We start from the raw sequence: 72089 nt of genomic DNA, 5'->3' as shown, positions 1-72089 counted from the left end.
TACACCATTATGAATCAGTACCAACTAGCTCGCCTTTCCGTTTTGCTTAACATATACGTGGTGGGAATCATTGCGCGTTCAATCGGACGAACACAGGAAGGAAGGACAGAGTAAACGGAAAGAGCGCAAACTATCAACTGGCTTTATTCATTTGGTCGCTGCATATATATGCACTTTTTATCACACGTCCCAAATAAAACGAAAGAAGTGGAGAAGAAAAGAGGAGGAAACATGTCAAGGATACCTCACGTCAAAAACAAAAGCTGCGCAGAAAATTGCTTTCTGCGCTATACAGAGCAACAGAAGTGTCACTCACGCAGTTGTCGCCTAATTCCTTAATATAAAAAGCTTCTAACAGCTCACGACCCACTCTCTCCTTGCTCCTTCCTAGAATTTTTACCTTTTTGAAGTCCGGCTCACACCCCATGCATGAGCTGCAATGCGCGGCCAAGTTCGCTCCTTCTCGTAATCCACGCAGCATGTTCCCCAACGCGCTCATTCACGCAGCGCCCTGTTTGGCCCACGTAAGAACGTCCGCACGTGAGAGGAATTTGGTACACCACTCCTGTGGCACATTTCAAGAACGTTTCGGCATGATTTTACCGCAGCCGCTTCGCCGTTGTCCGTTCCCGCCAATCCTTGGGCATAAGCCGGCGAGCTTTTTGGCGCAGAAAAAAACCACTTGGACGCCATTCCTGTCTGCCACTTTTTTCAAGTGATGCGCAACTTTGTGCATATATGGCACGACTGTGATATTCCTCCCACGCAGGCGCTCTGTGTTGCTGCCAAGATATTCTTTTTTTATCTTTTTGAGAAGATTCTCAGCCACAGCCGTGATGATCGCGGTGGGGAAGCCTGCTGAAAGCAGCCTATTGATTTGATTATGGGAAAAAAAAAAGAAGAAATCTTGGCAGCAACACAGAGTGCCTGCGTGGGAGGAATATCACAGTCGTGCCATATATGCACAAAGTTGCGCATCACTTGAAAAAAGTGGCAGACAGGCATGGCGTCCAAGTGGTTTTTTCTGCGCCAAAAAGCTCGCCGGCTTATGCCCAAGGATCGGCGGGAACGGACAACGGCGAAGCGGCTGCGGTAAAATCATGCCGAAACGTTCTTGAAATGTGCCACAGGAGTGGTGTACCAAATTCCTCTCACGTGCGGACGTTCTTACGTGGGCCAAACAGGGCGCTGCGTGAATGAGCGCGTTGGGGAACATGCTGCGTGGATTACGAGAAGGAGCGAACTTGGCCGCGCATTGCAGCTCATGCATGGGGTGTGAGCCGGACTTCAAAAAGGTAAAAATTCTAGGAAGGAGCAAGGAGAGAGTGGGTCGTGAGCTGTTAGAAGCTTTTTATATTAAGGAATTAGGCGACAACTGCGTGAGTGACACTTCTGTTGCTCTGTATAGCGTAGAAAGCAATTTTCTGCGCAGCTTTTGTTTTTGACGTGAGGTATCCTTGACATGTTTCCTCCTCTTTTCTTCTCCCCTTCTTTCGTTTTATTTGGGACGTGTGATAAAAAGTGCATATATATGCCGCGACCAAATGAATAAAGCCAGTTGATAGTTTGCGCTCTTTCCGTTTACTCTGTCCTTCCTTCCTGTGTTCGTCCGATTGAATGCGCAATGATTCCCACCACGAACATGCACCAACTCGCCCAGCAAGAAGTTCTTCTAAAATACTTGACCAGCACAGAGGGCCCCTTTCTCAATGTCTCACCTTCACCTTTTCAAGTCAACGCCTGTGTGAACCTCATCGTCAACTCAACGTGCCGCGCCAGGTACATTTCCTTTTGTCTGCGGAAGCGGATCATTCCCGAGGATGTGAGTGCAATGTTTGGCTACCTCAAACCGCATGTGGGCCTCTTAAGGCGTATTTGCAGATACCTAAGGGCGGAACTATGGCGCCAGGTGCGCAGAATGCAAGATCTGTTACTTATGCTTTGCTATGCGTCAGAACCGGCTTGGCTTGCAGATGTCAAAGTGCGCTGTGCGAGAAGGCTTGCTGCTCAGCTGACGGAGTTTTGGTGGGGCCGGTGCCTCAATGAAGTCCTTATCCGCTCTAGATCGGAGAGCAAGATGAGTCGTCCAAGAGGCCTTGTAGCCCTCGGAGGTGTTGTGCTACCTGAAGAAGTTGCCTGCATATTGCCGCGTCCATATTTGTGTCTGACTATACGCTGGCGACGACAAGGAAGACAACCGGTGCGCTCGAGAGGCGCAGCGAAAAGGACTGAAAAAGAAGACGTTCTTGGCGGCTGCACGCCTTCAGCGCTATCTTGGAGTACGACACGCCGTACGCCTTTCTGAATAAAGCCCCTGTGTTTTATAACCCGCGACACTGGTGGAGGTGCTGGGTACCATCGCCTCATGATCGGTACTCCTGTGAGCAGCCCTGCATCCAGCCCCACGAGACCGCCACGCGTGGAGACGCCTGTACACCGCTCAAGCCGTCGCCTGCAAGGTCTGAGACCAGAATTTGGCCTTTTACAAGGACCCCCGCTGCCGACAGCCACCCCTGCTCAAGAAATGGCGTTTTCAAGGAGCCCTACGCAGGTAACGGTCCAGAATCTTCGGATTCCCGAACCATTTCACGGCCGCCCGAACGAAGATGCGGAAGACTGGCTTGAGGAGTTTGAACGGGTAGCGAAGTCGAACCACTGGAGCCCCGACGAGAAGCTCTTTCACGTATACTTTGCCCTTGAAGACGGTGCGAAGACGTGGTTCATAAACCGCGAGGCAACTCTTACAACATGGGACGAGTTTTGCCGTCGGTTACGCGATACCTTCGGCAACACAGACCGACGTGAAAACGCACAACGTTTTTGAGTCACGCATCCAACAGCTACATGAAGGCGTCGCAATGTTTGCCGAGGATATGGTGCGTTTGTTCCACCGCGCTGACCCCAACATGTCCGAGGCTAAGAAGCTAAGCCATCTCATGAGGGCGTCAGAGAACAGCTGTTTGTTGGTCTCGTGCGCAATCCGCCGACAACAGTCGACGAGTTTATCAGGGAAGCCACCGCAATAGAGCGGGCGCTGCAGCAACGGTACCATCAAGGCGATCGCCGAGCCACCGGCGCACCTGCAGGTGCCGCAGCACTCACTGCGACCGATGAGTGCTCTCTACGCTTACTCATTCGGCATATCGTGCGCGAGGAGATTGCAAAGGAGAACGCGAGGTGCACATCGCCGTCGCGAGCGCCGCAGCAGCAGGAGTTCACGGTTGCCTCCGTCGCTGAAGTCGTCCGCCAGGAACTTCGGCAAGCGTTTGCCTCTCCCGAGCAATACCCTCATGCGTCGTACCAGCCCAACGCATATACCTACAGTGACGCTGTACGTCGTCCATTGGCTCCAGAACTATCGTACCAGCCGGACGCATACAGCTATGCAGACGCTGTTCGTCGACCGTTGCCCATGCCCGCGCCGCAGTACCGCCAACCGCCACCTGTTGCAGCCTGGGCCCAGCAGGATCCCATAAGGCGACCTCAACTGCGTAAGACGGATATATGGCGCACTCCGGATCGTCGGCCACTGTGCTACAATTGTGGAGAGCCAGGGCACATTTACCGTTTTTGCCCCCATCGTCCAGCTGGGTACCGCGGAAGTGCACCTGCCGCTACGCGCCGACAGTTTTGTGAAAGCCGCGCCCCCATCGACGACGACCTGGCTGGCCGGCAGGAGAGCTCCGCTACCTTACGGACGCGCTCACCATCCCCGGCTCGTTTTGCCTCACCGAGCCGCCGTAGTTTTGCTGACGCCGTTAGAGGTCGGTCTCCCAGCCCACGGCGGGGAAACTGAAAGCAGCGACCTCTGGGGGGAAGGTTGCAGGTCCTCGAATTGCCGAAAATCCCCCATTGTTGCCGAAACATGAGAACGACGAACAAGAAGATTACGCCGAGAAAACTGTGACTGCCGACCTCACCGTGACAATTGATGGGCTTGAAGTGACGGCCTTAGTCGACACTGGCGCAGACTTTTCTATTATAAGTGAGCGACTGGCAGGCGAACTCAAGAAAGTCAGAACGGAATGGACGGGCCCTTATATTCGAAATGCTGGAGGCCAGGTAATGACGCCTTCAGGCAAATGTACAGCAAGACTCACGATCGGGAATAGAGCTTTTGTAGCCTCATTCGTGATCCTACCGGAGTGCTGCAAACCTCTGATACTAGGAATGGACTTCTTAAGGGAGTACAGCGCCGTTGTCAACATACGTGAAGGCGTGATAACATTTGCCTCTGACAATCCCGTGACCTCGGACGCAGACCAAGATCCCAGGGCGTTACGCGTGGTAGACGAAGACGTCTGCGTGCCGCCGCTGTCATGTAGTCTTGTTTCCGTCAGTTGCAGCGTGCAGTGTAATGAAGACGCCATAGCCGAACGTGTAACTGCCCTTCTCTTCCGTCAAGGCGTTGCCATCGCTCGCGCCATAGACAGCTTAGTTGATGGCCGTACGGAGGTGCTACTTACCAATTTTACGAACTAGCGCCGGCACATTGGTAAAGGCACTGCTGTGGCATACCTCGAGGAACTCGACTACTCTTACGACTGCCTTGCTATGCAAGGGGAAGCAACGGCTCGTACAGCACCGCAGGCACCAGATGTCGACATCGGCCCAAGGTTAACGCCCACTCAAAGATGTCGTCTTATGGAACTTCCTGGCCGGTTCAAGGACTGCTTTTCCTCGACGTCACGAGTGGGTCAAACGCCGCTGACTAAACACCGTATAATCACGGAAGAGACAGCAAGACCCATCCGACAGAACCCATATCGCGTCGCTCAGAAAGAACGTGAGGTCATACAGCAGCAGGTCAAGAAGATGCTAGAGGATGATGTGATCCAACCATCAAAAAGCCCCTGGGCATCGCCGGTGGTACTCGTGAAAAAGAAAGATGGCAGCTTGCGTTTCTGCACTGATTATCGTAAGCTCAACAACGTTACGAAGAAAGATGTTTATCCGCTGCCACGGATCGACGACTCTTTGGACAGGCTACGGCATGCGCGCTACTTCTCGTCAATGGACCTTAAAAGTGGATACTGGCAAATAGAAGTAGATGAGCGTGACCGAGAAAAGACCGCATTCGTGACGCCTGACGGGCTTTATGAATTCAAAGTCCTCCCTTTCGGTTTATGCTCGGCCCCGGCCACATTTCAAAGGCTCATGGATACCGTTCTATCCGGTCTGAAATGGAAAACGTGTCTTGTGTACCTTGACGACGTGATTGTTTTTTCGGCCACGTTTGAAGAACATCTAAAACGGCTGCTGTCTGTCCTTCAAGCCATACGGTCCGCAGGACTCACATTGAAACCAGAAAAATGCCACTTCGGCTTCGAAGAACTTCAGTTCCTGGGGCATATGGTCAGTCAGGAAGGTGTTAAGCCTGACCCATATAAAACTGCAGCCGTCGCAAAGTTCGCAAGGCCTGTAGATAAGAAGGCGGTCCGACGTTTCCTGGGTCTTTGTGCCTATTACCGGCGATTTATAGCGGACTTTGCGCACATAGCCTCTCCACTCACCCGCCTCACAAGGGAAGATGTTGCGTTTGTATGGGGCGAAGAGCAAGAAGCGTCGTTCAACGAGTTGCGGCATCGTCTACAAACTCCGCCCGTACTCGCTCACTTCGATGAGGATGCACCAACAGCCATCCATACAGACGCCAGCAATGTGGGCCTCGGCGCTGTTCTTGTTCAGTGCCAAGATGGTGCGGAGAGAGTAGTTGCCTACGCTAGTAGAACCTTGTCCCGTGCTGAGTCCAACTACTCACCAACTGAGAATGAGTGTCTGGCTGTTGTTTGGGCAGTTGCAAAGTTTCGCCCGTATTTATATGGTCCGCGCGTTCCAAGTGGTAAGCGACCACCACTCCCTTTGTTGGTTTAACAACATGAAAGAACCGTCTGGACGTTTGGCGCGCTGGAGCTTACGGCTTCAAGAGTACGACATGACCGTAGTCTACAAGTCGGGAAGGCAGCACTTAGATGCCGATTGCCTGTCAAGATCACCGATTAAACCACCGAGCCCAGAGGATGATGAATGCGCAGGCTTTTAGGAGTTGTCGATGCGGCTGTCATCTCTCGGCAACAGCAAGACGATCCGGAGCTCAACTCACTAATCGACTTCTTGAATTGACGAGCCACGAATGCGCCGAGAGTGTTTTCGAGAAATTTATCAGCATTCTGCTTGCGTAACGGAATTCTCTATAAGAAGAATTTCTCATCAACAGGCAAAAGCTATCTGCTGGTAGTTCCGGAAATCCTCCGCAAAGAAATTTTGCAAGCCTGTCATGACGAAGCCACGTCGGGCCACCTCGGTTTCACAAGAACATTGACACATATCAAAGAAAAATACTACTGGCCAAGAATAGCAGTGGAGGTGAAACATTACGTCCGAACATGCATTGACTGTCAGCGGCGCAAGGTACCACCGGTCAAACCCGCTGGGCTATTACATCCCGTTCCAGTACCGGAAACTCCGTTCGCTCAAATTGGCATGGACCTTTTGGGCCCATTTCCAACATCGGACAGCGGCAACAAGTGGGTTATAGTGGCGACGGACTACCTCACCCGATACGCCGTGACCAAGGCGATTCCGAGCGGCACTGCAGCTGAAGCGGCCCGGTTCTTCATTGAGAACATCGTGCTGAGACATGGTGCTCCCGCGGTCGTGATAACAGACAAAGGTACCGCGTTTACAGCCGAGCTGTTGCGCACTGTGCTTACGCTCAGTGGTACAGCGCATAGGAAGACGACAGCTTATCACCCCCAAACAAATGGACTTAGGAGCGATTGAACAAGACTATCGCCGACATGCTTTGCATGTACAGTATGGTCCACTCTTAGAGGGAACACGCGAGCGCGTGGCCGGCTGTCCGCGGAGCGCTAACTGCTGGCGAGATTTGTAAATGCAGCGCACGCGTATAGATTCATTACGGCGTTCGGGTGCGCGCCGCTCTTACAAGTGTATGCGCATGCGCCGCATTTACAAATCTCGCCGCTAGTCAGCGCCGCGCGGGCTGTCAGCCACGCGCTCGCGTGTTCCCTGTAAGAGTGGACCGTACTGTACGTCGACGTGGAACACAAGAATTGGGACAGGATTTTGCCGTACGTCACATTCGTGTATAATACGGCACGCCAGGAAACAACGAAAATGACACCGTTTGCACTAATTCACGGCAGAGACGTAACTACGATGCTTGATGCTATGCTGCCTCATGACTGTGATTCAGAGACGGACGCCGCAGATTTCACTGAGCGCGCCGAGGAAGCAAGACAGCTTGCCCGCGTCAGAATAACTAGCCAGCAAGCACTTGACGCTCAACGGTACAATCTCCGCCATCGATTCGTCACCTTTAAGCCCGGGGAAAGAGTCTGGGTTTGGTTCCCTGTACGACGGCGAGGCCTCTCGGAGAAACTTCTGCGCCGTTACTTCGGACCCTACAAGGTTCTGCGCCGCCTTAGCGACGTCACGTACGAAGTCGTCGCTGACGGCTCTTCTTGTTCAAAGCGCCGCCAGCATCTGCCTGAGACAGTGCACGTGGTACGCATGAAGCCGTACTTTTCTGAGTGATGTGACCGCCCACTCGCTAACTGCGCATCGACTGCTACTTCGTGAGCATCGAGACGATGCTCGCTCTGGAGGGAGGGTAATGCCGCGTCCATATTTGTGTCTGACTATACGCTGGCGACGACAAGGAAGACAACCGGTGCGCTCGAGAGGCGCAGCGAAAAGGACTGAAAAAGAAGACGTTCTTGGCGGCTGCACGCCTTCAGCGCTATCTTGGAGTACGACACGCCGTACGCCTTTCTGAATAAAGCCCCTGTGTTTTATAACCCGCGACAATATTAAATAAGGGCCCGAAGTACAGTTACGAACCTGTGGTTTCAGCTCACGACCTCTTAGCGCTTAACCGGAATGTTTCGAACAAAGCGGACCAAGAGGCTCAGGAAAGATGCCTTCTTGAAGGAGTAGAAGCCTCAAGAAAACGGTGAACACGAAGGCCACCAAGTGTGCGAAAGACCCCACAAAAAGCGTCGTTTCGTTCTTCAAGAAAAATAATCTACGGCTACTTCAGGCAGACAAGACTGGAGGTTTTCGTCGTTTTAAGAGAACAGGAATTCAACATCAAGGCGGGACAGCAGTCGCCAAGAACTTCGTGCGCGTAAAGCCTAGTGCCATAAGGATCAAGAGCCGAGCTGCAGCTATGTGCAAGAATCTTGAGTTGACTAAGCTGCTAGTTCAATAACTAGCTGTAGGACGAAAACGCTTTCGGTTTCTTCAGTGCAAAAACTCATAAGGACGCTGTGCCGTTTCGAACGATCGTTAGTGAAAAGGGCACGTGGGCAGTCCCTAATCAGCCGATATCTGCAGAAGCATTTGAGTGTCCCTACACGTTGAAGATCCTTTCGCCACAAAAAACTCTGGGGACGTTGTTTAATTTTTCAAGTCCAGTGAACATGTAGGCTATGCTTTTTCTGTGGATATAGAAGATTTGTTTTATTCAGTGCCTCATGATCAATTGTTCGTGGCAGTCAGGGAGTGCATCGAGGAAAATGGCGTGATAAGCTTTCAAAATTCTACCGGAGTGACAGTCGACAGTTTCATGTCCATGTTAGAATTTTATTTACAAGCCACATTTATATCCTTTAACGATGACTTTTACATTCAGCGGCAGGGCATATGTATAGGATCATGTGTTGCCCCGGTCCTGTGTAATATATTTTTAGCCGCCGTGGACCGCTCCCTTAGTCGTGAGCTTGCTGATCAAGGGGTCCTTAAGGCCTTCCGATATGTAGATGATTTTTTAATTGTTATCTCAGAGCAAATAACCATGACCCACGCTGATTCAGTGAGCAGAATTTTAACCAACTTCAGACAATGTGGTAAAGGTTTAATGTTCACGCATGAAGTCCCGTCTAACGGATCACTGCAGTTTTTAGATATTAACTTGAATTTTAGTGCACATCACATCTGCTGGCGATATGCACCAAGGGCGCAGAAAGAGCTCTTGCCTTTTGAACCTGCGCATTCCAAGATAGTCAAGAGGGCAATTGCAAACTCCTGCCTGGAATCAGCTCTTACCAAGTCATGCCCGCATGCCATGCATGAGAGCTTCCATAATCAAATCAATAGGCTGCTTTCAGCAGGCTTCCCCACCGCGATCATTACGGCTGTGGCTGAGAATCTTCTCAAAAAGATAAAAAAAGAATATCTTGGCAGCAACACAGAGCGCCTGCGTGGGAGGAATATCACAGTCGTGCCATATATGCACAAAGTTGCGCATCACTTGAAAAAAGTGGGCAGACAGGAATGGCGTCCAAGTGGTTTTTTCTGCGCCAAAAAGCTCGCCGGCTTATGCCCAAGGTTGGCGGGAACGGACAACGGCGAAGCGGCTGCGGTAAAATCATGCCGAAACGTTCTTGAAATGTGCCACAGGAGTGGTGTACCAAATTCCTCTCACGTGCGGACGTTCTTACGTGGGCCAAACAGGGCGCTGCGTGAATGAGCTCGTTGGGGAACATGCTGCGTGGATTACGAGAAGGAGCGAACTTGGCCGCGCATTGCAGCTCATGCATGGGGTGTGAGCCGGACTTCAAAAAGGTAAAAATTCAAGGAAGGAGCAAGGAGAGAGTGGGTCGTGAGCTGTTAGAAGCTTTTTATATTAAGGAATTAGGCGACAACTGCGTGAGTGACACTTCTGTTGCTCTGTATAGCGCAGAAAGCATTTTCTGCGCAGCTTTTGTTTTGACGTGAGGTATCCTTGACATGTTTCCTCCTCTTTTCTTCTCCCCTTCTTTCGTTTTATTTGCGGACGTGTGATAAAAAGTGGCATATAATGCAGCGACCAAATGATAAAGCCAGTTGATAGTTTGCGCTCTCTCCGTTACTCTGTCCTTCCTTCCTGTGTTCGTCGATTGAATGCGCAATATTCCCACCACGACACATGCAACCACTCGCCCAGCAAGAAGTTCTTCTAAAATACTTACATTATACCGTTTGACGTTCTCCTACAATATACCAAATCCCAAAAATGGTTTACCCCCACCATAAATCCTTCATTCAATTTAAGACTGGTCACGGCCACTTTCAATATTACTTGAAGCGTTTTAACATCACAAATCCGAAACATGTGCATGTGGCCGAATTCGCACAGATGAACAGCACTACTTCAATGAATTCACACTAACGCAACAATTTCGCTTCGCTTACAACCACACACAACACGTGAAGACTACGCTAAACTTGTACAGAACAATAGAACCCGAGCATATCTGCTACAGATGATATCAATTATGAAAACTTCTGTGACAAGGATAACACCGCCTCAACACCACACTGACGCCTATAAAGTATGATGAGCAGCGAGACGTGACGGCGGCCGACGAGGCCGTGCCGTCGTCGCAGCTTTATTGAGACGCGGGCAAAGCGAGAGACCGAAGCGGTTGCAGCTGGCACGTCCAGCAAGGCCAAGAGCCCGGGCGCCTCGTTCACCTCGTTGCTCGCGCATCACGAGCCACGCGGCTCTCTTCCTTTGCGCGGCAGCTGGCCAACACCGGCGCGACGCTACAAGTACAAACGTTGCCCTCCTCTCATACAGAGGTTTTTCACTTACTCTAACCCTTCTTGACATATGCCTATCGCTATGCTCATTATCAGTCATGTTACTTTTGCACGTATGCTTTCTTATATTTTGGCATCTTACACCGAACAAGTTGGGCTTCTCCTTCGAGGAGCACAACGGCTACATAACCACACTGCGTCTGCTCACATTCGCCGCGCCGCGCAAGCCTATCATCTATTCACTGTAATATGGGCATTATCAAAAAAAGAAAGCCGGGCGTAGTGGCGCAGGGCTAAAGCCCCAGCGGAGCTGATCGGTTCCGAAGTTATCCCGATTAATAATTGTTGGGGTTTAACGTCCCAAAACCACGATATGATTATGAGAGACGCCGTAGTGGAGGGCTCCGTAAATTTCGACCACTTGGGGTTCTTTAACGTGCACCCAAACCTAAGTACACGGGCCTCAAGCATTTTCGCCTCCGCCACGGCCGGGATTCGATCCCGCGACCTGCAGGTCAGCAGTAGAGCACCATAACCACTAGACCACTGTGGCGGGTGAAGTGATGCCAAAGGATGCTAAGTTATACGAAGTAATGCCAAGTGGTGCCAAAACCAGTCGAGTCCAACATAGTCGCCTTTCGCCGTTTCGGCCGTAGTACGTCATGGACTACCTTAAACGAGTCGAGTCCAGTAGTTTCGCTTGGCAGCGCTCCGCGATTCAACGGCAGTGCGAACCTTCTTCGGTCTCCCCACGTCTGCGTCTGGCGAAGAGCGCCGCCGTCACGCGCCGGCTTTATACAGAACGTAGGAGCGCATGCGCAGTTGACTGTGACGTCACGCCTGCCGTGATTGAGCGGTTGCGCGCAGTGTCCTGGCAGGCTAAAGTCTCTTGAACGTGATAAGTAATGTGACCAGCCGGCCCGCCGCCATATTTGGTCCAGCGCAGCTGACGCTGCGGCGGCGCGGTGTACGTTTTACGTGAAGTAACGCATGTTTTACGAGTTGCTTGCTCTTTTGCAGCCCCGAATGAAGCATACCGTTGTTCTCTAACGAACTAGGAAAGAAATAGCTGCAGTATTCACTTGCCTACGCACACACGCGTAAAGCCGGGTTCTGACCACAGTCGCATCTGTCACAAATGTCATATCGCGTAACAGCCGCATCGTCCGTTGCGTTGCTAACGACCTAGTATGTTCACATTGAGCTTTTCGGTAAGGTACGCTTTTTACGACGAGCCACCGTTCTGAAAATGCGTTGCGTCTTCGCTACAATTGTTGCAGCCTAGCAAGGTTCGCGTGTTTGGCCATGGCTGGGCTGGCTGTGCCACGGGTCATGGTTACAGGCCACGGGCACGCAACGCAATAAACACCGGCAAACCAACTGCACAGACACGCTACTGCATGACTTGCAAGACGCGCATGAAGACGCGGAATCTGGGGAGGACGGAAGCTCCGTGAACGGAAAATGAAAACCGAAACTGCTTTGCCCATTGGTCGTATAGGTAACGGTCGGATCAGTAGTTGTAAAAGTCGCGGGCCCGCCAACATTTACGCCCCAAAAGTTACGTACTTTACGCTAAATACAACAACGTCTGAACAAGCTCATTACGTTGATTGCGTTTACGGTCACGATCCTTACCGGCGATCCGTACGTTGCGCACGAAGTCTGAACACGGCTTAATGATGCGATGAAAGAAATGCGAATTGCGCCGCACTCCCGCGCTCCGCTGTCGGCATTTCAAGCGTTCAAGCGTTCAAGCGCTTGTAACCTCTGTTAATAAATACAGCTTAGCATGTATACGTACATGATTCAATCAACGATGATTCTGAGATAGGTGAGAGCGCGAGCAAAAATTATTTCGAGCAGCGGAGCACGCGGGCGCCGCGCTGTTCACATTTCTTTTGATCGCCTCGGTACGCACCAGAATACGTGGTGTGCAGGCGTACGGAAAGATATAGATACTACGTGCAGCCCCACAACAGATGCACAGTGACCCATCTGACATTTATTTCACGCCAATTTTGCCACAGCTGCGCGCATAGCGATGCTTCTGAAGCGGCATTTTTTTCTCGGAATTTTCTTTAGCACCGCCTCCTTTTTCCTTAGGGCAAACCTATAGGAACACTTACATCAGGGCAGCATACTACAGCCGACACCCAAGACAACATGCACACCTCTGTTCATTCAAGAAATGAGGTCGCAGTTAGCTTTCAGGAGCTTTAAGAACAGATATATGCCACACATTTCTCATTATATAGAAAAATAATATTATGCGGTGAACCTTCACAGAGAATTCGCAGCTCGGTGCATGTTGCACTGCAAGAGTGTGAATACGAGCAAAGCAACAACAGCATGCATGTCAAAAAACCAACGATCAAAAGTGAGCCTAATTGAAAGTGATTACAGTGGAAACGTAGCAGTAAATTTCTATGGTGCGCTGATCATTATCTGTGAGCCCAAAGGACGTCAATTTACGCCAAACCTAATGAGAGATGCCCGACAATGCCTATTGTGCATCAGCCTTCTCCGGCAGCCATGTCAAACACGCTGAAGCTAGTGTAAGGGCGACGTAAACATTCCCCGAAACAAAATCTGCGAAATACTCAACGAAGCGTTACCTCACAAAGGCGGGTAGCCATTCGCGGGAACAAAGTTTATCCCGCCGTATTCTGTGCGGCCCTCACAGGCCGTCGCTTGTATTCTTTACCGCTCGGAATCGAAGCGCGTTTTCCACGCCTCTCGCCGGTTGCTGCATCCTAAAAGCGCAGCAACCAGGCATTCTTCGAGGCATCTTCGATGGCTGCAATGATCTTGGCCAGAAACCACGTCGTAAAGATCCCGAATAAATGTATTACATCAATGGTCGCCTAACATCACTTGTGGTGGCGGTGCTTGTCTAACGTCAATTGCGTTGCAGTGTTGGCATACGCTTTATAACAGTAGCAATAAGTTCTACATATAGTACTCCTATGACTCAACGTTGCTCTCATCCACAGAAGTACGCCAACAAACGCTGCTTACACTTCTTTTCGATAAAAGTGACGTCTGTGCTGTAACGTGAGTGCCAGAGTTACATCGGACAATGGGCGCCAGTGTAGTCAATGTGCCCGGTAAGCCCACGATATGCACTTAACTACTGCAATTACACAAACATGCCAGTTCACATTGTGAGACTTGGCTCAAAGTGCGGCATAAGCAACTGCTAGCTGACTGCTTCGCATCAAATTGATTCCCACAATGCATGCAATCTGCATGCAATCTTTCCGTCTACGGCTAGCATCACACACGATATTGAGCCTTTACACGCGCATACCAAGCGATACAGACACGCACGCACATACATACACACGCGGACACACACACGCGATATATACAGAGACGCACGGCGTCACATTTTTGTTGAGTGTCCGCTATTCGCCAGCAACTTTAGTGGTTTAGTTCCACGCATATATTTTTTTTTTAGATTACTCCTCATCTGCAAGCTTCACCTGTCAAGCTCTTGAAATCCGTGCAGCTTTCAAAGATGAGATAATCTATTACAAGGTTGCTTTTGGTATGCATGCGTATCTTGTCGGTGCGAAAAAGAAAACAAGCGTGAAAATAGCGATATTTATGACAAATGGGCGAACGGTGAAGCCGCTGAGGCCACAGCGTTACATTTCACAAGGTGGAAACGCGAAAGCGGCTTCTGGAATTGTCGCTAGGTTTTGGCAGCCCTCAAGGCTTTCCGGCTTTCCTATCGGTGGTTCGGCTGGGCTGGTGACATCCGGCGGTCGAGGCGTTCCTCATGGCTTCTCAGGACCGGCGTTACATCTTAGTCGGTTTCTCCGACGCCTTGGACGGCAGGGCCCTGAAGTTCATCGAGCCCATCCCGACGGACAGAATATGCAGTGCTTGTGGGACAGTCCCAGCAGTGACCGCTTGCCTCCCTACTTGCCAACACGCTCTCTGCAAGAGTTGCTATGAAAAGTGTCGCCTCGACGACAGCTCTTCCTGTCCCCTTGACGGTCAGAATTTTGCTGAAGATGAGGTCGACTGGACGATGTTTCCTCTGGAAAACCTGCTCCGTCGAAAGGTAAGCAAGCAGAGTCTATTCGAAAAGCATTCCTCATTCTCGTGAGAAAACCGCAGCAAACTTATCTGATACTATAATGGAGAACAAAGTGCGAGTGATACGCTTTATTAGAGTTTTGCGCCCGACCTGAACTTGAGCCCTCAGGATCAGTGCTTTTCTCACTGAAACTAGGAATTGTTTCGGCTGTTGCTAACGGTGGACCATACCTGCCCAACCAATGCTACGCCGGAAAGTGCACGTCGTGCGGTCAATTTACACATGCGAGATGCAGCTCCCTCGCCAAAGCGGCCTGGAATCCGGTATAATCGCGCTGCAGCACTGCTCCTCTCCACGCACAGGATTGTGAATTTATTTATAATGTTTTTTTTAATGTCTTTTATAATGCACAGCTACCTAAATGGTCATCGATAAAAATGAGAAAATTTAAGCATGACTTCAACAATTGCTTCTAATCTACTAAAAATGATCTCAGTTTCCGCGCAACTGAGAGTATGTTTAGCAAACACCAGTTCGTTCAAGAAGTGTTTGTGGTGTAATGTCCCAAACGTTTTAGGTAGTGTAACAAAATACAACCGTATACAACTCTCCTTTCAGATGACGTATTCGAGGTGCTACATCCTCGCATTTTCTTTAAAGTATCACATCAGCGGCCACAGGAGAGTCGGTGAACGCCGTACGATTGAACTTACGGCGAAACGGTCGAGTACGCGCGTGCGCACAAAGCGTAGCCCGGTGCAAGTGGGCGTCCTCAGCTACAGGCTATTCCGCCAGGTTGAATGCGTCTGCACTGTCTGCCTCGTTAACTGTTATTTCATTTGTGACAGCATTAGTGATACGTAGGTGCAATTTCTTTCGTGTTGACCGGTGTTCTTCGTCTTCGATCCCGCTAACCTAAGGTAGCGGGATCGAATCCCGGCCGCGGCGGCTGTTTTTTGATGGATGCTAGATGCTAGAGGCCCGTGCGCTAAGATCTCGGTGCGCGTTGAAGAATCCAAGGGGTTCGAAAGTTACGGAGGCCTACACTACGTCATTTCTCATGATCATATCGCGGTTTTGGGACGTTAAAGCAGTTAGAGCACGACAATAACATTCTGCACTGCAGCGCCACCACGCAGAGAGTAGCCAAGTAATCGCTTATTCAGCCCGATCCTCCCCCGCCGTGGTCATAGCGTCGATCCCGTCCCATGATAAGCACGAGTGCGGGTGGTCGACTCAGTCACGGTACCGACAAGGAATACTGTGGAATATTCCGCCGAATATAAGACTACAGAATTCAAAGGATTCCTGGCAAAAAAAAAAAGACGTGGTTTTAGGAAGCTCTTCACCGCTTGCTTGTTTTGTTCACTGTCGCGCATTATTTTTTATTTCATCGGCAAAATTGCCGTCGTAATTATTGTCTCTTGCTTCTTCTGATTTATTGCCTTTTTTGCCCCCAGATACTAGTATGCCACTCAAATGGTCTTGCTAAATATGCCGGAATACATCGCGCTATTAATACTTTTTATGCCTTTCTTTCGAATTGCAATCACACCGTAGCATTCTTGCGCGTTTTTCTGATGTGAAATCGCTAAAGCCCAAAGCTTTAATCTTTCCAACATATGCACATTCCGCGAACATGGTAAGTTTTTAAATTGTTCGTTTTGGTCCTTCCAGGTAAAATGCTGGAATGAGGAACGCGGTTGCGACGCAGTCTTGTCAGCATCGGATACCAACAAGCACTTTCTGCACGAGTGCGACCACCACACGACGTCGTGCCCGAAGTGTGCCGTGGCCGTACTTCGTAAAGACGTTTGTCGTCATCTACGGAGCCAATGCCGAGAATATGCGGAGCCTCCAACGTTCGCAGCACCGAAAACATCGAACGCTGCTCAAAAAGCAGTGACTGCTTTGAAAGCAAGAACAAGCGCGCGAACAGATGAAATGATAGACAGCTTGAACCGAGCTATCAGCGATCATAACGCAAGAATCGATCATCTGAATGACATTTCACACTGCGTGAACGCGTTGAAAATGTTTCACGAAGTATCAAAGAACAGTAATAGCATCTCTACGCAGATGGCTTCAAAAGCTTCCGCTATCTTATCACTCGCTAAAGAACTTCAGGAAATTTCGATTGGCCATAACCAAGAGCTGAACGAGCTGGCAGAAGCCTTAGACATTTATACTAGAGCGATAAGTCAAGTTTACGAGAACTCGTCGTTGCCTGAAAAAAGAGATGTACGCCCATTGCAAGCGATGGTTAAGGACCATATGCAGAACATTGTTTGCAACAAAGTTCGTATCGTAAAAGAGACCTTGCGAAAAGAGTTGCACGCTGCCACGATGACGGTATGTAGAGACTTGGAAGAACGCAGCATTGCCGTCAGTGAAGCAGTAGACATTCACGAAAGTGGGCCGGCGGAAGCGAATAAACAAAACGAAGGGGCTTCAAATACAATCGTGGTAAAATGCAGCGAGTTTTTTGTGAAAAACATCGGAGAAATCAAAGAGCGAGCACTTTCAAAAGGCCCTCAGGTGTGCTCGAGCGACAAGTTGTCCATGGCTGGCTATCACGTCACGCCTGCAGTCTGCCTCGCCAAACAGGGAGAGCACGTGTTTCTGTGTCCTTTCATTCAGCCGGACAAGGAAGTGCACAGGGATTTCCTTCAGCGGCCGTACAAGCACGACATGAGGCTCACTGTCAAGCACCCATCGCGAAGGAAGCAGTGCCAGGTTGTATCGTCAATTTTCCGTTATCTTGAAGGATGTATAAGTCACGAAGAACAGACTGACATGGGGCCGCACTCAAGAGATGTATTTCGCTTGGACTGCCTGGAACAGGAAGGATACGTCCACGATGACCAGCTTTGGATAGTGTGGGAACTTGTTCCACAGAACGTAGCCGACTAGGGGGGGGGGGGATTTTCTTTCGTGCCCCAATGCATGCTTGCATTGCTGAATCAACTGCATGTAAATTACCTTTGTTAAACGCAAAATAAAACATATTCAAACGTGTCGAATAAATTTTAGAGCGATGATTAGGTGGGGATTATTCATAGCATTCTCACTTAGCTATCAGTATTAGATATGTGCACCTTCAAAATAGCGAATAAAAGCGACAGTGGCTGCCTTGACTGCAGCTCAACAGCGTCTGGCGAAGGGGGCCCGTGGGTTGACGTCTCTGCGCCCTTATTAATAATACCCCTCCGCCTCACCCGGTGCATACCTTCGTACCAGGTAGTCGCACATGATCGCATACCCCGGCTCAGGGTGTGCAGGCATGCGTCTGTTTTAAAGGTGCAGTTAAACGCCACGATCTTACGCTGTTAACATTTGGTGTTTTGTAGTGGAGCTGTTATATGTATAGTTGCCAGCGGATCGCTGCGTGCGTAGACCAAAAATTCCCTTGAGAAAAATAGGTTTGTCGCAGAAAAGGACGGGGATGAAGCGACCAACCCGGCTGCCAACTTCCAACTGTTTATTGCCAGAAGCGACGCTGATTTATACATGCTGCCGGACAAGGTAATCTCATTACAGATATAGTAACGTGCATGAACTAACAAATCGTCATGAGTCACTGATCTAACAGGGTTGAGATTTTATTTTTGCCATTTCGGTAGTTACTCCAAGCCGATTTTTTCTCCATAGCTGCCGTCCAGTAAATCCTATCCGCCTCTCTGACTTTTCGCTTAACGCTCTTTGTTGACATATTGCTTACACTACCAGCCGTATATTTACTAATGAGCCTCCAAGTTCTTTTTCTCCATTGTGTGTCCACACTCCTCCTATACAAATAACGGAAAACCTTCTCTGCCCATCTATTCCCTTCGTATTCCTTAGCCTTTCTTCGAACCTCATTTTGCTCTGAGCTTCCCTCGCCTCAAAACCTGCCCATCCCATATCGCTCTTTACAGCCTCAGTTGTCGTCTTCCCGTGAGCACCCAACGCGAGACGTCCCACAGTCCTTTGATTGATATCCATTCCTGATTGCACCTTTGCCCTCGTGCACACCATGGAGTTCCCAAAAGTAAGCCCCGGAACCATTACACCTTTCCACAGACCTCGAAGCACCTCGTACCTATTGTATCCCCACAACACTCTGTGCTTAATTATTGCAGCAGTCCTCTTTCCTTTTGCTGAAGAGGCTTTTTTCTGTACCTCCATGTACCTGCCACCCTCATTTATCTATACTCCGAGGTACTTGTATTCGCTCACCTTCGGTATTTCTTGGCCCTGTATTGACACCGCATGATCACAAGGATCATTGAATACCATCAATCCACATTTTGTTACACTAAATCCTAGTCCTAGAGGTTCACCTTCCCTTCCGCATATATGCGCCAGCTGCTGTATATCATCTCGACTGTCAGCAAATAAGACGATATCGTCAGCATAAAATAATCCTGGAAGCTTCTGCTCAATCATCACGCCGCCCTGTTTGTGTGACAGATTAAAATCAATGTTGCTACCTTCTAGTGCTTTTTCCATACTCACCATGTACAGCATGAATAACCAGCGGGGACAAAGGACATCCCTGTTTCAGCTCCTTGCTAATCTCAACGTTCTCTTTGCTACTCATTCCTTCCCATTCTATGCACACTGTATTTTCTCGGTATATCTCCCTCCAAAGCTGTATACAGTGGTCCCCCATGCCCATTCCTTTCAATATATCCCACAAAATTTCCTGATTAACGTTGTCGTATGCCCCAGTGATGTCTAGAAAATCCACATACAAGGGCCTATTTTCTGTTTTAGATATTTATATACACTGAGTGAGAACAAACAGGTTATCGTCTAACCGCCTGTCGACTCGAAATCCGTTCTGAAGTTCTCCCAAAATATCTTTATGTTCTACCCATGTTTCTATTTTCATTTTTACTGCTTGCATCGCCAACCTGTATAGCATCGATGTAATCGTTAGTGGTCTATGCGAGCTAATCTTATCCTTTTCTCCCTTGCCTTTATAGATTAAGTCCATTCTACTTTTTCGCCAACTGTCCGGTATGTGCCTGTCCTTTAAGCATTTTTCTACGGCTTTCAGCAGTGCTTCTTTAGTGCTATGTCCTAGTTCGTTAATGAGGCTAACGGGAATCCCATCTAAACCCGCGGCTGTGCGCTTTGGAAGTTTCCCTTCGGCCTTTTTTCCAGTTGAAGTTCTCCAGAACTAGCTCTTCCTCGGTTGCTCTCTCCGCCACACTTTCACTCACCGGGGTAATCCCCTGGACGCTCTTTTTAAACGAATCGGCTGTTACCTTTTGGATGTAACCGAGCACTTCGTACCCTTCCAATTGATTTCCTCCTTCATCTACAATATGTTGTTACACTGTGACAGACTTCCTACCTAGCGCCTTTATGTGGCTCCAAAATATCCTAGGTGCGGCCTCCTTTTTTTCGTGAATATCTGTCACCCAGCGTTCACTTTCAGCTTTAATTTTTGCCTCGACCAATTTCTGTACAATGGATTTTTCCTCTAAATGTATTTCCCATATTTTGCTGACTTCGTCCTGCGGCCGCTTCTCCTTTTTTGCCTTTCTATGCTCCCGTGATGCTTCGCGTCGCTTCTCGATCGCTTCCCGGATTTCCTTGTTCCACCAACTTTTTGGCTTCCTCTTTCCTTTCCAGCAAATAGTTTTCTTCTCTTTCCCTATCTCTTTCGCCATTAGATGTAGCAGCTCACTATACTCCCAGTCCTTGCCTGGTATTTTGCCTACTTCTTCCTCGGCTCTTGAGGCTATATTTATTTTAGCGGCGAAGCTCCTTAAGGCGGCACCCGTTCGTCCCTCGTAGTCGTCGTCGTAGTAGTAGTAGTAGTAGTCGTAGTCCGTAACAAGTCTTACGCTTTGACCTCCAAGCTGGTGCCGGTGGGAGATTTTTCCTGTGCGTTGTTGAACAATAAAAAATTCGCAGCGTGCGCGTTAACTAAAAGCCGAATTCTTCTGTCTCTCATTCCCCATTAGCAGCCATTGGCATGTTCCAGTAGGAAACGTTAGTAGAAGTAGAAGTGTAAGTGTTAGCTAAAAGCCGACTTCTTCTGTCTCTCATTCCCATTAGCAGCCATTGTTTACCTCCAAGGTAGTGCCTGATGAGATTTCTCCTGTGCGTGATTAAACAATAAAAAATTTGTTCAAAACGCCGTTGATTGATGAAATAAACCAACGAAAGACGCCAGATGTTTTCTAAAAGCAAAACGAAAAGACGCCAGATGTTTCTAAAGCAAAACGAAAAGACGCCAGCTGCTTAACGAAAGACGCCAGATGTTTTCTAAAGCAATGGTTTTCTAAACAATGAAAATTCACAGCTTACATGTAAAATTAAAGTGAGCTGCAAGTCGTCATAACTCATCGAACCTTTAGTATAAACGCGCCCGATCTCACGTCGGTGATGATGTACTGGGCAGAATTCACGGAAGATTCACGGTTTACCGATGAACCTCCGCAGCTTCGCCCACTATCATCATTCACTCCGTGGATATGCTGTGATTTTTTGTTTGTCATTTAAATAAGAGGTGCCAGACTTTGATTCCATGCTCCTATTTCCAGTTCCATATCCCATCTGTAATGTTATTTATTTATGATCACTACCCGAGCTTTTAATCCCTTCCTCGTCTATTCTCATTTCTCTCAGTTCGTGGTAAATTCCTTCAGTCATGAGACAATAATCAATACTTGATTGCTTGTTTCCGACTTCCCACGTGATCTGGCCGTCACATTTAGGCCCCGTGTTAACTATCTCCAGACTATGTTGCTCGCAGAGATCTAGTAATAACTTCCCATTGGTGTCTGAATATCCGTCAAGGTAATGTATGTGGGTATTCATGTACCCTAGAAGGATGATTTCAGCCCCATTACCAAATTCCTTAATATCCGCGCTCATGCAATCCGCTATCTGCTGATTCTTTTCTTTGCAGTTATTTCCCGTCCACAAGTAGGCAACCCCTGGCCACGTTTTCTTTCCACTTACTGTGCCCAAAACCCAGAGGTGCTCTGAACCCGTCTGTTTCACTCTAACCCATTTGGCGCGGCGGTGAATTAGCATTCTACACCCCTACCTTTCCTTTCTGATATGATCCTGTTGCACCCTTCCCATACATAATTTTCAATATGTGGTGGCTCTTCCAAGTCTCTAAGGTGTGTTTCTGTAACCGCATAAACGCCTATCTGTTCTTTGTTTAACTGCTCCTCAATCTCTAACCATTTTGCCTTTCTTCTGCCACCCTGCATGCTTATGTAACTAACTGATTGCAACACGCGCCTTCTCTCTTTTTCTTTTACCTTGTTTTCTGGTTTTTCGCAATACTACCTGTCAAAGAGTCCTGGCTGTTTTCCCTGTTACTAGCTACCCCGGACTCCGAAGGGCCCGTGTGCCCCCCAAAAAAGCTACTGCGCGTCCTGCCAGTCGCCAGCCCACCCCATGACCAAGCTTCTTATCGAAGTGAATTATGTCTCTTTGGAAACCGCCCCACCTGTGCACCTCCCTGTTTATATCCACTACCTCAACCCTTCTCTCGACTAATTCGCCATATCTCTTTGTTTGCGTCGACAACCGCTCTTTGCAAGTTGCCGTTGCGCACTGGTACTTCCGGTACTGTGCGCACTACACTTTGCACCTGTGGGGACACGGTGCACATACCATCGACCCCTTTCACCAAGGTCGTCGCTAGTCCTGACTATTCTTTATTCAACACGTCATTTAGCCCTCCCGCAATTACGAGACTACGTCTGTGAGTTTTAGCTGCGAGGTTTTCACTCGCTTGCATCATGACTGTCCCAAGCGTATGTCCTGGGAACGTCCCTATCGAAACTCTCTTATCGCCTTTCACCCTTTCTTTGATTGCCTGTGCGCATCGGACTAAATTTGAGTCACCGGCAATAATGACCTGCTCAGACATTCCTTCTGTAACCTGCTCCTGGCTGCTGTCTCGGTGACTATCGTGAGTCACGGCTGCGGCTTTGTCCCCTCCCTCCCTCAATACTATACTTCTCGGAAGCTGGGCCGTGTGACCACTGCACCTGCCTTTGTCATGCCTGATGTTCCCTTCGCCTCTCCCCCACGGGAGGTCGTCGCCCTAATGCTTCCACCGTCGCCTGCGTCTTCTCTTGATAGGCAGCGCCATCTTTGGCAGAAAAATAGAAATTGGGGGCAAACAACACGCGTTTTCCCTTCTCTCCTACGCGCTGCCGCTCGCTTCCGTGCACGTGCAGAGCTCTTGCGGTGCACTTGCGGGCCTCACAATGTACCGCCTGCAGTGCGGCTTCAAAAAGATCTTCAAACTGGACAGGCACTTCTGAAAAGCGAACTTGATAAAAGAAGAAAGGCTCGTAAATCACGTTTACGGTGAAGAGCAGACAATCGATGACAACGACGCCCGACCCAAAGCGAAATGCGTTTCGCAGGTTGCGATTACACCGTGTAGGACGTATACCTCGAGGTAAGTCTCATTCTGTCACCTTGAAGACACGTAATGGTCCATATGAACTGCGAAGTTAAGCCGCGCACGCTATCGATGTTGCGCGTTGTGGACTATGAATCATATGATTGTTGTTTGGATATGGCATGCTTGCAGTAGCAGCCGTGTACTTTCGTGAACAAACGTTTGCGGCGTGCGAAGAAAAGAAATTATACGGCCATGCCACTTTTTCCTGAGAAGGTTAAAGTGAAGTCATCCGTGCCGCTGGAGCATCACCTGCCGATTAAGATGCGAGGCAGCTAGCTGAGCTCCAACCACTGTGAAGCAAGTTGAACTGCGCGCCTGGTTTTTTCGGCTCTTGCTTCATGCTTGCACTCTCTTTTTATGAGGATATCGACTTTACAGGCGTATAAAACATGCTGCGCGAATGCGGTGGCTAGAAAATCGCACCAAGTCAGAAGGTGGCAGTTGCAAAGCATGTATTAAGTGCCAGTTATATTTAGCAGCTTAAATATATATCACCCTAGTAAAGTGACAAAAACACAGCAAACTAGCAGAACGATGTCAAAGTTTGCTGAAAATGCACAGACATCCGTTCCAGCGTGATAAAGCAGCCTTCCCGACGCGTAAATTGCAGGCGCCGAACTTTTGACAATGTGCTGAGTTCAGTTCAATTCAACCAACCGCGCAACGCTAACGGTATAACGCGAGTGTGAACGTTCAATAACGACGGGTAGGTTTCACGAACACGGGTAAATCAAAACACAAAGTTGTTTCACCTACAACCCTAACTGGACTTTCACAATACGAGAAGACAGCGAGTAATCACTACTGTAGCCGTTGCGTGCATGCGCCGCGCTACGTACTGATACAGGTAGTCGAAACGAACGAAAGCGATGAACTGAGACAGCCAAAACAGAAGGCGAGATAGCGCTGTCAGCTAGGACATATTGATTCTCCTTGCTGCGGTGACCTACGCTTGTCGCCTTTATTTCTCGTCCGGCATGCCAGGGAGCCGATACAGTTTCACACGTGAATCGCGTGCCTTAGTGTTGTCTGCACTGTTGTGGCAGGCTACGATACAGCAATACTTCGGACCTCGCTTCCGCGGGGTCGCTTCTGCCAACGCGGAAATGCAGCTTCTCACAGCAAGCCTCTCGTTTCAGCGTGCCAACCCGTCAGCACGGCGCCCCAGTTCCCCGCACCGACAGAGATAATGCACGCGCGCCCGTGTTCCCGCTGCCGACGAACACGAGCCTGCCCCCAGTTTCGCCAGAGCTTCTCTCCAGAGCCGCAGCGCGGCGCTGTCTATCGCGCCGTAAATGGAGGAAATCAATTGGAAGGGTACGAAGCGCTAGGTTACATCCGAAAGGTAACAACCGATTCATTTAAAAAGAGCGTCCAGGGGATTTCCCCGGTGAGTAAAAGTGTGGCGGAGAGAGCAACCGAGGAAGAGCTAGTACTTGAGAATTTCAACTGGAAAAAGACCGAAGGAAAAATTCCAAAGCGCACTGCCGCGGGTTTAGATGGGGTTCCCGTTAGCCTCATTAACGAACTAGGACATAAGACTAAAGAAGCACTGCTGAAAGCCGTAGAAAAATACTTAAAGGACAGGCAGATACCGGACAGTTGGCGAAAAAGTAGAATGGACCTAATCTATAAAGGCAAGGGAGAAGAGGATAAGATTAGCTCGCATAGACCACTAACTATTACATCGATGCTATACAGGTTGGCGATGCAAGCAGTAAAAATGAAAATAGAAACATGGGTAGAACATAAAGATATTTTGGGAGAACTTCAGAACGGATTTCGAGTCGACAGGCGGTTAGACGATAACCTGTTTGTTCTCACTCCGTCTATATAAATATCTAAAACAGAAAATAGGCCCTTGTATGTGGCTTTTCTAGACATCACTGGGGCATACGACAACCTTAATCAGGAAATTTTGTGGGATATATTGAAAGGAATGGGCATGGGGGACGACTGTATACAGCTTTTGAGGGAGATATACCGAGAAAATAATACAGTTTGCATAGAATGGGAAGGAATGAGTAGCAAAGAGAACGTTGAGATTAGCAAGGGACAGGGATGTCCTTTGTCCCCGCTGTTATTCATGCTGTACATGGTGAGTATGGAAAAAGCACTAGAAGGTAGCAACATTGGTTTTAATCTGTCACACAAACAGGGTGGCGTGATGATTGAGCAGAAGCTTCCAGGTTTATTTTATGCGGACGATATCGTCTTATTTGCGGACAGTCGAGATGATATACAGCGGCTGGCGGATATATGCGGAAGGGAAGGTGAAGCTCTTGGACTAGGATTTAGTGTAACGAAGTGTGGACTGAATGCATTCAATGATCCCTATGATCATACGGTGTCAATACAAGGCCAAGAAATACCGAGGGTAAGCGAATACAAGTACCTTGGAGTATGGGTAAATGAGAGTGATAGATACATAGATGTACAGGAAAAAATTACACCATTTCCCGCTAAAGGGGACCATGAGGCGATGCGAAGCCGGAGCGCTTGCACGATCGCGGTCCGCTGGCGTTCTTTGGGCATGCTACCGACCTCGCGTCGTGGAACGCGAAGAGGAACGCTACGCGCGTCTTGTCTTCCCTCTAGCCTGGCCGTTAATTCCCACAGGGGGAGCGGGTAACGCAGTCGGCAGGCGTGCGAGAGGAGGGCAGCGTAGGAGAGGAGAGAGAGGGGGAGGGGACGCGCATGCGCTGGTGCTCATCGTGGCGTTGCGCAGGAGAGAATTTTGGCATGTCTAGCCCGCGTTTCAGAGGAAGAGTGGAGAGGGGGATGGGAGAGGGGAGAGAGGAAGTAGGGAGGGGTGGGAGAGGGTGAGTGGAGAGGGTGAGTGGTCACGCCGCACACCACCACCACCACCGGATTGAACTCCGCCATAAGATACTTCGCATCTAAAAGCCTCGGTAGCAAAAGGAAAGAGGAATGCCGCAATAATGAAGCACAGAGCGTTGTGGAGATACAATAGGCACGAGGTGCTTCGAGGTGTGTGGAAAGGTGTAATGGTTCCGGGGCTTACTTTTGGGAACTCAGTGGCGTGCATGAGGGCAGATGTGCAATCGGGAATAGATATAAATCAAAGGACTGTGGGACACTTCGCGTTGGGTGCTCACGGGAAGACGACAGATGAGGCTGTAAAGGGCGATATGGGATGGGCAGGTTTTGAAGCGAGGGAAGCTCAGAGCAAAATGAGGTTTGAAGAAAGGCTAAGAAATATGAAGGAGAGTAGATGGGCATAGAAGGTGTTCCGTTATTTGTATAGGAGGAGTGTGGACACAGTGGAGAAAAAGAACTAGGAGGCTCACTAGTAAATGTACGGCTGGTAGTGTAAGCAATATGCCAATGAAGAGCCGTAAAGAGTTAAGCGAAAAGTCAGAGAGGCGGAGAGGATTTACTGGACGGCAGCTATGGAGAAAAAAACGGCTTTGAGTAACTACCGAAAGGGCAAAAATGAAATAAGGAGGGAGGCATTTTACGAGAATTCAAGGGGAAGCGCTTCACTGTTTGAAGCGAGGTCGGTTGCCTTAGGACGCGTAGTTATAAAGCGAGATTCATGGCGAATTCCACTGGGTGATCCGGAGCGGCCGCCGCAATCCTGGAGCGAGCACTCGGATTGTACCAAGCCAAATCTGCCAGTGGAACACGTGAATGCTCCGCGTGAGGTCGCTCCGGAAGTTGTTTATGCATACGTCACGTAAATTGGCTCCGGGAACTATTTCTGCTTCCGCTCTGTGCGTTTCCATGGGTCGCCGCTGCAAAGCGCGCATTTCGACCCCTCAGTGGCGTAAAGCAGGCGTGCCATTTCCTTGTGTTGCGCTGACAAATATGGACGAGCGCATGGAAATCTATTCTTCGATGCAGCCGATAATCTTCGGGCGTGCGCACAGTGGGTCAGGGAACATTTCTTTAAAAATCATTTCGTAGAGCACGTACGGTTCGTCGTAATCGACGCTGCTACTACTAGCCAGAACTCGTGCTCTCGCTATCGCTCAGAGCAAGAAGCAAACCAGAAACTCGCCCAGCAGAGTCAAACAACGCCATTTTAGGAATGTAAACAAGTGCACAGGGTGATCAGACCCCGCCTTAAACACGCTGAAGACAACCGAGTTGCCCGACTGTACCGGAAATGACGTCACCGCGTTGCCGGAGTTCCGGCGAAATCCACCTCTGCAAGACGGAGCAACTCGGAACGCTCCGTCGCGGAGTGGGTTGCTCCGAATCTGCCAGTGGAAAACGCGAACTTGCTCCGAATCGACCAGCGGAACGCAGATTGTCGAACGCGAAGCAAGAAAACTTTCTCCGGCTCGACCAGTGGAATTCGCCATCAGTAAAGAAGAAGTACAGTGCACATGCTGCAGGGAAGATAAGGAAACGGCGGAGCATGTTCTGATTGAATGTGGAGATATCCACCCAGGTGTACGTTTGGGCACGAGCCTACATGAAGCCTTGGGTTTTAGAGACGACATTGGAAAGCTGAAAACACCCGCGATTGAAATATGTAAGAGATGGTTAGAGTATTGGTGGCAGTAAATGAGAGAAAAAGGACAAAAATAAATATTGGGAAACAATAAGGACAGTCTGCCGTAAAGGGAGACAACTGGGCTAGGAATATACGTTTTTTTTTCCTGTAGTAAGATAGATTTTATCGTAGTAGAGGCATTAGGCCAACATAAAAAAAAAAAGATTTTTTTGTCGAGCCAGGTGGCACACTTGTCACCGCCCCGTTATAAAGGGGACGCTCATAGCATCCATCCATCCATCCATTCTGCCTTTTTTTCTCGCTCAACTTCTTTTCGATGCGAAGTATCTTAAAGCGGATCTCAATCCAATGGTGGTGTGCAGCGTGACCACCCTTACTGCGCATGCGCATACCCTCTCCACACACCTCCTCTCCACTCCCGCTCAGCATTCCCCCTATCCTCCACCCTCTCCCATTTCCCCTCTCTCCTTTCCCTCTCCCATACCCCTCTCCACTTCCTATCTCCCCCCCTTTCCACTCTTCCTCTGAAACGCGGGCTAGACGTGCCGAAATTCTCCCCTGCGCAACGCCGCGATGAGCTCGAGCGCATGCGCGTCCCCTCCCTTCTCTCTCCTCTCCTACGCTGCGCCCCTCTCGCCCGCCTGTCGACCGCGTTCCCCGCTCGCCCTGTGAGAATTAACGGCCAGGCTAGATGGAAGATACGACGCGCGTAGCGTCGCTCTTCGCGTTCCACGACGCGAGCTCGGTAGCGCTCCGGCTTCGCATCTACTCATGGTCCCCTTTAGCGGGAGATGGTGTAATTTTTTTCTCTTTCGTTGATGTTCTCTTTGTCTCTCTCTATCTTTCTGTATTTCTTTCTCTCTATTTCTATCCTCCTCTATCCCTCCTCTTCACCGTCACATCTCACCTCTTCACGCTCACTTCCCTTACCCACCCCTTGCTACACTATATTATACAATGCTATGGTAAGCTCTGCTGGCGTGCCTTATTAGCCGAGTGGTTAGGACCTTTGCCTTCAATTCGAGGGTACCGCCTCATGAATAATTCTTTTTCGCAAGGATTTTTCTTATTTGAAGAAAAACAGCGCTCAAAAAGACGCGTGGGGAAAAGAGAGAGGGAATCAGAAGAAAGAAGAGAAAGAGAGAGGGCAGCGCATCACAAGCATGAAGAGAGAGTAAACACATACAGCGTGTTCCCTCTCTTTTTTGTCTACGTCTTTTTGAGCTCAGTTTTTCTTAATATATGAGCAATCACCAACTAGCTCAACTTTCCATTTTGTTTAGGAATTTTCTCTTTCTCTTTCTTTATATCTTTCTTTCTGTCTCTCTGTCTCTTTCTTTCTCTCTCTCTCTCGCTCTGCACTCGTTCTCAGGTAGCCGCACAGTGGCACATACCCGTTAAGATGATGATAGTTTTCTGCGATCGACTCACAACAAACGATTTGCCAAAACAGCTTCGCTGTTAAAGAAACAGAAATCGTGAAAGCCTATTACATTGCCAAACCTGAAGATAATCGTGTCAGCGCGGCGTCACTCAGTCTGACCACACATGAGAGATGTTTCCTGGATAAACACCTGTCAGTATATGCGATATGCATGACCTTCATCTTTGTTTAATTTTTGCAAGTTTTTGGTGGCATGGTGTAAGTGGTAATTGTTCAATGAAATCAGACACATGCTGGCGGGCTGTCCCGCGACTCTCGGCGACCCCGAAAAAAAATGGCTTCACTGGCAGAAGATGATCTCCAGCTGTTCGTATCATGATCAACTACGGGCTGCCCAGAGAGTTTACGATGGCGCCCTAAGGCTCGGCCTAACGGTGCCGACGTGGACGCGGCCCGCGTCGGTCTGAAAAGGCCGGGCTTCAGGACTCCTAGTAAAGTTTTGTGAATGAATGAATAAAATTTCATTTGGCAGTCAAGCGCTCGCCTTGTTGTAGGTGTTCTCATCATTTTCCTGGTTTTTTTTTTCGCGGTGCTTCAAGTTATTCTCAAGACTCGCACAAACCAACCAGCTGTTGCTACCTTTCAATACATTTCTCCCTCGCCCTACTGGTTAAGCATGGATCCACAGGGAGATCGAGTAAATATTGGCCTCGAGGCCCACCACTGGAAACGCCGGCGCCACCGTCGGCGTGACGTACTTGGCAGGATCACGTGGTCTCCGTGGCCGCGTCGGCTGCTTGTGGCGCACTGCCGCGTGCTTTGAAAACGAGTTTCAAGTCCCACATGCGCTGCGGTCTGTTGAAATTCGGAAGTTTTCTCTCATTTTCTACTCAATTGAAACCGTTTTAATAGAGTGGCTGCCTCCGAAGGCGACGAACATGGGGCTCTACCGCTCGGTGCCACAGCGCCGCGCTTACGCAAAGGAGCCCAGTGTCAGCCTGCACTGGTAACCACGGGACAAGAAACAGCGTGAAGCATGGGTTGTAAAGCTAAGAACCGGCAAGTAGCCATCCGCTACGAGTCTTGTGTGCAACAAGCACTTCCGCGACGAAGACTTGTTACTGCGTCGGGCCTGCGATGTTCGGCGAGTAGCAGACAGCGCGCACTGAAACGATGGCTCGCGCGCGCTTCCCGCCGGCAAATGATGCTTATCTGCCGCAGGATGGTAAAAGCGCTACATTTTACCACGTGCGATGCCATCTCAGAACCCTCCAATGCGACCTCTTGATCGTCGGCCCCGTGCTCAGCGTCCACAAAATCGGCTGCAGATGCATAAGTCATTGTTTAGATACGTTGAATTAAAAAAAACGCACAGAGTCCCTTATGCATTTGTTAAAGATGACTAGAAGGCGAAAGCCATCTTCTTCTTGTCAGTCGATGTACTGATTCTCGCGCGTTACTGTATTTCCTTTCTTTTCCTAGGCGTCGCATGCTACTACATGCTCGGTCTCGTAGACTGGTTCTCCTTCCACCAGCAATCTCGAAGTGGTGAAGCTTTGGTCTATGAATTTGTTGATCACAGAGAGCGGCAAGTTCACTGGAATGGAAACGGAACGATAATAAGGAGCACTAAAAAAAGGCGTCGCATTTGCTCACGTTTTGTGTGAGCACCAAACGAAACGAAGAAGCAGCGGCATTTGCCCGCTGAGAAGACCGATCAATACGCAGTGCGAGACAACTTGCCAAATGACATTGAAACGTACCCGAATTTAGACCGAAAAAGAAAAAAAAACACTGAATCGTCGTGACGGCAGATCACAAAGTTGTCATGCGCACCGAAGCCGCAGTTGTAAGGAAATTGTTTTTGAACTGCTCTGATAGCGTCCGCGCAACAGTAGTTGTTTGTTTACTCACAAATTCTCATGTTTTGCGGCCTAAAGTTCACAGCGCGGTGCCAAAACGCGCTCGTAGCAAAAGCAAAACCATCAGTACGAACATACATGCAGACGCTCATACATGTAGAGGCACCGTCAGTCGTCGCGAACCCGTGCGATCGCTGGCTTGAGGCTTCTTTCTGTTATGCTCCGTTTGGTTATACAGGCAGTCTACTCTAACGAGATATTTCACATAGTTTGCACTCAGCGAGTGACTACCTTTCACCTAAGAAGCCGGTTCAGGGGTCTCCAACGCGGTGACAGCGTGAAGCGGGTGCTCGGTTTTCTGCAAAGAGACGGCGACTGTAGACTATCTTGTGCTTTCAGTTCGTCGAAAATGATTATCTTGACAGTAAAGAACACAGTTCATTTCGAAAGCACTTACAGAAATGCCCTGGAGGGCTTCCGCGAGGTGTTTTTGTAGAGCGCCGACAGCAAAACCTATGGGGAGCGCGCCGGCGGCATCCTGCCTAGCACGCAATCGAGGCGCGTCCGATAGAGGGCGACTCCGTAACTCCTCGAGGCCAATAACGTCGCAGAGGTCTACACCTATGCTTGCAGGAAGTGAATATATTTCAACGATATGATTGCGATGTACCCTCGGGGCAAAACATATAAAAAGAGAGCGCTTTCTATCAAGGTTTCGTTGATTTTCGTGGTTGTGGAATAAAATCCTTCTGCAGGGCAACAGGTACAGCTGGTACGCATAATTTCACATCAGAAAAATTGCTTCTTCGCGAAAATTTCATGCAAAACTTTCATTTCGCCATGCGACTTTTAGGTGGCTGCTCAAAATTATGACACTCGTTAAAATAAAGCGGTGGTGCCATGTTCTTGTTGCGGTGGCTTGCAAGTTCTTTGTTGCAAAAATCACGGCAGCCACAAGGAGAGAGTGGTGAACGGTTAGATCGGGCGCATCTGACTGGCACTGAAAAGCATAGAGGCACTGCCTAGCAATACCGGACATGCGGCCGCATGTCCGGCGTTCCGAATTATTCTGGGAGCGCCTGTATACATACATTGATGTGCTGGTGTACCTGCAAGCCTTTTTTCCATGCAGTGGTCGTTTTCGTGTCCTCTCTTGCACGTGTTCTTGTAGCAGTGTTCAAAAATCAAAATATTGTTTCCGTTATAAGTTTTTTAATAAAAATGTGAAATTGTGTCCTTTAATAATCGCAATTTTGCTTTGGGAGAGTCACATTCACTGCGCTTATCCGCTGCGAAAAAGAGGGAAGGTCAGTCTGAGAGTGTATGAGAGGGTTGCAGCTCGCTACGTTTTCCGAGCTGTTTGTTCGCAATGTATGCGATTCTGTGGCGCCGACGTCCACGGGGGGCCGTCAGGAAAAGTTGAAAGCTTTGGCGGCATTCCCTGAACGATTGCGTGGACATTGGGGTTCGGCGAAGTGAGCCGCAGAGGGGAGGACCTGGAAGAAGGAAGGCCATCCCGCTGGGGCCGGCTGTCCAAGACATGTGACCGCAGAGACCCGACTGATGTACAGCCTGTGAGTAGTTCTCTTGGCCGATGTAAGCGATGCGTTCAGTACAAAGGCCTCCAGCGTTCACAGTAGCTTGCTCGGAATCCCTGCGTCTGGTTGAATTCGCCATTCTTGATCAACATCATGTTAGGCGAGCTCTCACTGTACAGCGGCCATGTCTGGCCATTGGGAATCTCTGGAACCCTGTTGAAAAGACAAAATATCACAAATCTTTACGCAGACTAAGATTATTTTGAAACAAGAAAAATCAGTGGTATGGTTTCAGAGTTGCAAATTTTGCGAGACAATAAAAACGCCGGATAGTGCGACCAAGACTCGTCACTCAACGCTACACACATTGACACTGGTTCCGCAGCAGATGCACAGGCACTGCTTTTGCGATTTAATGTCGTTTATATTATTCGTATTAGGTATGTAGCATTCGTATTGTATACTCGTAAGGTTGCACTTTCGAAGACAGGGACGAAGTGAGGCACACAGTACGGAGCTTTGTGTTGCTTATTTTGTCAGTGTCTTCGGAAGCGCAATCCTACCAATAGGTATTTTCAAATTTGACAAGGAGCAAAACTATGGATGAGCTCTTATTTCTAATTCGTTAAAGGGACTGTCTACCGTCCTTCATCGCTTTTCTGTTTTGTACTGCAATCAAAAGCATACAGACTGAAGTGTCCAACTTTGCAGCGGTTTCTCTGGAAAGTGAGCAGATATTTTTTAAAACAGAATTTTTCGATCTGCGTTCCGTCTTCTTCCATTGGTGTGAAAAATGCCCATAACACTGGTTGGTGGACGCAATGACAATTGTACATGCCGGTAAAAATTTAAACCGAAAGCAGATGCAATTTCTGTAGGATTACTTTATTTTCGCTGAACACTAATGTAATGAATGTAACAGCCGTTCTCAGCGCACTAGCGGTTAAATGAAGTCTTACTATGCGATTACAGAACACTTGTTTTGCTGTAATCGCAGTCTATGCGTTTATTTTAGCACTCCTGCCGCAATCCAAGCCAAGTTGATTCACCAAAAAGACACGATAAATGCACGCCTTCACGGCACAGCACATGTAAGACACCCTAACAACAATACAGCGGCACGGGTACGACCAGCACGGAGGACCGCATGGCATAGCGCATGAGCTGAAGCCGACAAAATTGAAGGCGGCTCTGCAAGCAGCCTCCGGGCGCCTTTTTGGACGCGTGAGAAAAAAAGCAAAAAAAGCAAAAAATTTACTCTCCGACGCAACCGAAAACTACCTCAAGTGCGTAAAATACAATTTCAAGTTATACATGTGAGTTTTTAAGCAAAATGAGTCGACCTGCGAGGACTTCTGTCCTACCAGTAGATTGAACCACATCGCCGTTGGGTGACGCTAGCGGTCATTCTTTCACGATTTTCAACATTAAATTAAAAATATAATTCCTTTTTAATGGGACAGAAGCATGCTCGTTACCGCCGATATGACGGACGATCTTCTCATTTGCACCACAATTAGAAAAATTTTTCCGAGCGGTAGACAGTCCCTTTAACGAAGATATGCGCCGTTTATATTCACTTTCCTTGGTGACGCAATGCCACGGGTATAATTCTTCTGCACCTCCTTTCCTCTTCCGTTAAGGCTTATCCTTTTCCTGCTGCCCCCTTGTCTCGTCTAAGGATCCCGTCGATAGCGTAAAGACAACTTTTATGCATTGTCTGAAGTGCGCGACCTTAATTATTCCTGGCCTTATTTTCAGACTATGAGAACATTAAGAATCCAAAGAATGGCACTGCACTTTTTCTTAAAGGGGCCCTGCAACACTTTTCGAGCATGCTCAAAAAGCGCTGCCGATCGGTAGTCGAGGCTCCCGAGAACACGCGAGCCAAATATTATAGCGATGCGCACGGCCTGGAATTTACAATAAATTCTCAAAGTCAGCTGAAAATCGCTCCCTCTTCTCTCGACAAATGATGTATTAGTCCGCAAAAAATGACGCGATTGTCGGCAGTTCCACCATTGGCTGATGTTATAATCACGATAACACCCTCATTATTACTTTCGTTGTTAATTTTGAGTTCAATAAGTAGATAATATATGTATGTTTATATTCTGTTATCGCGTTAAAAACACCGAACAAACATTAATATTAGCACTTCCGGTCTCACCGACAGCTCGTCTGCTCGTAGTTGCGTGGTTCCGTTTTCTTCGCCATGCGCAGTGCCGAAAACGTGAATATTTCTGTGCTTTTGACCATCGCCGGTTGCCGTTGAGAGTGGCAGCCGTTCGAGTGTTGCCTCGTCAGCTGGGAACTGCATCGTCGGCACGTTCTCACGACCGAACGAGGCAGCCGTGCAGCATGTCTCCGATAACAATGCTGGCGTCCGGTAATGGCGGCGCTTCGGGGTCGTCTGCCAGTGCCGTCTTACGAGGCGGTGTATCGGAGTATGAGCCGAAATCGATCTCAGCTGTCATTCATTCCAAACGAGCGCGCAGGTTTGCTTCCATGGTTGGCAAAGCGATGAAAACACTACGGCGTTCGAGGTGCACACCCAACATTACCAAACCGACGCGCAGTTTTCAAGCACGCGCGATACGGCTCCGCTCGACGAGAACGACGCAAGCCGACCGGAAGTGGCGGCACAGACCACGTGGTTGCGCCCAGACGTCAGAGAGAAAAAAAATGAAGAAAAAATTTCCGCCGGCGCTCTTGGGCGGAGCCTCGCTCGTCTGCGCTCCCTCCCTCGACTCGCTGCCTAGCTCTCCGCGCGCTCGCGGCGTTGAGTTGAGGGAGAAAGCTGCGGAACGTGATCTCTATAATTTGGTAACACCACTTAGACTTGATGGATTCGAAAAAATTTTTGCGGCATATGACTCGTGAAGAGTCATACGTCAATAATGAGACTATTCCAATATAACTAAGAAAGGTGTTGCAGGGCGCCTTTAAGATTATACATATATGAATGAATTCTGAAGTAGGAAGCCTCATCCTGACTTCATGTTAGGGTGAAGAGTGTTTCTTCGCAGAATTTAAGCCTCGTGTTTCAAACGTCGTTTAGACAACATCACCAAATCATGCTTACTTCCAGAGCAGAAGAGCGCTGCGATTTCAAATATGTTATCATTTCTCTCTTTCCATGGCTATTTTTCGTAGCTTTTCGCTTCAAAATTTCTCGAGATTTCTGTAGTCGGTGTGACTCCATCAGCTATCGATATTCTAAATGTCTGAAGCAAGCAAGGTGTATCGCTGTTTACCATAACCATGTTTGAATGATGTTGTTCAAAACTCCCTAAAATTTTATCGCTTGGGCAGCCATGACCAGGATTTCGGGACATGTGCACGTAGCGCCATCTCTCGTCGGTGACAGCGGTGGCCTGTCGTAGCTGAATGGGAAATAGGCGAAAAAATCATATGTCAAGAAAAAAGCTAGTTACCAAAACCTACTCCCGCTTATACGCAGCGGAGACCCACTGAAACATTTTGGTAAGATTACAGTGTCGCACTACAAACCGCGTGGCTTGCCAAAGTGTTTAATATTTTACAATGGGGCCCCATGTGTTTATAATGGGTGGTGTTCAATTGTCGTGGAAAGCCACACGCTTCGTAATGTGATACCGCAATTTTACCAAAATGCTGCAGTGGGTCTCTGCTGCATATAACCGGGAGTCGTTTTTAGTAACTAGCTTTTTCTCTTGAGATATGACTTTTTTCCCGCCTATTTCCCATTCAGTTATGACAGGACGCCGTTGCTGCCGCCGAGAGACGGCGCCACGTACAGATGTCCCCAAATCCTGGGAATGAATGCATGACAATGGCATAACTTGCTAGCGTCCTTTTAATCAGCACTAGATAATGCAATAAATCGCTCTTTACTAGTCAGGATTTCCCTTTTATGGTCATGAAAACGCACGCGGAAATATTGGCTTCAGCGTCCTCATCTGAATACAGCAAGTGATTCACAAGTCAAACCGCAAATGCATGCGGATAATTCAACGTTATTCTCGACAGCTTGCCCCATAAGTTCGTAATTAGGTCTCGCGTCCTCGTTGCTCAAGCTATATTACGAGTGCTATTTCTTGGGCGAATTGGAAATGCATTCTGAAAAGGGTAGCGCTTGTGAACACGGACTAGAGGAAGGCACACGGACACACAGACGGAAGCGCTTCGTGTGACTTCCTCTAGTCCGTGTTCACAAGCGCTACCCTTTTCAGGATAGTATATGCTGTATTATCTCTCTTTGTGCGCAAAATATGCAATGCAATAAAGTTCTTTTAGATATACGTCTACCTTGGCTTCGCATCGTTTTGCGTGGCCGCTCTTTGATCTAGTAAAAAAAAAGCAATGCCTTCCTAGACCGTGCAATGTCCGAAGTGGATTTCTCAGCAAAATAGCACGAAAAGCAAGAATGTAAATAAACAAAGCAAAAACACTGTAAAAATAAAAACGAGATCAATAGATAATAAATAAACATTGAAAAATATAGCGTGGTAGCGAATACTACAAGAAGACTAGGAATATATCATTATCTTGATTTCACCTCAATCGGTTGAATTGTCACCTAAAGTTCTGAACTTCACTTGATTAGATGTCACATAGTTGCACTAATGAAGGCAGGAAGGGAGTTTTCAGGGCTCGTTTCTTTGTTTGACACAACCTTAACGAAAACCAGCGGATAATGAAGCCAAGGAAAGTACAGCTGGGACGTTAATTGTGCTGTTCTAAGCGTATTGTAGTGATTGTGATATAGATGCGAAGAAAGTAAAGTGAATGAAAAGACAACTTGAGTGTTCCACACTCGCCGTCATGGCTACGAGCGGCGCTAACACTCCCAGGTTTCATGCAGATAAATGCCAGATAATGTGGACGAGGGGACGACCGCCGCCGTAGCCCAAAGTAAGAGCATCGGGCGCGTAATCCGAAGGTTGCAGGTTCGGTCCCCGCCGGCGCCAAGTTGTCTTTTCGTCCACTTTACTTTCTCCACATCTGTATCACAATTACTACAACGCATTTAAAACAGTACAATTTACGTCTCCTGTACCTTCCTCGGCTTCATTATCTGCTGGTTTTCTTTAAAATTTTACTAAGTCACTTGTACTATGTGCATACCACAGAGCAAAAGAGACACACCCGCTTTTGCTGAAGCTGGCGAGAACTCGAATAAACGCTGCAGCCATTCGACCATCAGGAGAATCAGGATCCGCTGCGTAGGCGTGACCAAACGTGAAGAGTATGTCTGATCCATGGGGCGCCCCCATCCAGGCAGGCAGTGGGAACATCGTCGTCTTGTGGACGAACACGTAGCAGAACACCTCCTTGTTGCCCCTTTCGCTGTGCTTTTCCGCAAAGAACTGCAGGGGGCAGTTGAACAATCTGTCCGATAAATGGTCGATGTACTGGCGCCTCAGCGCATTATTATCACCAGGATGCACTTCCTGGGTGTACGTTTCCAGTATATCTGGAACGCCGTCCCTGAGAAGTCTCCATAATGCGGCGCGAAGAGATTGAACTAGTTCTTCCCGTGGAAAATCTTGAAGGTCTTCGGCCAAAAGCTCGAGGACCAAAGGAAAAAGCAGATAAGTGGCTCCTTCATCTGAATTCACACCAGCTAAGACATCTACGGATGAGAAGAAACCGCGCTTCATGGCCACAAGTGGATTTCGCGGGAGGAACTCGTCGTGATACGTGGGCACAAAGGGGGCCCGTTTTGTTGCCACGATCTCAAAGGAAGCCTTGAGGAGTTCGTCGGTGGGTTTGTTTCTCATGCAGTCTATGATTTCTTCCGCACTGGATGACAGTTCGATGGATGTCCCATTCAAGCAGCCGATAACGTTGGCGACCTTGTCTGCCTTGGCCACGCTTTCCTGGACCGTGTCCCACGAGTCCAGATTGTACATGGTGCCGCTCATCATGACAGCCCTCTTGAAGAGGCCTTCGCTTAACGGCGACATGATGTGCGCGTGTGTACACATAGCGCCCGCGCTTTCTCCAAACAACGTCACTAGCTCGGGGTCTCCACCGAAGTGTTCGATGTTGCGCTGAATCCACTTGGGAGCCATGTTCTGGTCCAGCAGGCGAACGTTACCTGGTGCCTCGGGAGAATTTGCGTTCTTGAAGCCCTAGATGCCAAGACGGTAATTCATGGAGACGACGACAACATCTCCCAGCGCTGCAAGCCAGACTGCGTTATAGATTGGCGTATTGGCGCTACCAAAAGTGAATGCTCCTCCATAGATCCATACAAGTACAGGCCGGGAGCCCGAGTCAGTCGCGGCCACGGGAGCCCAGACGTTCAGGTAGAGGCAGTCCTCCGTGAAGGTTAGGTTTCCCTTCAGCATCGCGTGCTCCGCAACCTGGATGGACAGCGGACATTTCATTTAAATATTTATTTACTCCGTGCTTAAAGGGCGACTCAGGCATTTGTTCTACGTTCACTGATCTCAATAAAATCCTCAATGATCTCAATAAAGTTTACTAGTAATCTGTGTCAAACTATAAAGCTGCAAACTATTCAGCTTTCCTGAAAGTGAATTTTGCAGATTTTTAGTGAGTTCCCGAATCGTGCCTTGGAATGCTGCCAACCCGGTGTGATTGCATAGCCTACGTCGCTACCCCACCAACAGGCAATCAAAAGCAAACGGCGACCCTTCAGCTTTAGTGTACTAGAACAGAACGAGCTTCGAAAAGTAAAGCCCAAACAGGGTCAATACGATGTGGCGTTGGATCGGTAGTCTGCAATGTGTTGTCATTTAAGAGTTGCGCGCGGCTCCACCGAAGTGGTGCTGGGGTAGAATGCCCGTATCGCACTCAAAAGGCCCGGGTTCGAATCGAAGCTGTAGATGATGATGATGAATTAACTTTATTGATTGCCCTGCGAATTGGTGGGATGGGCCTGGATCCCGCCTAGGCTTCGGCCAAGGGTTGCTGGCCCTTGGCGGCTTCCTCGGCTCGCTGGACGGCCCAGAGTTGTTGCTCCAGGTCCGAGCTGAGCAACGCAGACTCCCAGCGCGCGCGGAGGCTGTCGCTGTTTAAGGCTGCATCACAGCTATTGTTTATTATGTCTGGACATCCCCATAGTATGTGCTCTAAGGTGGCTCTAGAGTCGCAATGCCTACACTTGTCTGTCGTGTATAAGTCTGGGTGTATTACATGCATGATAGCTGGACTCGGGTAGGATCGGGTTTGTAACTGCCGCCATTCGACAGACTGTTTCTTGCTTAATTTCGGGTGAGGCGGTGGGAATGTACGCCTCTGCAATCTATGGTGTACTGTAATTTCGTGAAATGTGGTCATTCTATCTTCCCACTCCCACTCATCGGTATTCCCTGAGACGGCACTAATCGATGCTCGGTCTGTAAGCCCTCGAGCCATGCGGTGCGCCGCCTCATTACTACCTTCTGATAGTGTGTGAGCGGGTGTCCATATCAGATGGACACTTTTTTCTTGATTATTACCGAGTTGTAGAATTTGAAGTGCCTCTGGGGAGATTCGGCCGTTTGCAAAGTTTCGTATCGCCGTCTGCGAATCACTGACGATCACGTCCGCTAGGGTTTGTGCTATGGCTAATGCGATAGCTATTTCCTCTGCGGTTTCTACGTGTGGCGTACTGACGGTAGCACTCGTCAAACATTTTCCCTCATAATTTATCACCACGGCTGTGTAGGCGCGCTTGTGTCTGTATCTAGCTGCATCTACGAATACGGTGTCTATGCTGTGACCAAATTTCTTTTGTATATCGCGTGCTCTGCTTTCCCGTCTGCCCTGATGGTGGGCGGGATGCATATTCTTGGGTATAGGAAGCACGGTTATCACGCCTCTAATATGTCTGGGCATATCTACTTTGACGCCATGTTGGGTGTGATAAGTAATACCAAGCCGATCTAATATTTGCCTGCCTGTTTTAGTTTTGGATAGGCGTTCGTATTGAGCGATGCGTTGTGCCTCGATTAGCTCATCCAGGGTATTGTGAAGACCTAGCTGCAGTAGACTATCGTTGCTAGTGGTGATGGAGAGTCCAATTGCTTGCTTGTATATTTTCCTGATTAAACAATCTAATTTGTATCTTTCTGATGAGTGCCATCGTAAGTATGATGCTACGTAAACTATTCTGCTTATTACAAACGCTTGAACTAGTCTAAGCAGATTGCCTTCTTTCATTCCGCTATATTTGTTGGCGATGCGTTTAAGTAGCCGCATGATTTGAGACGTTACAGCGTCTAATTTGCGTATGGTCTCTCCATTATGGCCGCTACTTTCAATAATGATGGTGGGTTTTTATTCTTAGTGTCATCTTTTATAGCTGAATTGGTTTTCCTTTGTTTCTCAAAACTAGCTTCAGTTGCTACGTGTTGCTTCAAAAAGTAACGCAAAATGTGAAGTAAAATAGAAGACACTAGCGTAGGTATTTGCAGCGCCACCGCCTGGAATTCAACAAAAACGTAAAGTATGGCCTCCGAGATTTTTACGAATAGGAGACTCGAAATGAGATTTCACATTTTACGTTACTTTTTGTAGCAATACGTAGCAACAGAAGCTATTTTCAAGAAATAAAGGAAAACCAATACAGCTATAAAATGTGACACTGAAAATATCCCCCCCCCCCTCCCATCTACAGCTGCGATTCGAACCCGGGCCTTTTGAGTGGGAAGCGGGCATTCTACCCCTGCACCACTTCGGTGGAGCCGCGCGCAACTCTTAAATGACGACACATTGCAGACTACCGATCGCAGCGCCACAAGCGGATTGACCCTGTTTGGGCTTCACTTTCCGCACATTGGTGCTGCGGCCGTTCCGAGCACTCCCCTGTTCTAGTACACTATACTTCAGCGTTCAAATCGTCGCTGAAATAGCCGCTGTCAAGTCCAGAAAAGCTGGCACAGCTCGATGCATCGACGGATGACATCACCAGCTTTCCTTTTTTCGCGACAGCACCACGTGCACAATATGGCGAGGCAGGCTGTGACGTCGTCGTAGATGTTCCACCAAGCAGCTACCACTTGCGGTTTCGAGACATCGTTTTTTAATATTATTGATCGGGTTCTGGTTATTTAATATTATTGATCGGTTTCTGAGCAAATTGAAGCATCCTATCTTTTGCAAGACTGTCGATATAATTTGAACACTGCTAAACCATAATGCGATTAAAAAAACGGAGTTTCCCTTTATTGTCCAAGAAGGAAGGGAGATACAATCGAAAATAAGACAACAATGAACAGCACAATAAACAACAATAATGTAGTTACAACAAAGACAATGTTAATTCGAAGTCGCATAATGTAATTTGCTGAGACATATCGTTAAAACGATCTTTGGAAAATAGCTTCAAGACATCAGTATGTAGAAAATATGCGGTTCGCTCGTTTTGTTATTGATTTCTGATGGACCCGCTAAGTAATGTGACAGATATGTTGACTAGTATAAGAACAATTGCTTACGGTAACATTGGGAGAGATATTCTAGCCTAAGTGTTTGCCTTCTTACTGGTAATGCCGTTATTTCATTAGCTTCCAATAAATTAGATGGTCAATGACGTGACGTGACAAAATTGTTAAATATAAACCTTATCGATTTCGCTTGAATGCACTTACAATAAACCTCACATAAGTGCCAGGCAATGCATGTATATTTTAATGTTGGGCAAACAAGGGTAGAACAGCCGAGGCGTTATCGTTAGTGGAAGCACTCATTAGTTCCTGCTCGACGTCATGGAGCTCCCCGTGTGTTAATGAGGGAATGTTACCAATACGAAGATTCCTAGGTAGAGCAGAAGTTAGCGTCATGCCGGAAAATTTGCATTAACGCACTCATTGTAAAGTTATGCACACGAATAGGTAATTCAATCAAAACTAGTATCTTTACAAGCATTTCGAAGACAGAAACATTTTACAGCGAAAGCTGTTTTGAGATCATTTCACCGGCCGTTTTAAAGACGATAGTCTTTCTTGGGGAACTTAAACGCAGAGATTTTGGTCTGTCTTTCTGTCTGTCTGTCTTTCTGTTTGTCGCCACGTCCCTCGATCCAGCCACTCGGCCAAAGTTGCACCACTTGCCCAAGAGCCAGCCATCGTGAACGGCTGACTAGGTTCATACTTGTGTGCATTGTTGATTAAAAAGCAAAAATTACGCATATCTGAGGCGCAACATCACTAGGTAAGTATTAGGCGGTGTGTTCCTCTAACAGAAAATACATAGATACGCAATTTTAAAGACCTTGATGGTATGCGTTTAACGTTGAGACAGTAACGCGTTTATTAAAAGATTGCCACAGCTGAAGCGATCAGCGGTCCAAGCCGAGCAAGCGCGAGCGCCAACAACAACCGTCTTCGTCTTCTTCTTTCGCAGGCGTTCTTGTCTGCGCCTTACCATGTTACAAATCACTCCCCCGCGGAAAAGGAGCCATCCTGGCGACCTAAGGAACAGGTACAACTGGTGGGTCATAATGCGGCTTCAGTCGATCGACGTGAACAGTCTCGCGGCCGCGACGACAGCGGTCCGTAGATGATTGAACAGGCTCAATCATATAGTTAACTGGGGATGCTTGACGTAGGACGTGGTAGGGGCCTTCGTACTTATGCAGTAGCTTTGTGGAAAGGCCAGGAGCGGAGGAGGGAACGCGAAGCCACACCAACGTTCCAGGCGAATACGACTGAGGAGGCAGGTTTTCGTCGTGACGGTCCTTCTGGCCCTACTCGCCCTACAATGTTACAACCCTAGTTTCTTAAGGTGCGCTGAAAATGCAACTGCGCTGAAACTTGTCTTCCTCCGTGCCCTCTGCACAAGCTCATGTTGTGTTTCGGTTTCGGTTCAGTATTGCATTGTACGAATGACAGGGGGCGCCGCTCTGGCATTCCGATTTTACCCAGGCGACGTGTAAGTAAGAGAGTTTGTGGAGAGTACTCGTTGAGTGCGGACGTTTCTTCTCCTTCGGCGCATCGCGCCAAACAGCGTGTTCGGGCTGGCCGGCGTCCCCACCGGTCGCGTTGGTCACCGCCGGTCTTCGCCTGCCGCTGCGCCGGGACTACCAGCCCGCAACACAGCACTCGTATTTCCCGACGTATTGCCAGATGGCGTCCATATCTCACGCAGCGCCTCTTCTATCGTCTTTAGACGACATTTGCAGCGAAGCACGCAGATACGCGACCAATTTTTTTGGTGCCGTAGTTGTCCGCCGCCGCCGCCGCCGGTGTCCGTAACCAGTATCGCTCGAAATAAGAAAAAAAAAACTAAATAAGAAAAAAATTCCAGGATGGAACGAGGTTCGAACCTGGGCCCGCTGCGTGGGAGCCCAGTAATCAACCTCTGAGCCATGCCGGTGCTTGAAACTGCTTTGCAAAAAGGTCCTATACAGGCTTCATGTCGGGAAGGAACCACATTAGCATATGCAATATAGCGTGGTAAAAGAGTAGAATAAGCACCAAGCGTCGCGCAACGCGAATTCTGTAACCAGGCGTCACACAATGCGAATTGCGCAACGAGTAGGTTGTTGAATGCTTCCAACCCATTACAAAGAGCTCTTCCATAATTCTTCATCGTCATCACGCACAGCATCAACAAAATGCGCATAATGCCTTACATGCGTTTAGCAGGTACCACGGCTGTCTGTAGAATGACGAAAAATAGCACAGTGCCTACTGCCCTACTTCTCAAAAATTACAATGATTTATAGCGTAGTGGGTTCCTCGCAAGTGCACTTCTGTTGGTTGCCAAGGAAGCCCATAAGGCTCCCATGATCCATTTCCTCAGGGTCTCAATAAAGTCAATTTTCTCTCTCTCTCGTTCTACGTTTCTCTGGTTAAAGTGTGTTATAAAGCGTGGTGGGACAGTTAAATAACGACCTGGCGCCACACAATATGCGTTACGTAACTAGTGGGTCGTTTAAAGCTTCCAACCCATTACAAAGGGCGCAACCATAATTATTCATCGTCATCAACCGCCGCATCAACAAACTGCACATAATAGCTTACATATGGTACCTCGCTTCTCCGCAGAACAACGAATAATGTCGTGCTGGGTGCTTCCCAACTTCCCAAAAATTACGCTTTGTTGCGTAGTGGGTACGTTGCTAACGTACCTGTATTAGTAGCCACAGGAGAGTTTATAACGGGCTCTAGAAATGCCGCTCTTCCAGCTTTCGCTGTGACTGTGCTGCGCTTTCCGCGCAGGCCTGGCGTTTTTTGCATATTTAGTACCATTACCCATTTGTCGCATCATTGTTGTATAATATTCTCACTGTTTGTGTAATTTAAAAAAAAAAGCAGCGAAAAAAGAATCGTGTGATTCCGTTAACTGGAGGTTGTGTAAAGCAGAAACATTGCATGGACTTCGGTTGCATCTCAGCGGACGTCCTACTGAAGGCAGCGATGCGTCGATATCGTTATCATTTCCCAAGGGCTTTCGTGCAGCACTCATTGGTCACCATTCATTCAGCTTACAAAATGGCGCATCTTTGGAAGAACTAAATATTCGGAGTGAAGTGAGTGGTACCTCCGTTGTAACTTTTACGCTCAGAGCGATCGAGCCGTGGTGGTTACGAAAATTCGCACGCTTCGACACTTGTTGTTTAGATTAAGAGTGAGAAAGGGAGCTGTCCACGCTAAGCAATATACAATTACAAAATTGGTGCCAACGAAAAAGGGAGCGAGTCGAGGACAACAGAAAGTTTGCTGGTGTGTTGAAATTGTGTTCGCAGGCATAACATCCAATCACCCCGCCCGAGAAAGGGGCAATTAGAGATGACCGAGAGAGCCCAGTGTCCTCTAGCGGATACAAATAGGCTCCTCCTGTTGACGATACTCATAATTATGATGACGTTTATTGCCCTGGACCATTGCAGCGTTCCACTGATGCGTTACGCATTTCGCGTCTATAGCACTGCGTGTGAAATTTGTTCGATTCCACGCATCATTTCTAGCAGCTTTCATTAAAAAGTGTTACCTAGCACACGCGTCTCAATCCTTCGCTTTGCAAGGTCCACTGTCAACGAGCGTCACTCATGCCTACGTCACCTGAGGGCAGGCTGTGTTTCCAGATGTAGCGTCCACGGTGCCTTGCTAGGGTATTTTGGGAATTGGAGGCCGAAAACGGAGCTTGCCTACGGGTGGCTCGGCGAACGGTATGCCCAGATACTGTTCGACAGGCTTGTCCATGACACGCACAACCTTGCCACGAACTGTGCCTTCCGTGGTCTGCCTCTCCACGAGTGTATCGTGGGCCGTAGCAGTGAACACGGTGGCGAGAAGGCATGCCAGGGTTATGACGCTGGTCGCCATTGCTGATGGCTGATGAAGTGGCCTTGAGAAAAACTGCGAAACCGAAGCGAAATCAGTAAAGGCATGAACCAAATTCACTAAACACAGAGTAATATACTAAACACAAATTCTGCGTGGCAGTCCAGTATTCTACCACATAGTCACGCCACTGCTTGGAATTGCTTACGAAAAAGACCCTATGCAGGAGTCATGTTGGGGAAACCCCAACTGTGGTTGCAGGGTTGGCTATCTGCTTTGATAACAGCGTAATAAACATTACATGTATACTCCTATGACTCAGCAAGCTATAATGAAGCATTGCTCGATTCCGGAGGAATACGCCAACGATCACTGCTTACGATGTACACATAATCGCACTGTAGCATCCACTTAGTTTCCGTAAAACTGACGTCTGTGCCTTAACTAGCGTAAATGCCGATGTTACGTCGGATCGCTAGTGCAGCCGACGCGCCTGGCATGCCCACGGCGTGCACGCAACTAGTGAATTTACACAAGGGCGTCTATACCAACGTAACGCTTGGCTCAAAGCAAAAACGTGCCGCATCAGCGGCTACTCCCCGAGTGCCTCTCATGAAATTGATTCCCACAATTTGTGGGATCTGCCGGAATTTTTTGCCATACTAAATTGCATACGAGTGAAACCTACAGGTGGCATGATGAAAAGCAACGGCTAAGTCAAACAAAGATCAAGACGAACCTATTATAAGCTTTCACTTCGTTCTCTGGCATTATTTAAATTATTTTCCCATCACAGACTGCTTGTACAACTGGCGGATCCTAGTGGTAAATCCTACGGCCGCTAGGATAACCGGCGATAAGCTGGCATAAAAATGTGTTGCGCGTACCAGCCGCATATAAAAAAAAGAACAAAAAGATCAGTACACTGGGACAATTCCTACCGCTTGACTTAACCGCTTTTCTGCATAAAGAAACTGCGCAAGTTTTTATCCCCGAGGCCATAATTTCCTCTGATATTGACTCTCCAATTCTTATTTCTTTTTATTTTTGCACCATTCAGCCAAGCGACCCATCAAGACAGGTGAAATGCAAGTAGCATTGTGCGAGGCATTCACGAGTAACAAATAAAATATAATTAAGAGAATGGTTATAAAAAGTCACAGTTTCACCGCAACGGCGAAGCAATGAATGCGATAGCAATAAAATGTAATCTAACGCGAAGAACGGAAAGCAGCTCGAAATTGCCAGCGCGTCGCTCGAGCCCAAAGGACGCACGAAAAGAACGCACACAGGACGAGCGCGAACTAATGCGTCACAGCTCGACACTTGAAGCGCACTGCTCAAACATAAAGCAGGACGCACGAAACGAACGAACAAGTACACACAAGACGAGCGCGAACTAATTGTCACAGTTGTTACTTATTTCTGTTTTAACAGCGCGCTCCTTTCGCAAACGCTGCCGCTGCAGCGAGCGAAGCGAAGCACCCCACCGGCCGCCCCTTCTTTCCTCGAGATAAGCGCACGAAAGCGACCACGCCCTGTAGAGCGAAGAGCAACGGCGTTCGCTGGAGAGGGGCGACGATCTTTAAAGGGACACTAAAGGCAAATATTAAGTCGACGTTGATTGTTGAAACAGCGGTCCAGAAACCTCGTAGCGCTGCTTTTGTGCCAAGGAAGTGCTTATTTTGAAATAAAATCACGTTTTTAGTGGTCCGCATCGCGTTAGCGCGCTACAAATCTCCCGCCTGAAAATACGACTCTCATACGTCACTGCTGCCATGCCCAACGTTGCCCGCTTTTACTGCGCGGCCGCCGACACTAGTAGCAGCCGAGCGGAAGTAGCGGGACCCACAGTAGCAACAACGGGGCGCTGCGGCAAAGACTTGCTCGGATGGGCACATTCAAAGCCTTCACCAAGTTGCGGTTGGTCTCGTAATCCTCAGTACGAAAGTGCAGCGAGCACACACGCAGAGGTTTTGACTGTTTAGCACACCATGGCGCAATGGCATGACACTAAGCCACTTCGAGCGTAAGGGTTCATTCCGCGGCACCCAGTGAAAAGACACACCGGTTTCCTTGCTGCAGCACTGGCGTTGTGCACCATTCGGGCATCCGGCAATATCACACGCATGCGGCATTTTGTCGAACTTTCTGTCAGAGCGACCTTCACGAGCGCGCAAAACACGCACGGCAGTACGCGATCCCGAAACTACCACTGAGACGGGCGAGGCACAGTTCGGCGAAAACGGAACCTTTGAACCACGCGCGCCGTTCCCCATGGCAACGCCACGGAGGTTTTGTTTTCCATGAATCAAGCGGAAACGAACAAACAGCATTTTATTACGTCTTTTGATGCTCGGAATGTTCTTTTTTTACTGCTGCTAGTTTGATTACTAGTGATTTATTGTAGGCCGACTTTCCTACGTCATCGGGATCACTTCGAAAATGTCTCATTCGTGGCGCTCGTCATGTGATACATTTAGCTTAATTTCTCGGTAAGTAGGGCACTGCTGTTGATAATATTGCCGTTTTACAAGTTGTCATACATTGGGCTTTCACTCAGACATAAATTGTTATTTGCCTTTAGTGTCCCTTTAAAGCACGCCACACACGCGCACATCGCGCCATCTATGTGGTCACTAAGAAAGCATGCTGAATTACATGGTGTATATAAATATCTCGCCGTTAACAGGCTGAAAGACGGTGCTGTCGTGGCTTAGCGCCTAACGCGGCGGGCTGCAAAGCGAGAGGTCGCCCGTTCGATTCCGCGCGTCGGAAAGAATTTCTGAAATATTTTTCTTTGTGGCTTTTCTATATATATACATACTTATACGGTGAATGACGGCGACGGGGACGGACATTTTCCAGCCGAGACTGTCCATATAATTGCTATCGCAATAAAATATTGCTCACATAGACGAGAAATTGAAGCCTCCAAGCCATCTGCCCTCACAGAGGCGTACCACGAAGTGGCTGTTACACACTTTGAGTGACGCTTACCTCGCCGTCCTCTAGTGCTCACTATGGGACTCAAGGCGCTCTCGAAGAACGAAGGAACTCCGTGCGGGCAGAGCCGACGAATCGCTTGTAGTTGCAAGCGATTTCTTGAGCGCGGCTGTTTCCTCAGTGCGCGTCATCGCTGCCGGGAGGAGGAAAGATTGCGTCCGAGGAGCTAACAAGGGATCAAATCCTTGCAATCCGACGCGGGTGCAGGCTTGCGTGGCGAAAGCGTGCGCCGACACTGCTGACAAAAGCTCTTCATCACTTCCTTAATATTGGGTAAAGTTATGGCTTTTTACGTACCGAAACATCGGCTTGGTTATGGTGCGCGCTGTAGAAGGGGAATCCCGGCTAATTTACAATTCTAGACACACGGGTGTCTTTTTTTTTTGTCATTTCGCCACCACCGAAATGCGGCCGGGAATCTCACCCGCCTTCCCGGGCTGCGCAACTTCGCTAAGGTAGCGAAAGTCGCGGGTTCGATCCCTGCCGCGGTGGTCGCATTTAATGAGGCGAAATGATGGAAGCCCTCGTACTGTGCGACGTCAGCGTATACGTTAAAGAACACTGGATGGTGAAGACTTCCGGAGCCCTCCACTAAGGCGTGCCTCATAATCATACTCTGGTTTTGGGACGTAAAACCCCAGATGTTGTTATTATAAAAAGGTCTAAAATAAGCCCAGACTATTTACCGTTAGTTCATTGATATTCGATCAGACCTTACTGAGCGTGTTCAGGTTTGCTCGTTGTTGACATGCGCCGGTAAAGTTCCTCTGCTCGTGGCATTATAGCGCTTCCACAAACGTTATCTCTCACTTTCAGTTTCTAAGACTATAATGCAATGACATAATGAAGGCGCACGTGGCGTTTGTGGCTGCCATATGAAAACTGTACCGCCGGAAAGAAAACTGCTGGTTTTTGCGTATCGTGCATATTGCGTGTGGGTGACTTCTTTTCTTTCTGCCGTTTTGTAAATCCAGGCAGTTCTGCGCTCGTAGTGGTCTATGTGTTTCCTTGCTTTTGCGTTGGTCCTCTCGCGCAGTTTAAGGACGTCTAGTAGATCCAGGCTCAAAGAACTGCCGCCTTCTGAAACATCTGCGGAGATAATCCCACTGGTGCGTAAACGATGAGACGGTACTGTAGCAATTAGTAATGCTTCGCACACTGCGTTCGGCGTTTATGTGCATGAGAGCTCACCGCATTCACCATAATGCGGATGTACAGGTGACGAAAATAGACCACCAATAACAAAATGCAAAAGAAAAAAAAGGAACGGTGCTAGAAGAAGGAATACGAGGAAGACAGGACGCAGGGACACAGCGCTTACTCGGAACCGATCTATTCCTGCGAACGCAATGTTCTTTTATGGCACTCATCAGACCGAAACGAAAAGCACAGAAGAACCGGGTAACGACAAAAACTTGTGTTCTCGAAACACATGTGGCAGGAAGGTTGCCGTTCAAGATAAACAACGAATGGAGTCCGAAGACACTAAATGTAAGCACGCTGAAGGCGAATCTCACAAATCTGACGCTGGGCGACCTACCTTCTGCATACCAGCCAAGCCTAGCGAGATAGCCAGTTAAGCTCAGATACAGCCACGTGAGCATAGAGAGGGGCAGCTAAGCCTGGGAAAGCCAAGTTCAAGCTCTCTCTCTCTCTGCAGTAAGACGGCAACTTGGGCGAGTTGGTATCGGTTCATATTTGAATGTAACAGCGCACAGCAAAACGAGAAGACTGAAAGGAGAAGAAAAGACGCACACAACAAGCGCTCTCTCTCATTCATTTCTCTGTCCTCCTTTCTCTGTGTTTCTTCACCTCTTTCTCGTCTCGTATCAACGCAATCATATGGTTCCCATAAATGCGTGTTCTTCTAGCGTGCCTGGACAGCCGACTGGTTACGACGCACACCTACGGACTGTGGGTACCTGGGCTCGCCAAGAAATTTTATTAAAAGCAAAGCTGTTCTAGCTCGGCGTAACGGCAGTCCAGAGGGCCCGGGACGTCGCCGAGAGGCTCCAGCTTCCGGCACCTTCCTGGGCTGTTCTAGCTCGGCGTAACGGCAGTCCAGAGGGCCCGGGACGTCGCCGAGAGGCTCCAGCTTCCGGCACCTTCCTGGGTGGAGCCACCTGGCTGAGCTAGCGGGACCTCCAGTCGCGTTCAGCTTCTGCCACTTTTGGACCACAATAAAGTTTTCACTCACTCATTCAGCGTAATGGGTCATGACCCAAAATTATCGTCATCATGAACCGACACGCACTCTCTTCGTCCTCTTCTTCCTCGCTCCCAGAACACGTGCACCGATTTGTCCGGCGTATAGCAAGGTGGAAGCACAAAGCGAAGGAGACATGTGAGGGTGAGGAGGAGGGCGAAGAGAAAAATCTTGGCGGAAACAATTCCTCATGAGGCGGCGGGATTCGAACCCGCGTACCCACGGGTACGAAGGCGAGCGTCTTAGCCACTCGGCTATTCAGGCACGCTGACAGAACCTAGCGTAGCCTTATGTAGTATCGTATAGCAAGGAGGTGGGAAAGAGATGTGAGGGTGAGGAGGAGAGAGTAAAGCGTAGCATATAAAGAATGAGAAATAGAAAGAAAGAAATGCAGAAAGATAGAGAGAAAGAGAGAGAATCAAAGAAAAGGAAAGGAAGAAATAGAGAGAGAGACAAATGTAGGAAAGAAAGAGAAAGAAAACGAAAGAGAGAACGAAAGAAACAGAGACAAAAAAGACGGAAAAAAACAGAGAGAAGAGAGAAAATTACACCATCTCCCGCTAAAGGCAGCCATGTGCGGATGCGAAGCAGCGGGAAGATGGTTAGCTTGAGCGGGAGCTGGTGTAATTTTTTTTCTTGCGTTCTCGAGCCTGTGCCTTCCTCTGGCGTAGAATCAGCACTGTCTTCCAGTCTCCATCCAGCTCCCGCTGCGTGGAACTGCCGGCGTCCGAGGTATTCGACTCCCGCAAAGTCGCAAGATCATGTGCGTCTGCCTCTCTGCAGTCCATGCCATTGGTGTCGTCGTGGGATTCTTCAGTGAGGGAAGGAGAGCACGAGCGCCCCGCGTCTAGAGCCACAGAAGCAGAGGCGACCATCGGCCGCTCGTGCCACGTCAAGACGCCGGAGGCGTCGCTGCTGCCTACTCGTCGCAGGAGAGAATGAGGCGCGCGAGAGGGGGAGTGGGAGTTGAGAGGGGGAGCGGAGAGGGGGCAGTGGGAGTGGAAAGGTGTGTGGAGAGGGCTTGCGCATGCGCAGTAAGGGTCGTCCTGCCGCACACCACCACCAGATTGAACTCCGCCATAAGATGCTTCGCATCTAAAAAGAAATAGAGGGAGAAAGAAAGATAAAACTAAAAAGAAACAAAGAAGGCTGCTAAGCTCCATAGAGAAATATAGAGAAATAGAGAAATAGGTGGCCCAGCGAGCGGCGACGGGCCCGTGCTTCGCTGTGACAAGCTTTGTGCGACTTAGTGCAAACTTCCCGCATTTTTTTTCGTTTTACTTGCTTCTTCTCTTTCTCCTTTCCTTCATCCAACACGTTGCTAGACGACGCATGGTGACGTCATCGCTCGGCGAAGTTTTCCTGCGCACACCGAACGGCCTCCGGCTTCAAGGAGTACTGACACAAAATTTCGCGGCTGAGATAACCTGCTGGATCGATTACCGTGTATGTGCGTGTACCATCTGCAAAATATCGACAGCGAATAAAGCTTGGAAGGTACTTTATACGAATTTTGAAGTTCGCGAGCGCGATCCGGCATTATAGGCCGTACCTGGTGCATTGACACCCTCGGAGGTGACCCGAGGTGACCCCCCTACTTCCCCTACGTAACCGTTGCAGCCGGTACAAGTTATGATGACGTCGTAGCCGCCATTTCTGCTTTGACGCGCTTCCCGACGAATCGCTCCTCGCCAGCGCGTCAAACCTGAAGTGATTCGCCACGTCTAAAATTCCTTCCATCCCCGCCGCAAGAAAATCGTCGCCATCAGACGACGATGAGCCCGACGACGACAGACCGCGCGGAAATGCGTCACTGTTCTGTGTGCTCACGTGACCGAGCGTTTCACTCGCTAGGTGGTGATAGTTGCACCCGGCGGCTTGTCGTTTTTGGAGCTCAGTAAAACCGAAACTGAAGCTGTGTCGGTAATGAGGAGCTTGTAATTAATTATCTGTCACGCGCTGCGGCAAACAATGTGCCGTGTTATGACTAACAGGCCCCCAGCAACACATTGCAGCAAAAAAACGCGGGGCGAAAATTTTTGTGTCATGACCCCTTTAAAGGAGTACTGACACGATTTTGAGACATCAGGTCCGTTCGATTTACCTGCACTGCCTGAACTGGTTCATGTGGTGCCGCACTTGGCCATTCGTTTTGGCAGTGCAAGGTGGCGCCCTCTGAACTGAGGCGTTCGTTTTAAACAAGTGCAGGCACGGCCACCTGGATCGGGGCGCGCGGCGGTGTTGCTCCGGCCGTCCCATTCGGCGCGCGCCCCTTTGAAAAGTTGTAATTGAGGTAGTTCAGACGCGCGCCGCGACGCGGCGCTCTCCTCCTACCCCCTTGCGAATGATGCCGCGCTGACCGCGCCGTAGACAGCCGCAGATGTGTTTGGAAAAATGCACACTGGACATCGTGCACGTGGTGACTGGAATCAAGGTAAGCTATTATGTAATGTTAATCGGGCTTTACACAGTGAGTGTTGTTCTCTGTAGCATGTTACAATCGAGATAGAGCCAAGCAGCGTGCTTAAGAGACTTCGTGTGGCGCGGCGCGTTCATGTGCCATGACCACGGCCGCTACATAAGTGCCATGACACATATATTGTGCCGAGTACGTGATTTTCCGTGCTTCTCATTCTTTGTTTGGGCAATCGTTTCTCCCACGGCCGCCTGGACCGGCGCGCGCCATGCTTCTTTCTAAAGGAAATACATTTTGTCGTCGTCGGCACTGCATAGCTATCTTCTGCGGTCGAGCGCTGTCTTAAGAGCATCACGTTGCTGGAAAACAATTGCGGTAATGATTGCTGTATTCGTTTTCTCCTTGCCGATGATAGGCAACATTTTGATATGGCCACGTCTCTTTGCATTCTGAAGTTCCCACGATACGACAGTGATGTGAATGCGACGTTCTTATTTAAGCGCAGGCCGCATGTAGGCGAATTTGAACGCGAAAGCGATGAGTGACGCTTGTCGCCTGCGAATTAGCTAAGGGTCGGCCGCGCAATGGCCACTTTCTCTCGTTTTGGTATCGAATTGTCGTTTTAACGCGACAGCATGAAAGAGCCCGTTTCCCAAGCAACATTTTATACTTGGCAAAATGTCGGCCTGACGTCGCAGGCCAACTGCACTGTCGTTGGCTCAACCTTGGCAACCAATGTAGGGCCGGTCTTGGGGATTGACATTGGCCTCATGTGGGCCTGCGTCGGCACCCGATGTAGGCCCGTCCACCGTGGCCGACGATGCCGAGTGCATGCCGCTCGCGGGTTGACCAAGGCCCGACGTTACATAAGCGTCGATTTACCGACGGCCGTAGGTCGGTTGCGGACGTTTCTCGCTAGTATTGCTCTGCTTTTTTTTCTTATTTTTTGTGCGTGTTCTAACAAAACGCATCAATTGTTTTTCTGGTGTGTTGGTGCGTGTCGTATTTAATGTGAACGGGCAGTTTATAGAGGCGTTTAACTCTATCTGAATTAATTACGGGCAGAGTGCACATGTAAGACGGAAATAAACGCCTCTAACGGTCTGCACTAATTAACGTGTTAATACGTAACACACAATAAAAGAAAGACGTGAATATAAGTTTTCTCTCTTTAGATGTTTCACATTGTCATACCACATTGACTTCAGGCAAGTAATTTGTTTTTTAGTCTGCGTTCCACGAGGTTACGCCTGTTAGCTGTAGCTGCGACTTTTTCACAATAAAAAAAGACGTGAATATACGTTTTCTCTCTTTAGATGTTTCACATTGTCATACCACATTGACTTCAGGCAAGTAATTTGTTTTTAGTCTGCGTACCACGAGGTTACGCCTGTTAGCTGTAGCTGCGAGTTTTTCACTCGCTTGCCTCATTTACCGTCTTTTTCAGAAACGTGCCGTACTGCTGCGTGCCTTACTGTAAGTCAACACCAAGAACGATTACGTTGCCTCGACGCCAAAGTGGCATTCCTACCAGCAGGTAAAGCTCGCGCACTCAAGGCCGCAGCATCCCAAGGGAAACCCGCCAACCTCCTTTAAGCAGCGGAACCAACCTTCGGATCGTTTCCCCTATTCTGGAAGCACTCAGAAAAAAAGGAGTTTTTAATAAATCTCGTGCTTTCCTTTGCATGTATACTTTTTACTGATATGCTGCACTTAAGAACACCAAAACAATTTTCTTGAAATGTGACTCGCGGGTGTTTTCGCTTCGGCCACCATCATCACGACAAGGACTGGCGCACACACACAAAAAAATAAAGAATATAGCGATAGCCGCCATTCATCCTTTTATGTGCTTTTTGTGAGGGTGGGGGAAGTGCTATGCTAACTCACGGTTACTCTACAGCGATATCTTCAAGGCGCCGCAAACCTTCCCGCATAGAGCGCAAAGGAATGGAGGGGTAGTAGGCGCGCGCCGCGGTGCGGCGAAAGCCCCTTTCTGCAATTACGCCTCCTCCGTCCGAATGGGACGGCCGGAGCAACACCGCCGCGCGCCCCGATCCAGGTGGCCGTGGTGCAGGCATCGTGCACGGCCAGTTCAGACAAATCCTTGCACTGTGTTGGGAGCCAGTGCAGCTCGTGTACAAGCAGCCGCGCTTTTGCAGCCATGGCGGCAGCAGACGAATTGTGTATCCGTGAGCGGCGTGCTGATCCTTAATGAAGACGGAGACCGCGTTCGCCAAGGAAATGGCTATGCCTACAGGACTGCAGGTATGTTTAGGCATAACTCCATGTTGCATGCAATACGTGTGTGCACGAAGTGTTTGTTTTGGAACTTTGAGCTTAACTGTGCTGAATGTGTATTGAGCCGTGATTTAACTCGTGGCAGTTTAATATTTGTCGAGGCTGTTTGGCAGGCGACAGTCTCTTGTATAACTATATACTTCGTTACGCGCATCAGCGGGACACGTGTTAGCGCTTAAAGGTTACATTTTCTGCCCTTAGCATCGTTGCCCCTACACCTGTGGGATATGCTGCGCTTAACCAAAACAAAAAATAACTTTGTATACCCGCTATTTGAGTGGTCCAGCACACACTGCATTACGATGTTGCAATGAGCAATTTTCTACTCCTTACGCAGACGGGGCAGTTATGGCTGTCATGTTTCAAAATCAACAGCGGCAGAGCGGCACCCCGTCGCCGGCAGCAGCCTGCAGTGTATCTGCTCCAGATACTGCGCCGGCAGCAGCGTGCAGTGTGGCACAGCAGGCTGCCTCAGATTCCCCGCAGGACGTGCGGGATGTAGCAGCCGAAGAGCCATGCGAACTGTGGTCGGAGAGGAAGACACGGTTCCTAATCGCACGCTACAAGGGAAAAAAAAGCGCTTCTTGCTAAGAAAGGTGGCTTCCGGCAAGCTTTATTTCTTGTAAGCAAACATTGGTGTTTGCGTTTAGCTCATGTCATAAACATTCGACGAAAACAATTTTGTATGTACCTTGAATTCTCTTGCGTTGTAACCTAGTCAGTTTGAGCGCGACAATTGCAACGACATCGTCGAACTCTTCATCTTCACTGTCGGAGTCCATCAATTCTATAAAACTTTGATCGATGGCTGCAGATGGTGCAACGGAATCCATGGATTTTTTGGACGAAATTAGCCAGCTTGCGCACACATGCTTTCAAACACACGCAAGCACACAAACAACAACCGCGAAACACGGCCACACGGCGCCGCAGGCACGGTACACTAGCAGAAGGCCTGCACTGCCTGCACATCGGCATTCGCTTTAATGTGGCGCTAGTGTCGCGTTACGCCTGCACTCTCTGAACAAGCGCTGCATGAGTTCAGCTCTGGCTGCACTTTTTTCTGAACTGCCTGGAACTGGTTCACGCAGTGCAAGGCAAATCGAACGGACCTATCGCAAAAGGGACATTTTTCGTTTCCTTGGTGTGCAGTGTCAACGCTCGCCATACACCGGAGTCGGAGAACACGTATAAAATATTTCAATTTGACTTTGAAGTTTTCGTCGCTTAGCATCTGCAAGCCAGCCCCACGGCAATGGACGTTATGCTGACCAGTCAAGACAGTTCCCTCTAGTTTGCGAGCTCTGCGTGCTGCATGCAGCCTAAATAGCAGAAATCACTGCCAGGGCCACTGGACGATAATTCACTCATCGTTGTTTATGCGCACCACGGGCAGATGACGGATTTGCCGCTAGTACCTCACGAGTTTCTGTATCCCCGTGACATCAAACTGCTATGAAACGTCACTGAGAAGCCACCCCCTCGATATCAAAACCGAAAGTGTCTTTTTAACGTTTTTAACGTAGCGGTAATTAAAATATATTCGATGCATTCCCAAGCAACACAACACTCGTTTTAGGTTTCTCGACACCAGTATTTTTATTTAGAGCAACAATCCGAAAATTTTTAAAATTCTTGTCAGTACTCCTTTAAACAGCTTCGCTGTCAAAAGCAAGAACTGAGAAACGAAGCAAAAATCTAAAAGCACTGCAAAAAGAAAAAAAAAAGCAGATACCACGCGTTGTGGGAATCGGTTTCATGCGAAGCAGCCAGCGATTACTTCTATGCTGTATGTTATGGCTTTGAGCCAAGCGTTACGAGGCGGATTGACGTGTGTTTTTTTTTTTAAGTACATATATAGCTGTGTTTCCCGAACAAAGGAGCGGGCGTGAAAGGGGAAGTTGACTGACTGGCCACGACGGGAGGTGAGGGCGCTGCATATCGGCGAGGAAATCAAGTATTGATTAACACAAGCAATCAAGTGTTGATTAAATTGTCTCATGACTGAAGGAATTTACCACAAACTGAGAAAAATGAGAATAGACGAGGAAGGGATTAAAAGCTTGGGTAGTGATCATAAACGAATAACATTGCAAATGGGGTACAAAACTGAAAATAAGAGCATGGAATCAAAGTCTGACAGCTCGTATATAAATGACAAACAAATAATAAATATAGCCGCAAGAGTCGAGGAAGAAGTAGGCAAAATACCAGCCAAGGACTGGGAGTGTAGTGAGCTGCTACATCTAATATGACGAATGAGATAGGGAAAGAGAAGAATACTTCTTGGAAAGGAAAGAGGAAGCCAAAAAGTTGGTGGAACAAGGAAATCCGGGAAGCGATCTAGAAACGACGCGAAGCATCACGGGAGCATAGAAGGGCAAAAAAAGAGAAGCGGCCGCAGGACGAAGTCGACAAAATATGGGAAATATATTTAGAGAAAAAATCCGTTGTACAGAAATTGGTTGAGGCAAAAATTCAAGGTGAAAGTGAACGCTGGGTGACAGAGATTCACGAAAAAAAGGAGGCCGCGCCTAGGATATTTTGGAGCCACATAAAGGCGCTAGGTAGGAAGTCTGTCACAATGCAACAAAATATTGTAGATGAAGGAGGAAATCAATTGGAAGGGTACGAAGCGCTAGGTTACATCCGAAAGGTAACAGCCGATTCGTTTAAAAAGAGCGTCCAGGGGATTTCCCCTGTGAGTAAAAGTGTGGCGGAGAGAGCAACCGAGGAAGAGCTAGTACTTGAGAATTTCAACTGGAAAAAGGCCAAAGGAAAAATTCCAAAGCGCAGTGCCCCGGGTTTAGATGGGATTCCCGTCAGCCTCATTAACGAACTACGACATAACACTAAAGAAGCATTGTTGACAGCCGTAGAAAAATGCTTAAAGGACAGGCAAATACGGGACAGTTGGCGAAAAAGTAGAATAAACTTAATCTATAAAGGAAAGAGATAAAAGGATAAGATTCGCTCGTACAGACCACTAACCATTACATCGGTACTATACAGGTTGGCGATGCAAGCAGTAAAAATGAAAATAGAAACGCGGGCAGTCCATAACGATATTTTGGGAGAACTCCAGAATGGATTTCGAGTCGACAGACGCTTAGACGATAACCTGTTTGTTCTCACTCAGTGTATAGAAATATCTAAAATAGAAAATAGGCCCTTGTACGTGGCTTTTCTAGACATCACTGGGGCATATGACAACGTTAATCAGGAAATTTTGTGGGATATATTGAAATGAACGGGCATAGGGGACAGCTTTTGACAGCTTTTGAGGGAGATGTACAGCTTTTGAGGGAGATGTACCGAGAAAATAAAGTTTGCATAGAATGGGAAGGAATGAGTAGCAAAGACAACGTTGAGATTAGCAAGGGGCTGAGACGGGGATGTCTTTGTCCACGCTGTTATTCATGCTGTACATGGTGAATATGGAAAAAGCGCTAGAAGGTAGCAACGTTGGTTTTAATCTGTCACACAAACAGGGCGGCGTGATGATTGAGGAGAAGCTTCCAGGTTTATTTTATGCTGACGATATTGTCTTATTTGCTGACAGTCGAGAGGATATACAGCAGCTGGCGGATATATGCGGAAGGGAAGGGGAAGCTCTAGGACTAGGATTTAGTGTAACAAAATGTGGATTGATGGTATTCAATGATCCTTGTGATCAGGCGGTGTCAATACAGGGCCAAGAAATACCGAGGATGAGCGAATACAAGTACCTCGGAGTATGGATAAATGAGGGTGACAGGTACATGGAGGTACAGGAAAAAGCCTCGGCAGCAAAAGGAAAGAGGAATGCTGCAATAATGAAACACAGAGCGCTGTGGGGATACAATAGGTACGAGGTGCTTTGAAGTCTGTGGAAAGGTGTAATGGTTCTGGGGCTTACTTTTGGGAACTCAGGTGCTTTGAAGTCTGTGGAAAGGTGTAATGGTTCTGGGGCTTACTTTTGGGAACTCAGTGGTGTGCATGAGGGCAGAGGTGCAATCGGGAACGGATATAAATCAAAGGACTGTGGGACGCCTCGCGTTGGGTGCTCACGGGAAGACGACAAATGAGGCTGTAAAGGGCGATATGGGATGGGCAGGTTTTGAGCCGAGGGAAGCTCAGAGCAAATTAAGGTTCGAGAAAGGCTAAGGAATATGAAGGAGAGTAGAGGGGCAGAGAAGGTGTTCCGTTATTTGTATAGGAAGAGCGTGGACACACAGTGGACAAAAATAAGTGGCAGGCTCACTAGTAAATATACGGCTGGTGGTGTAAGCAATACGTCAACAAAGAGCGTTAAGCGAAAAGTCAGAGAGGCGGAGAGGATTTACTGGACGGCAGCTATGGAGAAAAAACCAGCTTTGAGTAACTACCGAAAGGGCAGAAATGAAATAAGGAGGGAGGCATTTTACGATAATTCAAGGGGAAGCGCTTTACTGTTTGAAGCGAGATCGGGTTGCCTTAGAACGCGTAGTTATAAAGCGAGATTCAGTAAAGAAGAAGAACAATGCACATGCTGTGGGGAAGATAAGGAAACGGCGGAGCATGTTCTGATTGAATGTGGAGATATCCACCCAGGTGTACGTTTGGGAACGAGCCTACATGAAGCCTTGGGTTTTAGGGACAACAATAGAAAGCTGAACACACCCGCGATTGAAATGAGTAAGAGACGGTTAGAGTATTGGTGGCAGAAAATTAGAGAGAAAGGACGAAAATAAATATTGGGAAAAAATAAGGACAGTCTGCCGTAAAGGGCAGAGAAATGGGCTGAGAATTCGCGTTTTTTTTTGTCCTGTAGTAAGATAGGTTTTATCGAAGTAGAGGCATTAAGCCAAAATAAAAATAAAAGGAAAGAGATTTTTCTGTCGAGCCAGGGGGCACACTTGTCACCGCCCCGTTTTAAAAAGGGACGCTCATAGCATCCATCCATCCATCCATCCATCGAAATCGCCCTTGCACCTGCTTGCACCGCCACACGCGAACGTGTAATTCCACTAATGCTCCCTATTTTGTGACAGTCGTGTCCTGCCCTCGTGCGGTCAGCATGCGATGCCATTTCGTTTTTCTGGACGGTTGTTAGGTTTAAAATTATTATCTCTTTATCAAGAAGCTGCTGAGGCAACTCTTGGCTAACTGGACTGGAGTTCTTCACAACTCGCTAGAAAACATACTTAGGCTTTCTCGGAAACCACTTTCCCGCAAAGTCCTCCACTTGTGAAATCTTGCAACTACGTACATTTTTTTATTTATTCATTTTACCCCTCAAGGCCAAAGGCATTACAGAGGGGGGTGGGAACAAAAATACATACATACATACATACATACATACATACATACATACATACATACATACATACATACATACATACATACATACATACATGCATGCATGCATACATACATACATACATACATACATACATACATACATACATACATACATGCATGCATGCATACATACATGCATGCATACATACATACATACATAAAGCAAAACAAATACAGCGAGTAATGATAACGATAACGTAAAACAGGCTCTTATTTAAACGGAGCGAAACGGAGAGAGTTGAGTGAGAAATCATGCGTATGAGAGACTATTTGCGAAGAATTATTACTGATAAATGTCCGATTCATAGTATCCCGAGATGTATGTCGCGGAAATCAATATGTCACGACGCGCAAGTAAATTCCCTCAGTACCTTTATAATTAAAGTATACATTAAACCTCGACTATTTCGTTGACACTGAAGTCGGAGTCACTACGCTTTAATCATACAATGTTGAGTTGCAGCGAGAGCAAGACGAGGATCATGTATTTCCTCGTGCATGTGTCAAGAATCATCTACCTCTAAAAGAATTAATTGTTGGGCTCGTTGGTCGTGCATAATTGGATTAGAAATGTTACCTCAAGCATGTTAGGCACCGCCTGACTTGATTCACAGCGCCCGTTAATGGCGCACTTCTAATACACATGTACGCATAAAATATTATGCTTTAAAAGTGTATATGTCACAAAGGAAAAAAAAGACGAAGCGTTATTCACAAATGTGTACATGCAAGGAAGGGTTCCACATACGTGTTTTTTTCCTATAAGAGCCAAATTCGGAAACTAAAACGGGGCTAAATTTCGTGGCAGTGTAAAGCGCGCCAAGTATATTTTACTTTAAAAAAAACAATCGTAATCAAACTGGGGCAATTCCTCATTGTAACGTGAACTGAAAAAATTTAGTTTCGAATAAAAAAGTGAGCCGAACCCTGCACCTGTTTGAATCAAACTGAGTCAGATCCATTAAACCAATGCTGCATCAACAATCGCGACCAAAACAACCGACATGCCCGCATACAATCTGTTCCACAATGAGTTTTTCTTCGGCGAGTTGGTACTTGCTGAAGGACGTGATGTTGTAAGACAAAACTCTACTGTGAAGCGTAAGAGGCCGAGTTCTTTTCCTATACTTCCGGCCTTTTAGAGTTTGTTTTCGAGTTTTGCGCTGCAGTATCATGTCCTTCTTTCGCTCCAAGACGGTATATGTTTGAAATAGAAGGCAAATTAAATAAGGATATTGGGCACCGATCTATTCCTTGAATGAGAAGTGATCCGAAACGGCAGGGTTTAAAACGAGCTAAGAAGAAGAGCTGAAACATTTTTTGAAGGCCTTCAAGAAAACATTGCCGATAGTTCAGAGTGGTGTGCCTTTTGCCTGGAAGGAGCACTCGTTCTGCAGGTCTGGTCATCCCCATTACTCCCATGCAACAAAGGACGGCATCGACGGAAGCACAATGATAGTGTTAATTCTGTCGCAAAATATTGCTGTATCGTTCATTCGCTGCGATTTAGACTTCTTTTACGAGCCATTTCAAGCCCAAATGAATTGTTCCGATCTATAAGAGCCAAGTCCAAATTTTACTTCTGAATACCGACGATAGTGGGCTAAATCGATTTTAGCTGCAATATAGATTTGGGGTATCTTGGTGACTTAGCACACTGAGAAGAACAGACTGTTGGGCGAGTTGGTAATGCATTCTGTAAAAACTGCGCGAAAAACGTGGACAAAGGGAGAAACGGACGACACAAGCGCATTCACAAATGTGAATGTGAATGTGAATTCACTTGTGAATGCGCTTGTGTCATCCGTTTCTCCCTTTGTCCACGTTTTTCGCGCGGTTTTTACAGAAGTTAGCACACTGGCAAAAAACTGTTGGAGCAGGCCCGACCATATTGTCAGTAGCAAAAAACTGCGCTTTTCTCTGTTTCAATTAAGGTCGACTGGGCTCTTATAGAAAAAGAAACTCCACATATGTATGTGCATGCGTGACAAAACGATATGTATCGTTTTGTCACGCATGCACATACAGGAATAAAGTAATGTATGTCGATCAGAGGCGGTTGCGCGTAAATTCAAATTAGGGGTCCAGCAAAGCGAGCCGGATTATCAGTGAGCCGCCTATCGCATTGCTGTGCCCCGAGTTTGAATTTAAGCGCAACCGCCTCTGATATACACGTGTTACTTATTCCTGTATGCGCATGCGAGACAAAAGAATATATATATACGGAACCCTATACACGGATATATATATACGGAATAAGCATTTGTGAGTCGCGCTTGTCTTCTTTCTTGTGTTCGTAATTAATTTTTTTTTTTTTTGCGCTAGCATGTCTCAGCCAGTGATTTACCTCTATTCACGCTAAAGTGACTACAACCTGCTCGTGAGAGCGTCTTAAATGAAGCATGACAGAACACTGAACCACATGAAACACATGAAACAGCCCGCGCAGAAAGCCACGGCTGAAGGGAGCTTTAGGTGAAACCCCCGCTTCGCTAAGGTCCCTGTATCCCAAAGGTCCCCTTTGGGCGGGCCGCGAATGCGAAAAGGTCACATGTCGCCAACCGGCCTATCACAGGGCGCGGCGGCTGGATCAAGACCTTTCGTTACTTTTGAAAGATAGAGGGCCTTTACGCGAGATGGATGGATGGATGCTATGAGCGTCCCCTTTGTAACGGGGCGGTGACATGTCTGCCACCAGGCTCGAAAAAAAAAAACAAAAAAAAGCTTCCTTGTTTCATGTTGGCCAAATACCTTATCTACATTGATTAAATCTATGTTATTATACCAAAAAAATACAAATTCACGGTCTATCTCTCTGCCTCTTAAGGCAGAATGACCTTATTATTCCCCCATTATTTATTTTTGTTCTTTATCTCTACTTTTCTGCCACCAATACTCTAACCGTCTCTTACTTATTTCTATCGCGGACATGTTCAGCTTTCCATTGTTGTCCCTAAAACCCAAGGCTTCATGTAGACTCGTGCCCACACGTATACCTGGGTGAATGTCGCCACATTCCATCAGTACATGTTCCATCGTTTCCTTAGTTCCCCCGCAGCATGTACATTGTTCTTCTTCGTTACTGAATCTCGCTTTATAACTACACGTTCTGAGGCAGCCCGACCTTGCTTCAAACAGTAAAGCGCTTCCCCTTGAATTATCATAAAACCTTTCCCTCTTTATTTCCTTTTTTCCCTTTCGGTAGTTACTCAGAGCCGGCTTCTTTTCCGTCGCTGCCATCCAATAAGTCTTCTCCGCCTCTCTGACCTTCCGCTTAATGCTCCTTGTTGCCATATCACCCGCACTGCTAGCCGTATATTTACTGGTGAGCCTCCTAGTTCTTTTTCTCCACTGCGTGTCAACACTTTTTCGATACAAATACCTGAAAACCTTCTCTGCCCATCTATTCTTCTTCATTTTCCTCAGCCTCTCTTCGAATCTCATTTTGCTCTGAGCTTCCCTCACTTCAAAGCCTGTCCATCCCATATCACCCTTACAGCCTCGTTTGTCGTCTTCCCGTGAGCGCCCAACGCGAGGCGGCCCACCGTCCTTTGATTTACATCCATTCCTGATTGTACCTCTGACTTCATGCACACCACTGAGTTCCCAAATGTAAGCCCCGGGACCATCACACCCTTCCACAGCCCTCCAAGCACCTCGTACCTATTGTACCCCCATAAAGCTCCGTGCTTTATAATTGCAGCATTCCTCTTTCCCTTTGCTACCGATGCTTTCTCTTGTACCTCCATATATCTATCCCCCTCATTTACCCATACTCCGAGGTACTTGTACTCGCTTACCCTCGGTATTTTTTGGCCCTGTATAAAGACCGCATGGTCTTCGTGATCATTGAATACCATCAATGCACATTTTGTTGCACTAAATTCTAGTCCTAGAGCCTCACATTCCCTTCCGCATATATCTGCCAGTCGCTGCATATCATCTTCACTGTCCGCAAATAAGACAATATCATCAGCATAAAATAGACCTGGAAGCTTCTGCTCAACCATCGTGCCGACCTGTTTGTGTGACAAATTAAATCCAATGTTGCTACCTTCTAGCGCTTTTTCCATCCTCACCATGTACAGCATGAATAACAGCGGGGACAAAGGACATCCCTGTCTCAGCCCCTTGCTAATTTCAACGCTGTCCTTGCTACTTATTCCTTCCCATTCTATACAAACTGTATTTTCTCGGTATATTTCCCTCAAAAGCTGTATACAGTCGTCACCTATGCCCACTTCTTCCAGTATATCTCACAAAATTTCCTGATTAACGTTGTCATACGCCCCGGTAATATCTAGATAAGCTACGTATAAGGGCCTGTTTTCTATTTTCGATATTTCTATACACTGAGTAAGAACAAACAGATTATCGTCTAACCACCTGTCCATTCGAAATCCATTCTGAAGTTCTCCCAAAATATCATTTTGTTCCACCCACGCTTCTATTTTTAATTTTACTGCCTGCATCGGCAACCTGTATAGCACCGATGTAATGGTTAGCGGTCTATACGATAGAATGTTATCCTTTTCTCCCCTGCCTTTATATATTAAGTTCATTCTACTTTTTCGCCAACTGTCTGGTATTTCCCTCTCCTGTAAGCACTTTTCTACGGCTTTCAGCAGTGCTTCTTTAGTTTTATATCTGAGTTCGTTAATGAGGCTGACGGCAACCCCATCTAAGCCCGGTGTAGTGCGCTTAGGAATTTTTCCTTCGCCTTTCTTCCAATTGAAATTCTCTAGTACTACATCTTCGTCGGTTGCACTTCTTTGCGTACTTTTACTCACCGGGGGAATCCCCTGGGCGACCTTTTTTAAACGAATCGGCTGTTATCTTTCGGATGTAACCTAGCGCTTCATACCCTTCCAATTGATTTCCTCCTTCATCTACCATATGTTGTTGCATTGTGACAGACTTCCTACCCAGCGCTTTTAGGTGGCTCCAAAATATCCTAGGCGCGGCCTTCTTCTTTTCGCGAATCTCTGTCATCCAGCGTTCACTTTCACCTTTAATTTTTGCCTCGACTAATTTCTGCACAATGGATCTTTGCTCTAAATATATTTCCCATATTTGGTTGACTTCGTCCTGTGGCCGCTTCTCCTTTTTTGCTTGTCTGTGCTCCCGTGATGCCTCACGTCGCTTCTCGATCGCCTCCCGGATTTCTTTGTTCCACCAACTTTTTGGCTTTCTCTTTCCTTTCCAACAAATCGTTTTCTTCTCTTTTTCCATTTCTTTTGTGATTATATGTAGCAGCTCACTATACTTCCAGTCTTTACCTGGTAGTTCGTCTACTTTTTCCTCGACTCTTGCGGCTATATTTGTTATTTGTTTGTCATTTAGATACAAGCTGCCAAACTTTGATTCTATGTTCTTATTATCAGTTTTATATCCCATTTGTAATATTATGCGTTTATGATCACTACCCAAGCTGTTAATGCCTTCCTCGTCTATTCTCATCTCTCTAAGTTTGTCATATATTCCTTCTGTCATGAGACAATAATCAATGCTCGATTGCCGGTTTCCGACTTCCCACGTGATATGCCCCTCACACTTAGGCCCCACGTTAACTATCTCAAGACTATGTTGCTCGCAGAGATCTAGCAATAACTTGCCATTGGTGTCTGAATATCCGTCAAGGTCATGAATGTGAGCGTTCATGTCCCCTAGAAGGATTATCTCGGCATCATGACCAAATTCTTTAATATCGGTGCTTATGCATTTCACTATCTCCAGATTCTTTTCTCTGCAGTTATTCCCCGTCCACAAGTAAGCTACACCTAGCCACGTTTTCTTTCCACCTACTGTGCCCGAAACCCACATGTGCTCTGAACACGTTTGTTTCACTCTATCCAATTTTGTTCTGCTATGGATTAGCATTCCAACACCCCCACCTCTCCTTTCTGATGTGATCCTGTTACATCCTTCCCAAATATAATTGTCAATATGTGGTGGCTCTTCCAAGTCTCTAAGGTGTGTTTCTGTAACCGCATAAACACCTATCTGTTCCTTGCTTAACTGCTCCTCAATCTCTAACCATTTTGCCTTTTTTCTGCCACCCTGCATGTTTATGTAACTAATTGCAACACGCGCCTTCTCCCTTCTTTTACCTTTTCTCTGGTTTTTCGCTATACTGCCTGTCGAAGAGTCCCCCTGGTTGTTTTCCTCATTACAAGCTACCCTGGGCACCGAAGGGCCCGCGTGCCCCCCAAAAAAGCTACTGTGCGTCCTGCCAGTCGCCAGCCCACCTCATGACCAAGCCTCCTATCGAAGTGTGTTCCGTCTCTTCGAAAACCACCCCACCTGTGCACCTCTCTGTTTATTTCCACTACCTCGATGCCTTTCTCTCGACTAATTTGCCATATCTCTTTGTTTGCGACGACAACCGCTCTTTGCAAGCTGATATTTCTCACTGGTACTTCCGGTATTGTGCATACCACTATCTGCACCTGAGAGGAAATGGCGCGCATGTCATCGACCCCTTGTCATCGAACCGCGCGCATGTCATCGAACCGCTTCGCCGAGAGCGAGCGCCACAGCCGACTCGGTGGGTTGAAAGGGAACTACCGCTCTCACAGGCGGAGAATAGCATTCGGTGGGTCCAAAAACCTCCTTGGGTGGGTCGCACCAAAGGGGGGAGATCGAGCGACCGTCACTGTAGAAACGAAGTGCATTTTGCGGTGCGATGGTGTGAATATCACACGTAACTTTCGTGAGCGTATTCCGCCGGGGTCGAGCAACGATTGAATACAGCTTGCTGAATCATAGGAATACAAATGTAAATAATATCTGGGGTTTAACGTCTCGAAACCACGATATGATTATGAGGGACGCCGTAGTGGAGGGCTCCGTAAATTTCGAACACCTGGGGTTCTTTAACGTGCACCTAAATTTAAGCACATGGGCCTCAAACATTTTCGCCTCCATCGAAAATGCAGCCGCCGCGGCCGGGATTCGATCCCGCGACCTCCGGGTCAGCAGTCGAGCGCCATAACCACTAGACCACCGTGGCGGGGCTATGGTTTCGATTTTCCTGTTAAAATTCAATACTTCGCGACCGTTCTTCTGCGCATTCACCGTTCACATACCCAGGAATTCGGGACATCGCTTTTAGTTCACCTTTTTTCACACCACGTGGCGTACGGACCTTCACGTTCAAAATTCGCGCGATGACGCTTGCCGTAGTCGCGCGAATCGAGAAAACCACAATACATAAAAAAACATGGCTGATCCCTCCGTCATAGGAATCGGTATAACACGAAAGTGAAACGTGTCTTCACAGAAGTAGTGCTTATGATATATGAGAGCTTGTACAATGTCTATTCGTGTTTGGCAGCTATAGCACCGTTTGACGTGGATGCACCCATGTTGACAGCATGTCTCTATCGCGACGACTAACGCCCATGATCATGATAAAACCGTTGAGGTAGCTGACGGTGTGAACATATATTTGGACACAGCGAATCGTGAATCGCGCGTAAGGATGATATCAACAAGCTCATAATCAACACTGGTACCCGGTATGCACTTCTTCAAAGCGTCGTCAATTAAGGAGAGAAACGGCACGGTGTGCGCTTTCTAGTAATGGGTAGCCGACGCCTGTGCTCATGCATACATAACACACACTGCACTTCAGCAACGCGGGAGGTAGAGGTTCGTAGCCTGAGGCGCAAACGCGTGCGTCCCGCTGTCCTCTGTCTCGCGGGCGCTGCTCTCGCTCCACCAAGGCACGACATTCGCCCGTCGAAATCGCGTCCTTTCTGCAACGCATATTGCACCAGTTTTGTTAGTCGGTGCTCTCGCATTTGAAGCAGTCGGCGGCAGAGAAATCCCGTTCGTGCACGTGGAAGCTGCACTACTCCGATGAGCCGACGCACGCTAACACGAATCCAAAGGCAAAGAACGTAACTGCGTCAAGGGTGCCTCGGCGACGCCAGCGCGGCCAGTCTACCTCTCTGGTATCGAGACGCTTTAACCATGACCTCCGATATCACGTGCAATCTCGGAGTAAGCGCTAGTAAGTGTCGATCGTGAAGCATTACTTCTTTCCACCTCTCACAGACGGCGGCACCGCCCCGCTCCGCCCACCGCGAAAGAGAATGTGTGAAAGATATAAGGCGCGTTCGCGCCGTGGCTAGCATCTTTCGAGTTGGCTTAGTCGGTAGAGCGTCGGGCGCTTGCCGTCGCGGCCGCAACGTCGTGGGTTCGATTCCCAGCGGGGTATCTTTTTCTTGGTTTTTTTCTTTCTCACCCGTTGGCGTCCATTTTATCAACGTCATATCCGTGACGGATGTACTTGGTGGACCCCGGCATAAAACACTTTCGTGTTAAAAAAGCACGACGACGATATCCGCTACAAGCAGCGAGCGCGAACCTAAATCGACGACTGATAACCGCAGCGCATGCAACGAGCGGTCGGTTGGGCTGCTCGACCATGAATCAGCAGTTCTGTTGCAATGAAAGGAGGCTTACATGTCGCTTGGCTGCGCTTGATAACGACGAACTCTCGAAAGAGCGTACTGCCCTTCTTCTCATCCCCTGCCTCTTCAATATATTTCGTCCGATTAAATTGTTGTTGGCTCCCATGCGTTTCTTAAAAGTTCTAAAGCAAGAACGTCCTTTAGCACTGCTGTTTTTGTAGTGTGAAAAAAACCTAACTTCCAGAAAATTATACAAGCTTGTGAGGCGGTGACGACGATCGCGGGTTTCAAAATGTGTAGACAGACGCTTGCCGTCCCTAATTTCAGTTGGTCTCAATTTATGAATTCAATATTTTGCGCTTTTACAAGACGTCTTGCCGTGTTATATTCGCTGCCCACAGACATTTTTCTTTAAAGCTCAGTTACCAGCAGAGGTAAAGCAACAATATCTTTGCAAGCACAATATTGTTCAATGATCTTCTTAAAAAGAATCATTTTAATAAAGTCACCTTAGTTTCAACAGCGCCCCTAACAAGCTCTCACGGCTATGCGCCCGTGTGTCTGAGAAAAACAATAAGGCCGCCTGTGACATACAGCATGTAAAACCGTATTGCCCATGCGTAGTTGGGGTGGTTTACGAAATACCCCTCAGCTGTGGTAGGACATACATCGGCCACACTGGTCGATGTTTAAATATCCGATTAATGGAACATGAAGCCTCCCTTAACAATGTATCTGGTTTAGACTTGCCTTCGTACTGCAAGTCCTGCGCATGCGCGCCCCGGTTTTTCGAAACCAGGGTGCTTGGGAAAATTCGAAACCAGGTTGCCAGAGAATTGTTGGAGGCTTTTTGCATAAATAAGAAGGGTGCCCGATGTGTTAGTGTGCCTTCCTTGAATTTATATCGCAACGAATTGCACTTTTTAGACAAGTCTTCATAACTCAAAGCAGGTTGTCATTCTGTTACCGTGATTGTCAATGTGACTCGCCCATGCGCGTGAAGCTACCTAGAATGCAATGTTCTTTCCAATAAAACAGTTTTTAGTTTGGCACCAGTCCTGTCATTTCTTGTCCTCGTTCCTTTGTGCCTCCAAATTTTTGTCAGACCATGCACCAACTAGCCCAAGAACGCGTTTTAGTCGATAACTAAGGACGCCGGAAATCACCGACTTCATTATGCTCATGACATGCTACCCAGGCCGCGTTTTCCTCTCCGCTAAGTGTTGGTGAAAGAGGGCTGAAACAGATTAGACTGATATAAAGTAGTATCGTGAAACCCGCCTTCTTGTTTGACTGCCTATGCTGATCTGCAACCCTTCAGGGTGGTCTAGTGAATAAGGTGCTCGACTCATATCGGGGTTTTGGTACGCTAAACCCCAACAATTATTATTATATTATGCTGGTCTGTAGAATTGCAGGAGGTCGCGGCTGGAAACCCGGTTCTTGCGGCCAGTTTTATTCTGGACAAAATAGCTTGTTTCTATTTTTACATGGTAAAGTTTGTTAAAAAGTCTCTCGTCAGGACCCATTTAATATTTTCATTACGAGTTGAAATCTTTTGCTTATGTTCGCAAGTGACCTGGAAGGTTCTCGAAAAGCCATTTTATGTTTATTCTCTGTGTCGTGCCTTTGTTTACCGATAGACAACGTAGCACCTCACGAGGCGATGTTTCTCAAATAGTGGATTACACTGAAAGTTGTTAAAGGCAAGCTGAGCAACATTCCACGAATATCTTTCTTTTTTTTAGTCAATTAGTTCACTGTTGAGCGTGGAAAAGCGCGCAGAGAGGGGACAGAAAACGAAAAGAAGCACACATACACATCGCTAGTGTGTGTGCAACTCTTACAATAGCGGGGTGTACCCACTATTATAAAAGTTGCAAGGCATTGAACTGCCCTGTTACCGTGCTGACAGAAGGTAAACATTGCTGTCAACACAGGCCTTGTCCGCCTCGGTGGAGCAGTAAATATGGTGCTCGGCTGCTAACCGGAAGGTCCCGAGTTCGATCCTGGCCGCGGCGGTCGCATTTCGATGAATGCGAAATGCTAGGGGCCCGTGTATTGTGCGATGTTAGTGCACGTTAAAAAACACCGGATGGTCAAGTATTCCGGAGCACTCCACTACGGCGTCTCTCGTAATCATATCGTGGTTTTGGGACGTTAAATCCCGGATATTATTAACGCAGGCCTTACCTATACCACGGCGATGGTCTACAAGTCTGCAAGCGGAGTTCTTTCCCTGCATTTCGTTTCGTACCGTAGGCAATGTACATACTCTGTTTTTCTTACGTGATGAGCCCCACTTTTTTTCTGTGTTCGTTCGTGGCGCTTCTAGAGTGGCCGCATTGAGCTTCTCGCAATGGGAGCTTAACTGAAGCCACGTGCTGCAGTCAATGACGCTGAAAGCAGTGTGTTGCAGTGCGCGACTCACATCTCGCAGAAAGTGTGACCCCCTCTTAAAGGCATGGCCTACTTTTTGATTATTTTCATACTTAGTAGACACGATATTCGCCTGCTAAGTGACGGACCGAATTTGTCAGAAATCTTATATGATGAAATTCTTCGGTTTCCTCGCATCACTCATTGCCATCGTCTCAATCGTACAGTAATGCCAATAAACACTAGATGGTGCTAAGTAATAGCATTAATGAAGAGGGCAGTGTTGTATGGCTTGTGATTTTCAAAGCTCCTAGTGACCCGGTGAGCTTGGAAGCGTGGGCTCGTGCCATGCCAAGGAAAGATCGAAAGCGCACGCCTCGTGACTACGTTTGCGAGAAGAACTTCTCGTAGACAAGGCCTATCATTCGTATAAAAAAAAATTACACCATCTTCCGCTAAAGGGGACCATGAGGCGATGCGAAGCCGGAGCACTTGCACGATCGC

The 72089-nt window shown here is 48.0% G+C and overlaps 1 pseudogene; it reads right to left on the bottom strand.

Moving 5' to 3' along the window:
• Window positions 1-32370: 32370 nt before the first annotated feature.
• LOC119402418 (cholinesterase 2-like) lies at window positions 32371-45577 on the bottom strand (annotated as a pseudogene).
• Between the last annotated feature and the right edge of the window lie 26512 nt (window positions 45578-72089).

Source organism: Rhipicephalus sanguineus, chromosome 8 (genome assembly GCF_013339695.2).
Source record: "Rhipicephalus sanguineus isolate Rsan-2018 chromosome 8, BIME_Rsan_1.4, whole genome shotgun sequence".
NCBI lineage: Eukaryota > Metazoa > Arthropoda > Arachnida > Ixodida > Ixodidae > Rhipicephalus > Rhipicephalus sanguineus.
The sequence above is the reverse complement of the archived record's forward strand: the minus strand, read 5'-3'. Positions and strand labels throughout refer to the sequence as shown.